General features: G+C 41.6%; 2 protein-coding genes and 1 long non-coding RNA gene across 3 annotated transcripts; 2 read left to right on the forward strand and 1 right to left on the reverse strand.

Annotated features, from left to right (window-relative positions):
• Nucleotides 1–24,388: 24,388 nt before the first annotated feature.
• On the forward strand, nt 24,389–25,976 carry LOC115773913 (uncharacterized). The gene is made up of 3 exons (XR_004019137.1): nt 24,389–24,485; nt 25,094–25,426; nt 25,527–25,976. It is a non-coding gene; the product is annotated as an uncharacterized LOC115773913 (long non-coding RNA).
• Nucleotides 25,977–30,711: 4,735 nt separating this feature from the next.
• On the forward strand, nt 30,712–32,803 carry LOC115774181 (uncharacterized). Its single transcript, XM_030721322.1, has 3 exons — nt 30,712–31,629; nt 31,938–32,156; nt 32,410–32,803. Exons 1-3 carry the CDS (start codon nt 30,887–30,889, stop codon nt 32,642–32,644), a joined length of 1,197 nt encoding a protein of 398 aa, XP_030577182.1. The 5' UTR covers nt 30,712–30,886; the 3' UTR covers nt 32,645–32,803.
• On the reverse strand, nt 32,561–38,542 carry LOC115774600 (G2/M phase-specific E3 ubiquitin-protein ligase-like). The gene is made up of 9 exons (XM_030721954.1): nt 38,395–38,542; nt 36,907–36,989; nt 35,767–35,816; nt 35,478–35,579; nt 35,040–35,350; nt 34,733–34,911; nt 34,317–34,486; nt 33,370–33,584; nt 32,561–33,231 (listed from the first exon to the last, which is right to left on the reverse strand). Exons 1-9 carry the CDS (start codon nt 38,540–38,542, stop codon nt 32,996–32,998), a joined length of 1,494 nt encoding a protein of 497 aa, XP_030577814.1. The 3' UTR covers nt 32,561–32,995.
• Nucleotides 38,543–72,089: the final 33,547 nt, after the last annotated feature.

A 72,089-nucleotide genomic window follows, 5' to 3' on the forward strand; every position in this document is an offset into this window, starting at 1 on the left:
TTTTTAAGATTAGGCTTAAAACGTTTCTTTATGATCAAGCTTATAGTTAGGGCTTGATCAGGAGATCCTGAACCCTCCCTTAGTCATGCTATGATAGGCCTAGGCTGCTGGGGGGTGGATGAGCAGTAGAAGGTCAGCAGCAGGTTTGAGTCCAAGTTGTTCTTCTTGAGGACCCTCAGGAAGTGAAGTCGCTGCTGAGCCTTCTTGATAACAGCTGTGATGTTATCTGACCAAGAAAGATCAGCAGAGATGAGGACACCAAGAAACCTGAAGGTGTGGACCCTCTCCACATGCTCGAGCTTGATGTAGAGGGGGGCTGGCTCAGTCCTGTGTTTCATGAAGTCGATGATGATTTCCTTTGGTTTTCGTGGTGTTCAGTACCAGGTTGTTCTCTGAACACCAGGCTGTCAACTTCAGGACCTCCTCTCTGTAGGCTTCTTCGTCTCCCCTTGAGATGAGTCCGACCACTGTGGTGTCGTCAGCAAATTTGATGATGAGGTTGTTATTATGGGCTGGACTGCAGTCGTGGATGTAGAGGAAGTACAGGAGGGGGCTCCACCATTGTGGTGTTGTCATCAAAGGAAACTGTTTGTTATGTTCTGAATGCCCTGCCACAACTTCCTGTGTGTTGTTGCTCGACAGGTGGGACTCTATTCTACTTCTGTAGTCCACCTTGGCTTTTTTAATTCCTCTTTTTAGGTCAGCTCAAGTAGCACTATATAAAGCTCTGTCGCCTGACCTGAAGGCAGCATCATGAGTTTTGAGGAGTGAACGGACCTGGCTGTTCATCCAGGGTTTCTGGTTAGGGAAAACCTGGATGATTTTGCTAACAGTCACATTTCCAATACAGAACTTAATGTAGTCCAGTACTGTCCCTGTGAATGTTTCCAGGTCCTTGTGTTCAGATTAGTCCCACTCTGTGTGTGAATTTGTAGAGTGCATCTTGCTGAAACCTGACTGAAACTTATCTAGGATATTATTACGTTCCAAGAAAGTAGTCAGCTGCCCAGCCACTGACTTCTCCACAACTTTAGCAAGAAAAGGCAATTTTAATATTGGCCTGTAATAACTTATGTAACCAATGTAACACTCGCAGACTTGATAGGTGGTCTGAACAAGTTACACTATATTGGACCAGTGTTTAGGTTTGAAAGGTAGGCGCTAAAATGTGAGAGATTTACAAGGAAATAGATGGAAGCTTGACTAATTTTTGTATTACTAATTCAATTTGACAATGCAAATGTACAATGAACAACTTAAAAGGTTGCATTGACTATACAGTCGTCCCTCACTATATCACGGTTCACTTATAGTGGCTTCACTGTATCATGGATTTAAAAAAAAAAAAAAAAATTCTGTTTCATGGAGTTTTCACTATATTGCAGGATTTTGTGGTATATAGGTATTAGGAACAATCATGTCCTTGGGCAGCTTGCCACCTCCTTAGCCAAGGAGGAAATCCAGGGTCCAAGTCCAGGGAGCTTCAAAGAGTATCCAAGAAAATTCAGCCAAGATGGTTGGAAAGCAGTTAAACTTCATCAAGCTTGTTGCTTGTTGCCTCAGTCATTCTTACCTTTACCCATGAACACTTTTAGAGAATGGAAAAAGCTTATTTTTCACGTTGTTCCTTTTCTGAGACTTTGTTCTCGGCTCTCGTGTCACTTGTGTCGCGATGGATCACTGTGGAACTAAGAAGATGAAAACTTTTCAAAATAAACTTGAACAATCCATAAATTAACCAAATAACTTAAGTTTGTTTTTTCCATCTAGATGTGATATATAAGCATCAAATCAAACAAATTAGAAAAATTATGGTGCTTTCTTTACTGGGCTACACTTAGCTCAGTGGGGTCCAAATTGGACTTTTTCAAATTAGTATATAAAGCTGCTTGTTTTAAAAAGCATGGAACTGACCCAGTTGAAAGAGACTCAGCTCACGTACCCTGACAATCTGTGGATTTCAAGTTTTGTAGATTTCCATAAATGCTCCACCTTACAACATGATCTCCTAAACAACATAATGTCCTCATTCATCCAAAGGCAAGGGTTTTTAGGAGAAGATATTTTGTGCCTTACAGGAGCAACCTCATTTAAGACAGACAGGCAATGGCTACTAAAAGACTTTGCAAAAAAATCTGCATCACTGCAACTAACAAAACAACTGGGCTCAAATAATACTGAGAATTTTTCAATAGCAGTATGATTGATAATTCGCCTTTGGGAAATCACTTTATGAGGACAACTGTTAAGTTTAAAGGATAAATTAAAATACACACAGTAGTGGTCAGTGACATGAACATCTGCATGAACACACTATAAAGGACAAAGGATGTTCCACATGAGCCTTAAACTTTCAAACATATGCATCCACTGTGCTGGCAACTCTGCTGATAACTGCATGCACACTATATGGTCTTGTACGCCTGTTCAGAGGTTCTGGGAGAGGATATGTGAAGCCCTATCCACGTTCTTTAATTGCTGTATCCCAGGGCTCTTCAACTCCAGGCCTCAAGAGCCCCTGTCCTGCAGGTTTTAGATGTGTCCCTGATCCAACACACCTGAATCAAATGGCTGAATTACCTCCTCAGTATGCAGTCAAGTTCTCCAGAGTCCTGCTAATGACTTCTATATTTGACTCAGGTGTGTTGACGCAGAGACACATCTAAAAACTGCAGGACACCGGACCTCGAGGCCTGGAGTTGAAGAGCCCTGCTGTATCCCAACCTCACCCACACTACGCATTTTAGGTGATATAAGTGAATTACCTATAGAATCAAATATATCACACATAATTCTTACTGAGTTATCCATCGCTAAGAAAACTATCGTCATGAATAGGAAATCAAAAAATAATTTATGTGTTACACAATACAGAAATTTACTGCCAGGTCACATTAGAATGGAGAGAGTGTCTGCCTCCTCACACTTATTCATATCACAGCAATGCACATATTTATCAACGGAAACTGTTTGATTCAGTCAACAACAGCATCTGAAGATTTAAAAATATTTTCAAACATCTCTCTTTAATATAAAGGAATTTGAACCTAACAGAGAACTGTAAGCAGTAAGATTTCTAAAATTTTTTATTCTTTTTACAGATTTTTCTGTGTCTTTGAGGTTCATTATTGTCTCTGTGGCTTTAGCAGCACTTCTAATAACTGCTGTGACAGTCAACATATGGACAAGAGCTAAAGGTAAATTTAATCATGAGAGGTTTGAATGATTTTGAATTTTCATTTGAAACTGAAACTGACTTTCTTCTCTCACTTTAGGGAACAAAGCAGAGATGGATAAAACCACAGTAAGTACAAAACTCAGTAATCCAATATTCAAAGATGGTAATATTTTTTGTTTCTGACTTTTTTTATTTACTAATAACTGTATATGATGTTCATGAGATTGTTTTGGATTTGGTGGTTGAGCAGAGGACTGTCAGAAGTTTATAAATAGAAGGTTGTTGGTTTGAACCCCTGAGAACCCCTGAGAACCCACATATGAGAGTTTACTTTAGGAAAGTGGACAATTAATGCTTTTATCTCTTTATAAATTATCACTGAAGTTATATTTAAGTCACACTTGTGGTGGAGCTGTTAAGCTGTGCCCTACAGCTGATACACTTGAAGCAGACCGCCAGGTGGCAGAGCAAAAGAATTTGAACTAGAAATGACAAATAAAGAAAAATGGCTGCACAGTGGAAGCAGAAAAATTAAAAACACAGACACAAAACAAAGATCAACAAAATCCAGAGAAAAAAGAATCCAGCAGGAGAAAAGGGAAACTCAGGAACATCCACACAGCAGGGAGAGGGATAAAAAGGCACAGACGAACTCAGTCAATACAGGAAGCAAAAACACATAAAGACACAAGTACAGCACAGAAAACCACTCAAAAACACAAAAAAAGAAAAACTACAATTTTTTGTTTGTTTTCCACAGGTACATTATGATAAAGATGGAAATGATGTTACGATAAACTGTGAAAATGTGGGAGACTCTGCAGCTTCTGTCAGACTCCACTGATCAACATCAGCTCAGCAGAGAAAACTGCTGTTGTATTTTCAACATTATCTCATCTAGATTTACAGGCTCCATCCTTCAAATGTAAAAATATATGATAAGGCTATTTTAATATAGATGGTTGGTTTTGCATTTCAAGCTGTTTTTCTGTTAGTCTAATTAAATGATGATGTGTATTTAAGTCTTTCTTTCATCTTGTATTATGTCCATTATGAGTATAACATATTTTTCATGATCTTTAAATAGAATCTGTGTCAACATCTTCTTTATTGTTCTTCATGATAATCTGAAAATAAAATGTACTTCGATTCACTTTTAGTTTTTTTTTTTTAGTTTTTTTGTCAGCCTGAAGTGGCCCTTTGTGAGTTTGGGTGGGTAACCTTGTATTCCCCTGGCTTGCTGTCTGTACATCGGAGTATGTTGAGAGGGTTGTGTCCCTGTGCCTTCATGCTGGGGAACGGATCCTGACTGTTGTCTGTGCTTATGCACCAAATGAGAGCTCAGAGTAGCCAGTCATCTTGGAATTGCTGGGCGAGGTGCTCAAGCATGCTCCATCTGGTGACTCCATCATCCTACTGGGAGACTTTTCAGCTTCTGCCTTGGTGGGCTCAAGCTGTTTTCAGCACTGCCCAAACAGGCAACAAGTTTAATTCCATTCCTACTAGACTGTTCAAAGAAGTTTTTCCAATTATTGATGCTTCAATCTTAAAAATGATCAATCTGTCTTTATTAGTTGGCTATGTACCACAGACCTTCAAGGTGGCTGTAATTAAACAGCTAAAAAGCCATCACTGACCCAGCTGTCTTAGCTAATTATAGGCCAATCTCCAACCTTCCTTTTCTCTCAAAGATTCTTGAAAGAGTAGTTGTAAAACAGCTAACTGATCATCTGCAGAGGAACTGTCATGCCCTGTGAGGGCGGTCCCTCCATGGAGCTGCTCCACACCTGTTCTCCATTGAGGCAATCAGCACAGCCTTCTTAAGATGACAGCAGACCTCGACTCATTGCTGGATCATTGACAGAGTTACAGTCAGCTGTGGATTCCTGCCCGCGCTCCATCGCCGCCACCGTCTTGCCCCCCCGCTCCTGCGGACCCTTGGGACCACCGTCACTCGTATTCCTCGTCGGAGGCAGCCTCTCCTCTCCCTCAACAACTCTCGCCCCTGCTCACTTCCCTTCGCACATTCTATTGTTAATAAACCTGTTAACGCTCACCCTCCTTGTGTCTTTTCGTTCTGTGGACGTGACAGAATGATCCAGCCACAAACTGACGCGTCGACCGCCAGCCCCCTGGATCGGACCATGGCTCTACAGGAGGAGACTCTCCAGCGGCATGAGCACATGCTGCGGCTGGTTTCCAGCCAGCTGGGCGCCACCACGCAGCAGCTCGCGGAGCTGAAAGGTATGCTGGAGGCCACCGCATCACGAACGCCCTCCGCTCCCCTCTTTTCGGCTCCACCACAGCCCCAGCTGCCGCCGGGAGATCTCCCGGGACCAGCCGGACCGATCGAAAGAGCCCTTCCGACTCCGGAGCCTTTCCATGGGGACCTGGGAAAATGTGGGGGTTTTCTCACCCAATGCCTTTTTGTTTTCCAACAGCAGCGGACCGCATTTGCCTCAGACGGCACCAAGATCGGCTTCATTCTCGGATTACTACGGGGACGGGCGCTGGACTGGGGACACGCGGTGCTGCAGAGGGACCCTGGAATTACTTACCGTGAGTTCCTATCTCAGTTCAAAGAGGTGTTTGATAAGGGCTCCTGCCCGGAGGCGGCCGCGCAAAAACTCATAAATGCACGCCAAGGAAAAAGAAGCGTTGCAGACTTTTCAGTGGACTTCCGGATCCTCGCGGCGGAGGCGGGCTGGGAAGAAAAATCGCTCAGAGGTATATTTCTTAACAGCCTAAATGAGGAAATCAAATATGAACTCGCCACCCGAGACCTGCCGCCATCCCTGGGGGCTGTGATCTCCCTTTGTATTCGCCTGGATGATCGCCTGAGCACCCGGCGCGGGCTGCGAAACTACAATTCCCATCAGGCCTCTCGTCGCACGGCCCCGGCTGATCGGGATGACACCCCGGAAGAGGGACCAGAGGTTGCGGGGACACCTGTTGGCCTGGTGGAGCAGCCCATGCAGCTCGGTCACTCTCGGCTGTCAGCAGCGGAGCGCCGCCGGAGGATGGCGAGCGGTGAGTGTCTTTATTGTGGACTAAAAGGACATTTCATTAATTCCTGCCCGACTCGGCCAAAAGGGGCCGCCCGTCGGTAATGGTGGGGATACTGACGGGCGCGGTCAATGCTAGTCCCTCCCAACCCAGGTTAACCATCCAGGCAAAAATTAACCTTCCTCCCGAGAGTCATCCGGCGCTCGCCTTAGTGGACTCAGGGGCTGAGCAAAATCTTTTGGACCGTGCTCTCGCTCACCAGTATGGTATTCCCTTCGTCCCGCTTCCTCAGCCGCTTCAGGTGGTTGGCCTAGATGGCGCCAAACTTTCCACAATTACCCACCGGACTGACCCCATCTCGCTCACTCTCTCAGGTAACCACTCTGAACTAATCTCATTTTACCTTTTCGAGTCTCCCCAGACACCCATCGTTCTCGGCTTTCCTTGGCTTCAACGACACAATCCACACATAAATTGGACCACTCGGAGCATCTCTGGATGGAGCGAGCAGTGTCACCTGCGATGCCTTAAGGCCGCTACTCCCTCCGTCCCGCCCGCAGCATCTCCCAAGGACAACACGCCACCCGACCTCTCCGGAGTGCCCGAGATATACCACGACCTCGCTGAAGTGTTCAGCAGAGATCACGCTGTCTCCTTGCCGCCTCATCGCCCCTACGACTGCGCCATCGACATCCGCCCGGGAGCTCCCTATCCCTCCAGCCGCCTGTACAGCCTTTCCAAACCGGAACGAGACGCTATGGAAAAGTACGTCACTGAGGCCAGGGCAGCTGGTCTCATCCGGCCCTCCACGTCTCCCTTGGGGGCCGGATTCTTTTTCGTTGCCAAGAGGGATAAGTCTCTCCGCCCATGCATCGACTACCGGGGCCTCAACGCCATCACCATCCGGAACAAGTACCCACTTCCTTTACTCACCTCCGCGTTCGAGCTACTACAAGGAGCCACCATCTTTTCGAAACTGGACCTCCGCAACGCTTACCACCTCGTTAGAATCCGCAAGGGAGATGAATGGAAAACAGCGTTTAATACACACCTCGGTCATTTTGAGTATCTGGTCATGCCATTCGGACTGACCAACGCCCCCGCAGTGTTCCAGGCCCTCATTAATGACGTACTCAGGGATTTCATTAATCATTTTGTCTTTGTGTACCTCGATGACATCCTCATATTCTCCTCCTCGTTACAGGAACATCAGACACATGTGCGGCAGGTGCTGCAGCGGTTGTTGGAGAACCGCCTGTTCGTGAAGGGGGAGAAGTGTGAGTTCCATGTTGACACCACCTCTTTCCTGGGCTATGTCATTGAGAAGGGGCGGGTGAGGGCGGATCCTGTCAAAATCAAGGCCGTGTTGGAATGGCCAACACCCGCTGATCGCAAACAGCTGCAACGTTTCCTGGGTTTTGCCAACTTTTACAGACGCTTCATCAGGGATTACAGTCGGATCACCCTGCCATTAACCTCTCTTACCTCTCCGAAAACCCCTTTCAGGTGGACGTCTGCCGCGGCTGAGGCCTTCCAGCTCCTGAAGGACCGTTTTACCACCGCCCCAGTCTTGCTCCAACCCGACCTGTCACAACCCTTCATCGTGGAGGTGGACGCCTCCGATGTGGGAGTAGGGGCCGTCCTCTCTCAACAGGCAGCAGGTAACCTTCAGCCGTGCGCCTTTTTCTCTCGTCGACTCTCCCCCGCCGAGAGCAACTATGACGTCGGGGACCGCGAGCTGTTGGCCATCAAGCTGGCACTCGAGGAGTGGAGACACTGGTTGGAGGGCGCTACACATCCATTTCTGGTGTGGACGGACCACAAAAATCTGGTTTATCTCCGATCGGCCAAGCGACTCAACCCCCGGCAAGCCAGGTGGGCCCTGTTCTTTACCCGATTCAATTTCACCATCTCTTACAGACCCGGGTCCCGGAACGTGAAACCAGACGCCCTCTCTCGTCAGTATGCCTCCCCGGACCACTTCTCCCAGACGGAGTACATACTCCCACCTTCCTGTGTCATAGGCTCTATCACCTGGGAGATCGAGTCGGCAATCCAGACGGCCCTCCGGACTGAACCGGACCCCGGTACCGGCCCTCCTAACCGCCTCTACGTGCCCTCCCAGGTTCGGGCCCAGGTTCTACAGTGGGGCCACACCGCTAGGTTTACCTGTCACCCAGGGGCTCACCGAACCGTCACCTTCCTCCAACGGTATTTCTGGTGGCCCTCGCTGATTAAGGATGTCCGGGAGTATGTGGCTGCTTGCAGTACCTGCGCTCAAAATAAGCCATCGACCTCCTCACCCGCTGGTCTCCTCCGGCCCCTGCCGACCCCCAAGCGGCCCTGGTCACATATTTCTCTGGACTTCATCACCGGCCTTCCTCCCTCTGAGGGTAAGACTGTCATCCTTACCATTGTGGACCGTTTTTCTAAAGCTGCTCATTTCATTGCACTCTCCAAGCTCCCCTCAGCCCTGGAAACATCCCAACTGCTTACTGATCATGTCTTCCGCCTGCACGGCATTCCTGAAGACATCGTATCCGATCGAGGGCCCCAATTCACGTCTCGAGTATGGAGGGAGTTTTGCAAGTCGCTCGGAGCCCAGGTGAGCCTGTCTTCAGGTTATCATCCTCAGACTAATGGTCAGACAGAGCGTACCAACCAAGAACTCGAGGCAGCGCTACGCTGTGTGGCCTCCACCAACCAGGCCACCTGGAGCTCCCATTTGGCGTGGATCGAATACGCCCACAACTCCCTCTCGTCCAGCGCCACCGGCATGTCACCTTTCGAGGCCTCCTTGGGTTTCCAACCTCCCCTCTTGCCCACCATCGAAAGGGATCTCCAGGTTCCTTCCGTCCGACACCACCTCCGCCGCTGTCGCCGTGTGTGGCGGGCGGCCCGGTTGGCCTTACAGCGCACCAAGGACCAAAACAAGCGAGTGGCAGACCGACATCGGACCCCGGCGCCAGCCTATCAACCTGGCCAGAAGGTATGGCTCTCAACCAGACACGTGCCTATTCGGGCTGAATCTAAGAAACTCGCCCCTACATTCATTGGTCCATTTGAAATACACTCCCTTGTCAATCCTGTCTCGGTCCGGCTTAACCTCCCTCGCAACATGCGTATTCATAACGTCTTTCATGTGTCCCAAGTGAAACCTGTCTCTACCAGCCCTCTGTGCCCGCCGGCAGCCTCTCCTCCTCCGGTGCGCATCATCGACGGCCATCCGGCCTACACCATCAACCGCATCCTGGATGCGCGCCGCCGCGGCCGTGGTTATCAGTATTTGGTGGACTGGGAGGGCTATGGGCCGGAGGAGCGCTCCTGGGTGTCCCAAACGAACATGCTGGACAAACGCCTAGTGCAGGAGTACCGCCGGCGGCATCCAGACAAGTTCAGGTCGCCAGGAGGCTCCCGTTGAGGAGGGGGTACTGTCATGCCCTGTGAGGGCGGTCCCTCCATGGAGCTGCTCCACACCTGTTCTCCATTGAGGCAATCAGCACAGCCTTCTTAAGATGACAGCAGACCTCGACTCATTGCTGGATCATTGACAGAGTTACAGTCAGCTGTGGATTCCTGCCCGCGCTCCATCGCCGCCACCGTCTTGCCCCCCCGCTCCTGCGGACCCTTGGGACCACCGTCACTCGTATTCCTCGTCGGAGGCAGCCTCTCCTCTCCCTCAACAACTCTCGGCCCTGCTCACTTCCCTTCGCACATTCTATTGTTAATAAACCTGTTAACGCTCACCCTCCTTGTGTCTTTTCGTTCTGTGGACGTGACAGGAACGGTTTATTTGAAGAGTTTCAGTCAGGTTTCAGAATTCATCACAGTACAGAAACAGCATTAGTGAAGGTTACAAATGATCTTCTCACAGCCTCTGACAGTGGACTCATCTCTGTTCTTGTCCTGTTGAACCTCAGTGCAGCTTTGATACTGTTGACCATAACATTTTATGGGACGTCTTCTTCAGACACTGAGGTTAATTATGGAGTTCCACAGGGCATTACTTTGGCCTCCAGTAACACTGTGAGAAACTTTGGAGTCATTTTTGACCAGGATATGTCCTTCAATGCACATATTAAGCAAATATGTAGGACCGCTGTTTTGCATTTGTGCAATATTTCTAAAATTAGAAACATCCTTTCTGAAAAGCTCATTCATGCATTTATTACTTCTAGGCTGGACTATTGTAATTCATTATTATCAGGCTGTCCTAAAAGCTCCCTGAAAAGCCTTCAGCTGATCCAAAATGCTGCAGCTAGAGTACTGACAGGGACTAGAAAGAGAGAGCAGATTTCTCCCATATTGGCTTCTCTTCATTGGCTCCCTGTTAAATCTAGAATAGAATTTAAAATTCTTCTCCTCACATACAAGGTCTTGAATAATCAGGCCCCATCTTATCTCAAAGACCTCATAGTACCATATCACCCCAACAGAGCACTTCGCTCTCAGGCTGCTGGCTTACTTGTGGTTCCTAGGATACTTAAGAGTAGAATGGGAGGCAGCGCCGTCAGCTTTCAGGCGCCTCTTCTGTGGAACCAGCTCCCAGCTTGGATTCAGGAGACAGACACCCTCTCTATTTTTAAGATTAGGCTTAAAACTTTTCTTTATGATCAAGCTTATAGTTAGGGCTGGATCAGGAGATCCTGAACCCTCCCTTAGTTATGCTCCTATAGGCCTAGGCTGCTGGGGGGTGTTCCCATAATGCACTGTTTCTTTTCATTCACCTCATTTACTCTGTTTATACTTCACGCTGCATTTAATAATTAGTTATTATTTATCTATGGCTCTCTTCCACAGCATGTCTTTTCTCTCCCCTCAGCCCCAACTGGTCTCGGCAGATGACTGCCCCTCCCTGAGCCTGGTTCTGCTGGAGGTTTCTTCCTATTAAAAGGGAGTTTTTCCTTCCTGCTGTCACCAAGTGCTGCTCATAAGGGGTCGTTTTGACTGTTGGGTCTTCTCTGTATTATTGTAGGGTCTTTACCTACAATACAAAGCGCCTTGAGGTGACTGTTTGTTGTGATTTGGCGCTATGTAAATAAACTTGAACTGAATTGAAATTGAATTGAATTTGCTTCCCCTTGTGTCATTTATGTCACTTTGTTCACCTGTTCTCCCAGCTGTCTTCACTTCTTGTTCAGTTCTTTGTCACACTGACGTCATATTCCCTGCATGCTGTGTGTGCACCTTCATTCTGAGTTTTTCTCTTTTTTGTTCTGATGTTTAACTGGTCATTTTTATAGAGTCAAACTCCCAGAGCTCTGTTGCTGATGCTGTTACAACCACAAAACACTTCCTCTTCAGTTCTCAGAAAGAAATCACTTCACATTAACAATGAGGAAGAGGAGGGTCTCAGTCCACAAAAATATCTTATCTGCTGGATTTCCTGTAGCTGCAGCTGTATAATCAAGTCATCTTTTAGATCTCAGGAGTCAAACTGTGATGGGTGAGGACTTTGACCTTTCAACTGTCTGTTCTTATGTGCTGTTTGTTTTCTAATATTCAAAGAGGAGCTGCATTCATGGAAACATTTATCTTAACAATCTTTACACATTCAATTTCCACAGTCATCTTTTTATCTTCATTATCATAAATGCACTGTGGGAATGGACACAATGTATAGCTGCTGAGTCTGAATATAATTTCCCTTTAAAAAAATGACTTCATGAACGTCAGAGATCGGAACAGCTGATATCCTCCACCAATGAAATATTAACATTAACAAAAAACGAGAACTAAAACTGGCTAAATTGGGCTGAGGAAGTGTCACTAATGTTGAGATTGAGAACAAGAAAGAAGTGAGACAGAGAAGCACGATGGATGAATTCAGATGGATTCAAATGTTTTTATGTCTGATGCCGATGATTTTGATTGCAGGTAAGGATACAGGAAACATTTTAATAGAAGGAAAACTAAATGTTATCAATATTATTACAATCAGTAACCTTTACAGTAAATAAGGCAGATGAGCATGCTCTGTGGTTTTAGGGCAGCATGGGACATGTTTTTAAACTTGAGTCAAAAATGATAAAACCTGCCGTATTACAATTTATTTTTCATATTTCTCTTCAATCTTCTCAACAGTCTCTATAAATGAAACATCCATTTTTATGAAAGTTGGAGATGACGTCACTCTGCCTTGTCTAAATGTGATAGATGACCAGAATAACTGTGATGGTACTACGTGGATCTTTACTCCAAGAAACAAACCAACAGTAGTGCTGATCAAACTTGGACAGATTAGTGAAAAAGCCAAAAATAAATCAGACAGACTGAATATTACAGCGAACTGTTCTCTGGATATAAAGAAGCTCACAGTTGAGGATGTAGGTCGTTATTGCTGTCTACAATACAAATTATTAGATGCACAAGCTGAACACACATGGGTTCATCTCTCTGTGGTTCATCTCTCTGTTATTAACTGTGAGTATTTACATTATAATATTTTTACCTCAAACCATTTTTAGAACAAAAAATGACAATAATCATACTTAAAGTGATGAAGAAAACTTGACTAACTTGTGCTGTCTGTGTCTCACATCATGTTCACCAGTGACTGAACACAAGGACAATGATAAAGTGGCATTAAACTGCTCTGTGCTGACATATGGAGTGTGTCGCCATACAGTGAAGTGGCTGATTAAAGGTCCAAATGTGGACAAAGATAACAATCAATTGGTGACCTCACAGACTGGCTGCTCCACCACTGTGACCTTCCTTGATGCTCACTATTTATACTCATCAAGATATAACACAGTGAAGTGTGAAGTGACTGATACTGACACAGGAAGAGTGCAGCTGTTTACCTTCAGCCCTCAGCCCTCAGGCGAGGAAACAGGTGAGATCATCATCAACTGTTTAAGATGACTAAAATCACCTAAAACATTTATTTTATTTCAAGTGTTTAAGAAGAATGTTTTTTTTTTCATTCATTTAAAATAGATAAAAACAAAAAATATACTTTCTGATGTGGTTTTTCATTTATTCATGTCACACAAACTCAACAAAAAAACAACCACAGCAACAATGAAGGATGCTTCACAATACTCATAATTTTTAGTGGCATTTGATTTAGATTTAATTTTGTCAGTCTTGATGAATGAAGAACCTAAATAACAACTCCATAAGGAAAATTTTCATGAAGTACAAAAACATTTCAAAACTTATGGAAACTTTTACATTTAAATACAAGCACATTCATATCACAGTAATGCACACATTTATCAATTAAAAACTGACTGACACAGTTAACAGCATTTGAAGATTTTGAAACATTTTCCAAAGGTAAAAATTTTTTCTCTTGAAAGTAAAGGAATTTAAATAACAGGAAACTGTAACCAAAGAATTTTAATAATTAGAAGTTTTTATTCTTTTTACAGATTTTTTTGTGACTTTGAGATCCATTATTGTTTCTATGGGTTTAGCAGCACTTCTAATAACTGCTGTGACAGTCAACATATGGACAAGAGCTAAAGGTAAATTTAATCATGAGAAGTTTGAATGATTTTGAATTTTCATTTGAAACTGAAATTGACTTTCTTCTCTCATTTTAGGGAACAAAGCACAGATGGATAAAACCACAGTAAGTACAAAACTCACTAATCCAACATTCAAAGATTGTAATATTTTTTGTTTCTGACATTTTCTATTTACTAATAACTGTAGATGATATTCATGAGATTATTTAGGATTTCTTGAGATACAGTGGGGAAAATAAGTATTTGATACACACTGGTAAGCTAAATATTTCAGTAGAACAAAAATAATTTATTAGCGCACACAAGTGCAATGTTTGATATGTTTTATTGGTCGAAAACATTTAATAGTGGTCAAAAATGCATTTATGTAGGTTGACTGGCAATAGAACTGGTTCTTTAATTAAACAATGTTCTGACATGAAAGAACCCTCACAAATAATGTAGTGAACAAATTATTCCCTTTTTAATATAAACCTTAAGTAAAAAAGTTATTAAAATATGCCTATTCAGTTTGAAACTCTAATAAAGAAAAATAATAATAATAACCAACAGAAATAAATAAAAGTGATGCCTCTGACATTTAATAGACAAGGTGTGTGCCTCACTGACAACACAGTGTGCTGTTGCACTTTACAGCCCTGCATTTAATAATTGGCCAAACATGTGCCGGACCACACAAAGAGTTAAAAAGCATTGGCTTAGGCAAAAGAGCAAAAATGTTTTTTCCGCCTCTCATTTGCGGCCACAAAGTGCTGGCAAATTGCATTCTTGTCCAGTAAATATTGGACGAGTGACCATCCCAGGATTAAGATGACTGAAAAAGATTTGGTTTCTATATATCAAAGTAAACTGACAACAAGACATTATAAACAAGCCATATTCATGGTAACATTCCCAACAGCAGTTTTACCTCATTCAAAGAGTTTCTGACTCCCGCCGCTGTCTCCGCCTCCCATATACTCAGAGCCATTCAGAAGGGGGCGGGGGGAGCGCAGTTACATGACGCTATGTTGCGCCTTCAAAAAAAAAACACGCGAGTTAAAGATTTCAGAATCCATGTTGTAATTTTTGGGTGGGACAAATGCGCCTGTCTCCAATATTGGAGGGGACATGTCCCCCCCGTCCCCCCCGGTTCCTACGCCTATGACTGTGAGAGACAGAATCTAAAAAAATATTCAGAAAATCACATTGTATGATTTATAATAATATAATAATAATTAATTTACATTTTATTGCACAAAATAAGTATTTAATACAATAGAAAAACAGAACTTAATATTTGGTACAGAAACCTTTGTTTGCCGTTTCAGAGGTCAGCCATTTCCTGTAGTTCTTGACCAAGTTTGCACACACTGCAGTCACATTGCAGTCTTACACGTCTCTCTGCAGCTCCTCTCCTCCTGCCATCCCCCCAAAACCTCATCCCCATAGAGACGGTGCCTGCTCCAGGACCACCAAAAAACAAAGCTAAAATCAGCAAAAAGCTATTTAAGCATAAAAATAAAAAAATAAATAAATAAATAATACAATACAAATTCAATTGAATTGACACTGCAGCAGGGATTGAGGGCCACAATCCCTGCTGCAGTGTCAATTGAATTGAATTGACACTGCAGCAGGGATTGTGGCCCTCTCCTCCATACATACATACATACATCTTCTCCAGATCTTTCAGGTTTCGAGGCTGTCGCTGGGCAACATTGAGTTTCAGCTCCTTCAAAGTTTTTCTCTTGGGTTCAGGTCTGGAGACTGGCTAGGCCACTCCAGGACCTTGAAATGCTTCTTACAGAGCCACTCCTTAGTTGCCCTGGCTGTGTCTTTTGGGTCATTGTCATGCAGGAAGAACCAGCCATGACCAATCTTCAGTGCTCTTACTGAGGGAAGGAGGTTGTTGGCCAAAATCTTGTGATACATGACCCCATCCATCCTCCCTTCAATACTGTCCCCTTTGCAGAAAAGCACCCCCAAAGGATGATGTTTCTACCCCCATGCTTCACAGTTGAGACGGTGTTCTTGGGGTTGTACTCATACTTCTTCCTCCAAACATGGTGAGTGGAGTTGATACCAAAAAGCACTATTTTGGTCTCATCTGACCACATGAACTTCTCTGAATCATCCAGATGGTCACTGGCAAACTTCAAACGGGCCTGGACATTTGCTGGACCCTGCATGCACAGTAGGATTTTAATCCATGACAGCATAGTGCGTTACTAAAGGTTATCTTTGAGACTGTGGTCCCAGCTCTCTTCAGGTCACCTCTCACCAGGTCCCCCCGTGTAGTTCTGGGCTGATTCTTGACCTTTCTCAGAATCATCGTTACCCCACAAGGTGAGATCTTGCACAGAGCTCCAGATGGAGCAAGATTGACAGGCATTGTGTGTTTATTCCATTTTATAATAAGAGTCATTCCCTTCTCACCAAGCTGCTTGCCTATTGTCCTGTAGCCCATCCCAGACTTGTGTAGGTCTACAATTTTGTTGCTGGTGTCCTTAGACAGCTCTTTGGTCTTGGTCATGGTGGGGAGGTTGGAGTGTGATTGACTGAGTGTGTGGACAGGTGTAATTTATACAGGTAACAAGTTCAAACAGGTGCAATTAATACAGGTAATTAGTGCAGAATAGGAGGGCTTCTTAAAGAAAAACTAATAGGTCTGTGAGAGCCAGAATTCTTGCTGGTTGGTACGTGATCAAATAGTTATTTCATGCAATAAAATGTAAATGAATTATTTGAATGCAGTGGGATTTTCTGGGGGTTTTTTTGTTTTTTTTTGCAGATTCGGTCTCTCAACCTTTAAGTGTACCTACGATAAAAATTACTGACTATTCTTTGTAGGTGGGAAAACCTGCAAAAATAGCAGTGTATCAAATACTTATTTTCCCCACTGTAAATGTGGTTGAGCAGACGACTGAGAGTCAGAAGTTTATAACTGGCAGGTTGTTGGTTTAAACCCCTGAGAACCCACATGTGAGAGTTTGCGTTGGGAAAGTGGATGATTGATTCGTTCACCTGTTTATAAATTATCACTGAAGTTATGTCACACTTGCAGTCGAGTTATTGTAGCTGAGAAATTACAAAGAAACAAGAAGTGATTTTAGCTAATTTGAATGTTGTCCATTTCATAAATGTGTCACTCTCCAAACACTGAATCACTGAGATAAGATATAGGTCCAGTTGGCCATGCCTACAATTTCCCAAGGTTTTAAAAGCTGAAGTAAAATAACTTAAATTTTATGGTCTTTTTCATTTTCTATAAAAGCTTTATCTATTATAATGAGAATATATAATGGCACTAGTTCTTGTCCACAACTGTGTATGGAATATCAGATAATTCTGACAGGGTTTGAGAGCGATATGATTTTTTTAAATTCTGCCCTATGTGGAGTCCAGGGTATAACTGCCTATTTTTGACTACTTTTGGTATCATTTTTTTCTGCACAACCTCACATGTGTGACTGCAGAGTTCCTTCCCTCCTTCCATCCATCCATCCATCCATCCATCCATCCATTTTCTTCCAGTTATCCAGGGCCGGGTCATGGGGACAGCAGCCTAAGCAGAGAAACCCAGACCTCTCTCTCCCGAGCTTCCTCCGCCAGCTCATCCGGAGGGACCCCAAGGCATTCCTAGGCTGGCCGAGAGATATAATCTCTCCAGCGTGTCCTGGGTCTGCCCAGGGGCCTCATCCCGGAGGAGCAGCTGCTCTACTTTGAGCTCCTCTCGAATGACTGCACTCATCACCCTATCTCCGAGGGAGAGGCCAGCCACCCTTCTGAGGAAGCTCACATCTGCTGCTTGTTTTCATTTTCTCAGTGACTTCACCCCTAGTAATGGGCGAGTCCCCCTCATCCCCAGACTCTGCATCCACTACAGAAGGTGTGTCAGTGGGATTAAGGAGGTCCTCGAAGTATGCCTTCCACTGCCTGACTATAGCCTCAGTTGAATTTAGTAGTGCAGTCAGCCGCACTATAGACCGTGTGAGTAGAGCACCGTTTTCCCCTCATTAGTCACATGATGGTTTGCCAGAATTGCTTTGAGGCCATCTGAAAGTCTTTTTCCATGGCCTCACTGACATCCTCCCCCACCCAAGTTTTTGCTTCGGCCACTGCCCGAGCCGTGTTCCACTTGGCCTGCTGGTACCTGTCAGCTGCCTCCAGAGTCCCAAAGCCCAATAGGATGCCTTCTTCAGCTTGATGGCTCCCTTTACCTCGGGTGACCACCATCTGGTTCGGGGATTACCACAGCAGCAGGCACCAACTGTCATATGTGGCTGTGTGGGTTTGGACCCAAATGCAGGACGCACAAGACAAAACTAAATTGTGCGGCAGCTTTAATTTTGAAATCTTCTCACAGGATACAAAGCTCAAAATCCTAAACTCAACCAAGGCTGTACAAAAGACATAATAACAAGCCTGTGAGAAAATGGGAAAAACCCTAAACAGAGGAACACACAGCTAGGGGGAACACAGACAAGGACACAACAAAGAACAGAGAAAAACTTAGGGCTTAAATACACATAAAGAAATTAGGGAGAGTGGAGACACCAACCACCTTGCAGCCACAGCTCTGAGCAGCAGCCTCAACAATGCAGGTGCGGAACATGATCCATTCCGATTCAGTGTCCTCAGCCTCCCTCAGAATGCTGTTGATGTTCTGCCAGAGGTGGGAGTTGAAGATCTTGCGAACTGGGGCCTCTGCCAAGCATTCCCAGCACACCCTCACGATACATTTAGGTGCGCCGGGTCTGTCCAGCATCCTCCCCCCACCACTTGATCCAACTCACCACTGGTGATCAGTTGACAGCTCAGCTCCTCTCTTCACCTGAGTTTCCAGAACATATGGCAGCAGATCTGATGATACGATTACAAAATTGATCATCGACCTGTGACCTAGGGTGTCCTGGTGCCACGTGCACTTATGGACATCCTTATGTTTGAACATGGTGTTCGTTATGGACAAACTGTGGTTTGCACAGAAGTCCAATAACAAAATACCACTTGAGTTCAGATCGGGCAGGCCGTACCTCACTGTCATTGCCCACGTGAGCATTGAAGTCTCCCAGCAGAACAATGGAGTCACCGGATGAAGCACCGTTGAGCACCCCGTCCAGTGACTTCAAGAAGGGTGGGTACTCTGAACTGTCTTTCAGCCCATAAGTGCAAACAACAGTCAAGACCCATTACCCAACCCGAAGGTGCAGGAAAGCAACCCTCTTGTTTACCGGTGAAAACTCCAACGCACAGGCAGCAAGCCAAGGGGATAAAAGAACACCCACCCCAGCTCACCGCTTCTCACCGAGGGCAACTCCAGACTGGAACAGAGACCAGCCCCTCTCCAGGAGTCTGGTTCCAGAGTTCCGGCCATGTGTTGAGGTGAGCCCGACTATATCTAGCCAGTATCACTCAACGGAATACACTAGCTCAGGCTTCTTCACCACCAGAGAGATGACATTCCATCTCCCAATAGCCAGTCTGTCAGGCCTCCGCCCTTGGCCACCGCCCAACACACAATGCACCCAAACCCTATGACGCCTCCTGTGGGTGGTGGGCCTACAGGACGGTGGGCCCATATGTTCTTTTCGGGCTCTGACTGGCTGGGCATCACAGGCTAAAGCTTGGCCACCAAACGCTCTCCCTCGAGCTCCCTCCCTTGTCCCGGGTAGGGCAAACAGCTCCCTTGGTGACTCTTCCATAGGGGTCTTTGGAATCTGTTTTTGTCTGGCCTCTCACTTACCTGACTGCAATTTTCATTTGGGCATACTGTATTAATACATTTTACCTAAAATCACACAAAATAAATCCCACTTTTTAAAAAATCCAAGTTGAACCCTTCCATCTTCAACAGCTAAAGACCAATTACAAAATTACCATTCTTATCCAAGATTTTAGAAAAGGTTGTAGCTAAGTAGCTTACAGCCATCCTGGACAAACACAGTATCCTCGATAAAGTTCAGTCCGGTTTTCATAGAGTTCATTCCACAGAAACAAGCTCTTCTTAGAATTTCCAGTGACATTTTGTTGCGAAGTAATGCAGGAGAATGTTCAGTTTTGCTGATGCTGGACCTTACTTCTGCTTTTGATACTGTTGAAGATCACACTTTGCTTGATAGGTTCAGACACTGGGTGTTTGTATCTGGGTCTGCTCTTATCACTGCTATGCCGATGACATTCAGTTATATATCTCTAATTATGTGCTTAAATTCTATCAAAAGTTGGATGGCTGATAACTTTCTCCATCTTAATGAAGAAAAAACTGAAGTCCTCATTTGTGCCCCTGAAAAATTTGTGCCCAGGATAATGTAAACTCTTGGTACCCTTGACAAATTTGCTCAGTCTTCCATTAGGAACCTTGGGGTAACCTTTGACTCTGCTTTGACTCTTGATGTCCATGTCAAATCTCTAGTTCACTCTTACTTTTACCATTTAAGGAATATTGCTAAGTTAAGTTCCATTGTGTCATGTTCGGAACTTGAAATTGTTATTCATGGACTTATTTCCTCCCATTTGGATTACTGTAATGCATTGTTTACTTGTCTTAGCAAAAATTCATTGGAGCATCTCCAGGTTGTTCAGAATGTTGCTGCGAGGCTTGTGAAAAAGTCCTCTAAGTATTCTCATGTCACACCATTGCTGATCCAGCTGCACTGGCTCTCCATTAAATTCAGAGTCCAGTTTAAGATTCTGGTTCTGACTTTTAGAGCTCTTCATGGACAAGCACCAACTTACATCAATGAACTCTTACATCCGTCATTAGGTATCTGAGGTCATGTGATCAGGGCCTACTGGCTTTAATCATACAAGGTTGAAAACTACAGGAGACAGACCTTTTGCAACAGTGGAACTCTCTCCTTTTGTGCTTGAGAGCTGTGGATTCGGTGGTGTCTTTTAAAAAAAACAGTTAAAAACTCATCCTTTTAGACTTGCATTTGGTTAGGGTTTTTTTTTCTTCTATTTTCTTTCTGTTTTGCTCTGCTGTTGTGAAGCACTGTGTGATTTTTGTCTTGAGAGGTGCTATATAATTAAAATTTTACTTTACATACTTTACAAACATACCACAAACAATGCCCAGATGGGGTAATCACAAATAAACAAAAAGAGCTGCACAGTGGTAGCAGAAAAGCTAAAAAGACAGACATGATACGATACAATAAGAGCAACAAAATCCAGTGAAAAAGTATCCAGCAGGAGAAACGAACAAGGATAAGTCAGGAACATCCACACAGCAGGGAGCGGGATAAAAAGGCACAGATGAATTCAGTCATGGCAGGAAGCAAAATTACAAAAAGTCATGTGACAAACTAACTTTCAAAATAAAACAGGAAGTACCTGAATGAAAAAAAAGAAAACCCTGAAAACAATAAATGCACAAAGACAAACAGTGAGACAAAGACTAGAGGAACACAGTAAGAAAAGGAGCAAACACTCAAAAACACAAAGGAAGAGAAAACTAAGAATTATAACAGAAACCAAAGATACAGGTGCTGGTCATAAAATTACAATATCATGAAAAAGTTGATTTATTTCACTAATTCCATTCAAAAAGTGAAACTTGTATATTATATCACATAGACTGATATATTTCAAATGTTTACTTCTTTTAATTTTGGTGATTATAACTGACAACTGATGAAAACCCCAAATTCAGTATCTCAGAAAATTAGAATATTGTTCAATATTGAAGACTCCTGGTGCCACACTCTAATCTCAAAACTCAAGACACCTGCAAAGGCCTTTAAATTGTCTCTCAGTCTAGTTCTGTAGGCTACACAATCATGGGGAAGACTGCTGACTTGACAGTTGTCCAAAAGACGACCTTTGACACCTTGCACAAGGACGGCAAGACACAAAAGGTCATTGGTAAAGAGGCTGGCTGTTCACAGAGCTCTGTGTCCAAGCACATTAATAGAGAGGTGAAGGGAAGGAAAAGGTGTGGTAGAAAAAAGTGTACAACAACAGGGATAACTGCACCCTGGAGAGGATTGTGGAACAAAAGCCATTCAAAAATGTGGGGGAGATTCACAAAGAGTGGACTGCAGCTGGAGTCAGTGCTTCAAGAACCACCACACACAGACGTATGCAGACATGGGTTTCAGCTGTCACAGTCCTCGTGTCGAGCCACTCTTGAACAAGAGAAGCCTCTCACCTGGGCTAAAGACAAAAAGGACTGGACTGCTGCTGAGTGCTCCAAAGTTATGTTCTCTGATCAAAGTCAATTTTGCATTTCCTTTGGAAATCAAGGTCCCAGAGTCTGGAGGAAGAGAGGAGAGGCACAGAATCCACGCTGGCTGAGGTCCAGTGTAAAGTTTCCATAGTCAGTGATGGTTTGGGGTGCCATGTCATCTGCTGGTGTTGGTCCACTGTGTTTTCTGGGGTCCAAGGTCAACGCAGCCATCTTCCAGGAAGTTTTAGAGCACTTCATGCTTCCTGCTGCTGACCAACTTTATGGAGATGCAGATTTCATTTTCCAACAGGACTTGGCGCCTGCACACAGTGCCAAAGCTACCAGTACCTGCTTTAAGGACCATGGTATCCCTGTTCTTAATTGGCCAGCAAACCCGCCTGGCCTTTAACCCCATAGAAAATCTATAAGCTATGGTGAAGAGGAAGATGGGATACGCCAGACCCAACAATTCAGAAGAGCTGAAGGCCACTATCAGAGCAACCTGAGCTCTCATAACACCTGAGCAGTGCCACAGACTGATCGACTCCACGCCACGCTGCATTGCTGCAGTAATCCAGGCAGAAGGAGCCCCAACTAAGTACTGAGTGCTGTACATGCTCATACTTTTCATGTTCACACTTTTCAGTTGGCCAGCATTTCTAAAAATCCTTTTTTTCTATTGGTCTTAAGTAATCTAATTTTCTGAGATACTGAATTTGGGGTTTTCATTAGTTGTCAGTTAAAATCATCAAACTAAAAAGAATCAAACATTTGAAATATATCAGTCTGTGTGTAATGAATGAATATAATATACAAGTTTCACTTTTTCAATGGAATTAGTGAAATAAATCAACTTTTTCATGATATTCTAATTTTATGACCAATTCAATTCAATTTTATTTATATAGCGCCAAATCACAACAAGCAGTCGCCTCACGGCGCTTTGTATTGTGGGTAAAGACCCTACAATAATACAGAGAAACCCCAACAGTCAAAACGACCTCCTATGAGCAGCACTTGGCGACAGTGGAAAGGAAAAACTCCCTTTTAACAGGAAGAAACCTCCAGCAGAACCAGGCTCAGGGAGGGGCAGTCATCTGCCGTGACCGGTTGGGCTGAGGGGAGAGAAAAGACATGCTGTGGCACCTGTAATCGCAAAAACCATGAAAATTTGTTTGTCTTAATCCACAATCTGATATATTTGATTTTGTTTTTGTTTTCCACAGGTTCTTTTTAAAGCTGAAGATGATGTTGCAATAAACTATGAAAATGTTGAAGACTCTGCAGCTTCTGTCAGACTCCACTGATTAACATCAGCTCATCAGAGAAAACTGCTGGTATATTATCAACTTCATCTCATCTAGTTTTACAGGCTCAATCCTTGAGATACAAAACATAATATAAATATTAAATTTTTGAGTGTTTCAGTACATTTTCCGTTTTGTCTGATTGAAGATATATATTTAAGTCTTGATCTCTTTCTGTATTAAGCCAAGTATGAGTTTTATAACGTCTTTAATCATGTTTAGATAGAATCTGTATCAGTTTCCTGTTTCTTATTCTTTATGATAATGTAATCTGAAAATAAAATGTATTTCTATTCACTTTTAGTGTTTTTTTTCTTTCAGGTGTAACTGTTCTTGAGCAGAACAAATTTAACTGAGGATGTACAATCCAGGGTTTGAGAAAGGGCTCATTTTTCTAATCAGTTCTCCTCTATAATATACCTGTGTGATAAGAATCACCGATCAGTACAGAACACACTTCTAGAGTTATGGCACAAGTGTATGTTCTAGTGAAAGTTGCTTTTAGATAAATATGTGCACAGTTTTTGGTGCAGCTCCACTTTAAACTGTTAGAGATCATTAAGTCATCTCATCAGTGTGTTAATCATTTGTGTTTCTGATGTTTAACTGGTCATTATTAGACCTCATGAGCGCTGCTGTTGTTGTAACCACTTGCTTATTAAAACACTTCCTCTTCAGTTCTCAGAAAGAAATGACTTCAGATTAACAAAGAGGAAGAGGAGGGTCTCAGTCCATACAAGTATCTTATCTGCTGTATTACATATAGCTGCAGCTGTAAATTCAAGACTTCAGGAGTCAAACTGTGGTGGTGAGTGCTTTAACCCTTCAACTGTCAGTTCTTATGTGCTGTTTGTTTTCTGAAATTCAAAGAAAGAGGAGCTGCATTCATGGAAACATTTATCTTAACTAACAATCTTCACACATTCAACTTCCTCAGACATCTTTTTATCTTCATGGCGTCATTGTCACAAATGTGCTGTGAGAATGGACACAATGTGCAGCTGCTGAGTCTGAATATAATTTCTCTATACAATATTTTACCTTTATAAAAGGCTAATCCACCGCAGTGTGGTGATTTTCTCTAAACACAAACACTAAACAATGAATGTCAGAGATCACATAAGTTGATACACTCCACCAAAGCCTGACACAAACAAAAAGAAAAGAGAACTAAAAATGGCTAAAGCTGTGGTGAGGAAATGACTGATGACAGGAAGTACGATCATCTTAAAGAGTCGTCAGTTCAGAGACTGTGACAGTCGAGATCAGGAACAAGGAAGAAGTGAGACAGAGAAGCACGATGGATGAATTCAGATGGATTCAAATGTTTTTATGTCTGATGCTGATGATTCCGATTGCAGGTAAGGATACAGGAAACATTTTAAAAGCAGGAAAACTAAATGTTATCAATATTATTACAATCAGTAATATTTGCAGTGTAGTGTCTGAAATGCCTATGTGAAACTGCATGTATGTTGTCTCCTAAAAATGTAAGAACATTATAGCAAGAGGCCTTCTCAGGTTTGGGAGCTCATCTCCTCTGTTTATCTTGACCAAAAAAGGAAAGTTGTAAAACTATGGATTATCTGACCCCCCAAGAAAGCTGGTTTGAACCAGTCTGTGTGGGAGCGTGTCTACCATATGTTAAAGCCTATATAAGGCTGTAAGTTTCGTTGTTCGGTGTGCAGAAGATCATTGGCTTTCTCTCACCCAGATGTCTCGAGTGTCTGTTTTGACATTGTCTTTTTTGTAATAAAGCTGATGTTATTCTATAAAGACTGTGTTGACCAAGAATTCCTTCAAACACAACATCATGGTATCAAGATCAAGAAACCACAGCAGTAAATAGGACAGCTGAGCATGCTCTTTGGTTTTAGGGCAGTATGGACATGTTTATAAACTTGTGTCTAAAATCATAAAAAGTGCTGTATTCTAATTTATTTTCATATTTCTCTTCAATCTTCAACAGTATCTGTAAGTGAAAGATCCATTTTTATGAAACTTGGAGATGACGTCACTCTGCCTTGTCTAAATGTGATAGATGACCAGAATAACTGTGATGGTACTACGTGGATCTTTACTTCAAGAAACAAACCATCAGTAGAGCTGATCAGACTTGGACAGATTGGTGAAGAAGCCAAAAATCAATCAGACAGACTGAGTGTTACAGCGAACTGTTCTCTGGATATAAAGAAGCTCACAGTTGAGGATGTTGGTCGTTATTACTGTGTACAATACAAAGTAAGACAAACTCCACACACTCTGGTTCATCAGTCTCTGGTTCATCTTTCTGTTATTTCCTGTAAGTATTTACATCAACATGTTTTCACCTTAAACTCTTTTTACAGTAACTGTCTAATTTGTGCTGTCTTTGTCTCACATTATCACATTATGTTCACCAGTGACTGAACACAAAGATGCTGAAACGGTAACATTAAACTGCTCTGTGCTGACATCTGAAAAGTGTCATCACACAGTGAAGTGGATGATTAAATGTCGACATTTGGACAAAGATAACAATCAAATGGTGACCTCACAGACTGACTGCTCCACCACTGTGACTTTTCTGGAATCTCACTATTTATACTCATCAAGGTGTAACACAGTGAAGTGTGAAGTGACTGAAACTGACACAGGATGAGTGCAGCTGTTTACTTTCAGCCCTCAGCCCTCAGGTCAAGAAACAGGTGAGATCATCATCAAGTGTTTAAAATGAAGAAACCAAGCAGATAAACTGAAAGTAGCAGAAAATCAGAAACAACCACAATGACAATGAAGGATGTAAAATGTATCCTTACGTCACGTATTAGTAATACTTTTTTATTAAGACTTTTTAGTGGCACTAAATGATTTCAATGTGTCAAATTCAATAAATGAAGAACCGAAATGTGGAAAATGTTTCATGAGGTACAAACACTTGTAAAACTTGACATGAAATATTAAGAACTCTGTAACCCCAGAGTTCAGATGCTTAACTTTATTGAGAGCTTTACATTTAAAAACAGACACATTCATATCACGGTAATGACATATTCATCAATAAAATCTGACACAGTCAACAACAGCATCTGAAGATTTTAAAGCATTTTCAAAAGTTGAAGCCACTCTTTTGTTGGGTGTGTGTGTTAGCGGGTTGGTGGTGTGTGCTGTTGTTTCATTTCAGGGGCTGGCAAGCTGATGTCTCTTCACGGACTGGGCGGAGCAGGGGGCGGAGGCACACAGATCCTGCACACCTGCAGCGAGTTCCCAGTTATCAGCCCAGTATTTAGGACGGCGCCAGAGCCTCCTACCTTCGCCAGAGTGTCTGTGTCCATCGACGATTACGGACGCCTGTCATCGCCATCTTGGATTACCTGGTCTCCCCGCCTGCCTGCCCTCCCAGAGACATCAACACCCCACGCCGCTCGCTAACCCCCCTCCGAGCAGCTCCACCACGCTCTCCCCACACTGGCTCCCCCCACCCATAGCACCCTTGCTCATTACCTGAGTCTGGTTATAACAGTAGAAGTTTCCTGAGGACGTCTGTCATCTCTTGGTTATGTTTGTTCCCTGCTTTAAGAGAATAAACCCTCCTGTTTATTGCCTTTATTTTGTCTGCGTTTGGGTTCACCTTAGCTCGACACCAAGCCACAACAGTGCACTCTGGCCCATAATGGACCCAGCAGACCCAGTAAAGGTAGCCTTGGCTAAACAGGGAGCTAGACTTAGTGAATTGGAACAGGTTATTAGCTATCTCAGTGAACAGCAGCACGAGACTAGGCAGTTTCAGGAGTGTCATGGCCTGATTTAGTCAATAAATGAGAAACTTTCCTCGGCTGCTCCCCTTCCTGCCGCTAGCACCTCCGTAGCTGAGTTGCCCAGCAATCCCACCCCCGCCGTGCATCCTGCTGAGGCGGCAGGCAGCATGAGGGTAGGGTCTCCTTCACCTGAGAATTTTTCTGGGGACGTAGGTTCCGTTAAGTGGTTTTGTTTCAGTGTGAGATGGCTTTGGCTCGTTCTCCTAGCACATTCTCTAGTGACGCTTCAAAGCTTTCATTCATTATTGGCCTCTTGAGGGGCAAGGCCTTGGCATGGACGGAGGCTTTTTTAGTACACAACGACCTTAATTCGTATAGTTATGCTGATTTCCTTCGGGAGTTGAAGAAGACCTTTGTACACCCGGCTACGGAGGGTAGTGTGGCCCGGAGACTGCTTAGGCTTAAGCAGGGTACCAAGAGTGTGGCGGAGTTTGTCATTGATTTTCGCACGCTTGCTGCAGAGACAGGTTGGGCAGATAACACTTTGCAAGGTGTGTTTTTTCAAGCTCTAAATGAAAGAATGAAGGATCAGCTAGTCACGAGGGATGAGCCACCCTCTTTTGAAGAGCTGGTCTCTTTAGCATTGAAGTTAGATAATCGCCTCCGCGAGCGAGCCTCGCAGAGGGACTCCATTTCCCAGCCTTCCACGGGGTTTGCTAATGCTCGGGCTACTTCCGCATTGCTCTACTGGGGTTACGGCGTCGAGCTCGCCGCACCCAGCAGAGTCTGGTCCGGAATCGATGCAGACTGGTCGGGCCAGGTTAACACCCGAAGAGCGACAAAGGCAGTTTGTAGCAACAGTTTGTTTGTACTGTGGGCAGGATGGACATTTTGTGGCCAAGTGTCCTCTGCAGCCAAAAGGGAGAGCCCGCCAGTGAATTCGGGGATCCTGGTGGGTGGGGCACAGCGGCATTTCCCCTCTCGTCTTTTGTTGCCAGTGACTATTTTTGTTAATCATAATGCTTTCCCTTTTCTAGCCTTAGTTGATTCAGGAGCCGAGCAAAGCTTGTTAGATCGCAGTGTGGCTGAACACATAGGGGTGGAGATTGAACTGCTTCCCAGTCCTATTTCTGCATCAGCTTTAAACGGTGAAGTTATGGCTGAGATAACCCATCAGACCAACCCTGTTCATGTTGTAATTTCTGGTAATCACAGTGAACAGTTACGTTTTCTTGTGTTTTCTGCCCTAGTACCCCCATTGTGTTAGGGCACTCTTGGGTGAGAGTTCACAACTCTCACATTAATTGGTCCAAAGGGAGAGTAGAGACATGGAGTTTGTTTTGTTCAGCCAGTTGTTTAAATTCAGCTGTACCACTGCGGGGAGCCAAGGTCCCACCCTCTAAAGCAGTTGTCCCTGACTTAGTGGATGTCCCTCACGAGTATCATGATTTACACCCGGTGTTTAGCAAGGAGCAAGCCCTCACTCTTCCACCTGACCGACATTATGACTGCGCCATATACCTTCTCCCTGTAGCCCCTCTTCCTTCGAGTCGTCTGTATAACATTTCTGGGCCAGAGAGGGACACTATGGAACGTTACATCACGGACTCTCTGGTAGCAGGTATTATCCGGCGGTCCTCTTCTCCCTTAGGGGCAGGATTCTTTTTTGTATCTAAAAAGGATGGCTCGCTCAGACCGTGTATTGACTTTAGAGGGCTAAATCAAATCACAGTAAAGAATAAATACCCCTTACCATTGATTAGCTCTATATTTGAGCATTTGCAGGAAGTCACCATCTTCACTAAACTTGACTTACGGAACGCCTATCATTTAGTGTGTATCAGAGAGGGTGATGAGTGGAAGACGGCTTTTAAGACTCCCCTGGGCCATTTTGAATACTTGGTCATGCCAATTGGATTAACCAATGCCCCAGCTGTGTTTCAGGCTTTGATCAATGATGTACTCAGAGACTTCATAACATTTTTGTTTTTGTGTATCTGGACGACATACTGATCTTTTCCAAGACCCTCACAGACCATCAGATTCATGTGCGGAGTGTACTTAAGAGACTTTTGGAAAATCGCCTATTTGTGAAGGCTGAAAAGTGTGATTTCCATGAGCCCTCAATCTCTTTTCTGGGTTATGTTTTTGAAGGAGGGGAGGTGAAGACGGACCCAGCCAAAATCAAGGCAGTGGTGGACTGGAGGACCCCCACACTGTAAAAAGGGAATTGGGGTTTTAGTCAGCTGGACTCATGTATTTATGCTGAGTGAACTCAGTGCCCATTACAACTAACGAAGATGAGTTACAACAACTTCAACTTGAAAAAATACGTAAAAACTCAAAATCATCCGTTCAGTTAACTAAAGAAATCGCGTTAGGATTCGTATTTTATGTAATACGCATGCACCCTTAATATGACGTCATGGTCACATGATGCTCACAGTCGCGGGTCACATTTGAAATTTAGCGAAGAACCTGGCAGCCATGTTGGTTAAGAAGTGGACTGTACGTTATTATCAAGTAAGTATTTCTAGCTTTTTTATTCCGAAGCATTAAACATCCATACTCTGCCTCTGTCAGTCACCGCAACTTTTAATGCATATTTCATGTTTAGTTCGTTGTGGCTTTAGGCAGTACAAGTTTGCTCGCTGGTTAGCTAGCTTGCAAAACCTGTTGACTTAACGTCAGATTTGATTAAATCTGCGGTTAGTTTTGGTGAGCGGATATAGTCTTTATTCTAAATATTTCCCTTCTTGATATTTAGCTGTCTCGGATGCATGCACAAACCGTTGCTGCTCTCACTCCCTCTGCAGAAAGGGTTTCTGCATTTTGCACTGAACAAACAAAAACGGCTGTCGGTGATTTGATGAGAATGCGCGCACATGCACACGCCTGTCTGTACTGATGACTGTCTGAGGTGCTGTAATGTGATGTTAAAATTATATTAGTGTGCATGCTGTAAAGGTTGCTGCATGTCTCTTAGAATGGAGCCACCATCATCATCATCATCATCTTAACGTCCTCTCCTCCTCCTGTCTGCTGTCAGCGGCAGGAGGAGGAGTTTGGTTTTCTCCATCATGGCTTTGAAACTTAAATTCAGTTCTGTGAGATACAGAAATTGGGTGACACTGTATATAACCATGGTTAATAATTGGTGAATTGATAGTTTTACTTTTCATAAATGATATTATTATTGATATTAAATAGAAGTACTAATATTAATAATGTAATTACTTTGTTTCTCATTAAGTCATTTTGTGACACAAACTATATGTTATATAGTATATATAATAAAATACACACATCATTGTATCATATTTCATAAGGCATGACAATCAGCTCTGACAGTATAATTTATAAAAATCAAATTATGGTAGCACTAATTACTGGTTCAAAGAAGGTGCTAATTATTGAATTGTTTCAATGTAAAAAAATAATACATTAGCTAAAGTTTGTGTATTAAGTTATCAAAGTGTTACAGTGTTACAGATTGTTTGATCATCTCTTTCTCTTTGTGCAGTTGCAGTTTTTTAGAAGCCAAGCTGCGGTCTACACACAGAAGCAAAAGGTATTGCTAAATTTTAATGTATTTGATTTTTCTATTCATTCATATTAATTTTACTACAGTTAAATCATCATTAAAATCAGTTCACTTAACATTATTAATTTTTTTTCTGTTTTTGCAGTGTTATCTACGGTGGCCCTGAAGTGCAAAGCACAACAACATTAACTAAGCACAATTACAAATTACGAAAGCACAACAACATTAACGAAAGCACAACAACATTAAAGAAAGCACAACAACATTAACGAAACACAATTACAAATTACGAAAGCACAACAACATTAACGAAAGCACAACAACATTAACGAAAGCACAATTACAAATTAGGAAAGCACAACAACATTAACAAACCGGAAAAGGTAGGTCCCAGTGGGAAAACCTGGGAAATCGCTGATTGGACGACGCCACTTTTGGCTTTTGAACCGGAAGTTATGGCTTTAGCGCGGTTGTTGATAAAATGAATATTACTGGTAATCCAGACGTAGCTACCGCTATCCACGAATATTTTGAGTCAGGACATACATACGAGGTGATACTGGACATGCTCAGGACTAACCACGATGTTTCATTTAGTATGCGTACACTGAAGACGCATTTAAAAGAAGCTGGACTGTACAGACGACGGAACTACTCTCCACTTCCTGAAGTGAGACATGCCATTATGACAGAGCTGAGAGGACCAGGGCAGTTGTTTGGCTATCGGACTATGTGGCAAGTTCTCAAACAAAAACACAAGCTACGTGTCAAACGTGATGGAGTTATGAGACTGTTGAGACAGCTGAATCCTCAAGGAATCGCCATGAGGACTCGCAGGAGGTTTACAAGACGCACGTATCACTCCATGGGGCCCAATTACATATGGCATGTAGATGGTTACGACAAACTGAAGCCATTCGGCTTGGCGCTCTCAGGATGTATAGATGGTTTTTCAAGAAGAATGATGTGGCTTGTTTGTGGAGCAACCAACAACAATCCTTCTGTCATTGCTCTCAATTATATAAACTGTGTCAAGAGTCTTGGAGTGATACCAATGAGACTACGAACAGACCTCGGGACTGAGAATGGGACTTTGGCAGCAATACAGTGTACCCTCCGTCATGCGCACACAGACTATTATGCTGGATCATCAAGCCACAGTTACGGATCATCAACAGGGAATCAACGCATCGAGTCATGGTGGTCTTTTCTCAGAACAGGAAGGTGGGTACATCTGTGTTTGGTAGATGCGATGTACAGTGGAAGCTGCCCAGTATTGATTTTATAACATTTTCTTGTTTTGCCAACTATCATGCCATATTGAGTTTGATCCCCAAATTACTTACCATAAGCAAATGTTTTGTTTTCAAAATTAGTATTTTCCATTGTCTGGTTACAGAAGGTACACCGACATTTTTAAACTACTTGGAAAAGAAACTAATTTTTTGTTTAACATACATTTCTATCATACAATATCAAAATGAGCAGAAATTAACAAGAACAGAACCATTTTGAATTTAATTTATCCCCAGGTCTCAGTTTTGGATGGACTTGTTTGGAGATCTAAGAGACTTCGGAACCTTCAATGGAAGCCATGAACATCAATGCTTGCTGAGATTCTGCTTCAGCAGTGTTCTGCAGAAAGACCTGGATGAATGCAAAGACCTCTGGAACAAACACAGGATCCGGCCAAGCAGACTTGCATCATGTCCTGGGGGAATTCCAGATGAACTCTATCTCTTGCCTCACAGGTAATTGTCATCTTCACAGAAAGAAATCACCTTCTGCATTACATATTAATGCAGTATTCTTATAGCACAAGTTGGGAAATATATTTTAATCATTGTACGAGTAAATACAGTTCATTTATGAGCTATCACTTTCTGGTGCTCACTTATACAGATCCATGTAGCCAGCAAACAAATCTGACATATTAAACTATTTGTAGTACATGTAGAAAATATGCTTCACAATTCTATTATTAATTCTATTCTGATTTTGCAGATATGGTTCAAGAGACTGTGGATTTGCTGTTGAGGAGAGGGAACTGGATGTGTTCCCTGAAGCAAGGCAAGCGACTGAATTGTGTGGTGATCAAAACATTGAGGAATACCTACAACAGGCTGTACAACAAAATGGACTACAGCAGCCACAAGACTGGGAATCAGCCACAGAACTGTATTTATTGCTGAAAGATATAGCCAGGTTTTGGACAAACTACCTGAACCCAAATTTTTGATCTTTTGTTTCCTGTTCCTTCTGCTAAAATGAAAAGTAATACATTATTCAAAACATACAAAGCGACAGGTGGATTAAAACATTTAAAATGAACTGTGTATTCAGTCTTAACCCTGAAGACAGACTTGACACATTCTGAATAAAACTCTGTAACAACGTGTTCAGCATGTTTCAACTTGCCTATACTGTAAATTATTTAGCTCTGCGAACCAAAAAACACCAAAAATGTTTAGCAAAACACTAAAGTAGCTTTTCGCTTCAATGTGTTACAAAACTTGCTTACAGTGGTAGTATGCCAACAGCATCTGAACTAGACTGAACAGGAATCAGTAACTGGCATTTGACCTTAGATTTAATGACAGCCGAATCCTGGAGCATTTTGGATCCCAAAGTCCATGTTTGCCTTAAAAACAATGTATGATTCCAAAAGCGGTAGCTTCAGTGTATTTGCACAGGTGTTTGCAACTGGAAAAGGTGAATCACTTAAAAACTCGAGGCGTGGAGGTGGCATTATGCCTGCTGGTGGAAGTGCTGCCAGACCTGTAGCAAACATCAACAGATCTTCCAGAGATACAGCTGTCATTTTTTCTGAAAGAAGAAAGTAAACATTGTAGTTGGATTTTGCATTGAGGAAAATTAATTACCTTATTTCTTCTTTCCTTTCATTATAACTAAAAAAAATAAAATAAATAAATTCTAAACAACACACAATCTGTCCATGCAAACCTTCTGAATCAAGGAGATAATCTGCCCAAAAGCCCAGTGTTTTTCCCTCCTTCTGACGCCTGTTGCTTCCTGTTGCGCTGAGATCTGGTCTGAACATGGTCTCCAAGTCTGAAGCAGTCAGGGCCTTGGCAGAGAAGCATAAGACTGGGGACAGAACACTGGAATGCTGCTGCAGTGCAGGGAGGAAACCAAGACTTGCCAATCCATCTTTGAATCTGTTAAGGATAAATGCATAACAGTGTTAGAATTGATTTAAAGCATAGATATGAACTATTCCATATCCGTCAACATGTGTAAATGCCAATGACAGTTTTAGTTTAATATACCTGGATAAATTTAAAATGAATAGTGTCATACACCAAGTAAAGCTCAGGTGTTTATGTAGGACCACTCATACACAAAACTATTAACAGTGCTCAGAAATCATTAGTAAAAGCAAAAATAGATAATTATGATTTAAGCATTTTTAAAAAAATGTTTTCACACTGTTTGTCAAACAGCTTATTTTTTAGAAATCCCTTTTTAAAAGTAATCATGTAGCATGAATAATGATTCTAAAGCACTTTTAGAGTTATGGTGACAGACAAACTATTATACATACATTTCTTCGTGGATGATAAAAATGGTGAAACTTAAAATTTGGCAAGTATTGATATATTCCTAACATTTTACCTGAAGGGGGCAAAAAGATGGGTTAGCAACTGAAGATAAAAACAAAAAAAATTAAGGAAAGAAGCTTGTTAAATCTGATATGATCAGGTAATTTGTTGTTGCTGATCAGATTGCATGGTTGTTAATTAGCTTTTCATAATAAATAAAGGTCTCATGATATCAGTGGCTGCTGTAAACAACTGGCAATGCTTAATTCATATTAAGTAATGAGCTTAGAACCGCAGATTAGTTTTAAAATATTTTCAGCCATAAATGGCAGACAGGTTATTACTTACCGTTGAATGGCACTGTGGTTTCTGTCAATGATGTACCATCTGAGATACTCCTCCACAAAAGCTTGCTTCTCACATGTCTTCACACTTCTGAGGCATCCAGCAGTTTGGAACATGGTACTGTTTTGCAAAATTACATTTTGCAGAGATTCCTCTGATTCTGCTTCCAGGACCTTATAGAACAAGCAGTTTATTGTAAGGAAAACTACCAAGATATAAATTTGACAACCTTTTTATAATGAAGACAAATACAGGATTAAAATTATTCCATTTGTGACTTCACATTTGTTGAGAGAGGGTGAAATATGCCCTTTCAAAAACAGAAATAATTCGCTCAACCATAATCTTTATCTGAATGTCAAAATAATCTTTACTTGTCCTACAGTAAATCTGTTCCCTGAGCCTAGGTCATTTCCTACCTGCTGCAGAACTTTCCCTATCTCCTCATCTTGCACATCTTCTACAGTTGCGCTGAAACTTGGATTCCCTATCATGTGGTTGACCAGGTTCTTTGACAGAAAATGTGGTGCTGGTCCCCCGTGTACAATGGATACAGCAATCATCTTTCCTGCTAAAAAATACTCATCTTCCCTGGCAGCTGTTATACAGAGCACAGAATTATTGTGGTTATTACTACTTAAATCTGCCTATGATAAAAATATGAGATGTTTCTGAAAATTTTGATTTTAGTAGTACAACCACTTCACTATACCTAAAAAGACTCACCTCTTGAATTGCAGACAAGATAACGGTTTTCTGGGGGTCCATCGAAGATGGGGCGATTTCTCAGATGGCTCATGAGAAGTGTAAGGAATTCACGCCTTGGGCCGCCTGTATCCAACCCTTCTTCAAAGCAGCCAGCATCGTCATTAAACTTGATGAACATGTCATTGCTGTCAGAGTACGTGCTGCGTTGAAATCCGCGAACAGCTCCATCCCATACATCTGACCGACATATATTGAACCTGCTGACCTTCTTGCGGTCAATTGCCAGTGCCAGATGTGCAATAATTTCATGTGCCTGCACATTTGTTTTTCTAGAAAAAAAGAAAATATTTTAAACACAGGATGTACTTCTTTACTGATTTATCAAACTATGCATAATGTAATTATGTGCAGGAACAGATGCTGGTTAATTGAAGACAAAATGTCTAAATTACTAACACAGGCTCTTCTGTAGGCAGCTCTTTCTCTTTGTCATGAGTAAGATCTTCAACATCGTCTTCGTCGTCAATCAGAATGGGTTCAAACAGGTTGGTGTAGTTTCTGCAGACAAAAAACGTGCACACATCATAGATGAAAAAAGAAATACATAAGCCTGCAGTTCCAGCTTTCTAGAACCAAACATTTAATTTATGACACAAGTCAAATATAAAAGATTCAAAGTAAATATATTTATAATCATTATCATTTTGTCTCATCCCCTGTAATAATTACAGGAGATACAACACACCTGTAACAGGAGCTCTGGACAGTGAGACATTCACGGGTGCCTGGATCTTTCTGTTATCCAAATCTATATCCTGAAAACACAAAAATGAGAATGAGTGAAAATTAATGTTTGGCCAATTTAGAACTATTTTAATATCCTAACAGTTTAAAGGATTGAGAGGAGAATCTGTGGATTGTGGTGCGAGATGAAGGTCAGTCGAAAAAAGTTCACATTCTGCATTTTACGCTGCTCACATCCAAAAATTGCTGTAAATGCTACAAATATAACAAATCTTTCAAAAATAAAACAGTTAGTACCTGTTGTACTTCATTTGAAAGCACTAGATCCCCAACATCATCCCTTAGAGGGCAAAGAAAAGCATATATCATTGCGTATTATGAAAATATGCAGTCATGGAATTCATTATGAGACTGCCCCGTTTTCTTCAATGTCCTGTTTATTTTATTGCCCTGTAACTCCTCTGTGCATCATGTGACTAAAACAAACAGAAAAAAACATGGAATGCCTAAAAGCGCTGTTTTTGGCAGTATGGTACTATAGCTATTAAAGTGAAGTGATTTTTGTCATTCTCGCAAAGATTTTGTAGAAAATTAATAGATATAAGTTTTCAAAGTAAACTCTTATGAGCTATTTTTGTTGTTATTGTATTTGCCTAAACAAATGTACCTTTACTTGTACCAGACAGTAAAATGAACAAGACATTGAAGAAAGCAAGGGTGGTCTAATAATTATTTCCATGCCTGGATATTTGACATTTCAAAAACAAACAAGCATCCAGAAAATAAACAAGCAATACAAGCACTTTATAGGACATGTAACCACATACAGGACAAATAATCAAAGTAAATGTCATTAATACATACTGTATGCAAATACAGTAAAGGCTAAAATACTTTTGGTACACATGCACATGTCATGCTATGAAATGTTCTTAAAATATAACTTACTCTGTTTCTGCCACTTGTTGTAAAGGACTGCTTTCATCCAGAGGTTCCCATGGCTGACGTAAAGACACACAATGCATTTCACATAAAAACATTTACATAGTTCTATGGAGTTGAGGTAAAAGGTAAATGGTGCTTGTGATGGTCGAACAACCCAAAAAAAAGACAGACTAAATACATTTTAAATTGAACTTACCAGTGTATCAGCAAGATCCAACTCTGAGGATTTTTTAATAACAATCTCTGGGTCAGAGTCAGACAAGTCTGACAAATTTCCAACTGCAAAACATGAAAAAAAAACCCTAACTTAATTTCTACTAAGTGATAATACTATATTTGTTAAACAATGTTACACCCGAATGCATAAACATAACATTTCTAAAAACTCATGACTCAGTAGATCCCAGAGTGTATGGCTTTCAAGTTTCTAGGAAGTAACTTGACATGTAGGAGCTAATCTTTGTTATTGAGTTGATTGATTTATGCCAGTGATGCTTACTTGCACAACTTCAAAATTTATATTTGTTGAAGTTTAGGCGATGTGTGCCAAACTCCACACACAAACACCACAGCTTACCTTCTTCAAAGTCCCTTTTCAAGCAGATGAAAACAGTAATCCTTTGATATGGCTTGCCAACTTCAGCCTTATAAGCACCAAGGGTAAAAGGTCTTTGTGTCCCAGGGATATTAATAACCTCTGTCCCATCTGGATACAGAAGAAGGAAAGGCCCATCTTTTATATCTTTGTTGAAGTCCTTCATTTTTTTAACAGCCTGACTAAGCAGAGTTGTGGCAGAGATGTCTGGGTCTGTTGTAAGGGAAATATTTTTTCCACGTTGTGGCCTTAGACCACCCTTCTGAATGACCATCAAGCCAACATTTATCTGAAAGAAAGAAGATGTGAAAGACTGAGCAATGTTTAAAAATAATTGTCAAACTTGTTCTTTTTGTTTTTAAATCTTGTGTTACATGTTGCAATAACAACCAAATGGACCAATTATTTACTAATATCAGTCAAAGCACAATGATGGAAACCCTTACTTTTAAACCACAGATTTGGATACAAACAGTTCATAATAACGGTTGGTAATTTATTAATCAACAGCTGATTTACTATTTTGAATGATCATGAATTGACAATATGCTATTACTGGTTATCAATTATTCTGCATAGCTTTGTTCCGCTGAACTTTCTTCATAGATAAAAGCTGCTTGTTTTCAGTCGGAGCCATGATGAACCTACCCGAACTTTTATTTTTTCCTTGTGCTTTAACCCCTTTCTCCCTACAGAATACTTTTGCCGCTCCTCGTTTTTCTTTTGTTGATATTCTAGGAAGGTGCTGAAGGCTGGAGTCGGGCAGGGTGGAATAGTCTGTCGTGCTGAAGTCAAGGAAAAAAATGACAAAGTCGCACATCAGAGAGATGCATAGTCCTATAAACGACATGCCATACTAACCAGAGCAACACAGGTTTTCCAGGAAAATAGCGCCCAAGAATGCAACGGACATTTATATTTGATCTATAAATGCTGCTGTATTACTGAAACCTAGGCACACTTTTAATTCAGCATTTGAATTTACAAGGCCCATTTAAATGAGAACGGACACGGTCTGTACACCGCTAATGTTAGCAAGTTACTACATCCATAAGACAAACAAACCATTCTTCATGCTTATGAACTTACTTGAAGGCTGTGGAGTACTTCCGACACATATTTCTTGAATCCTCTTGCCACAGTTGCTGCAAAAGTTTGGTGACAGCTCAACCAGCTCTTTCCCGCAGTTAGGACAATACATAGCGATATGACTGTCTTGCCGCCGAGCGCACGCCATAACTTCCGGTTCAAAAGCCAAAAGTGGCGTCGTCCAATCAGCGATTTCCCAGGTTTTCCCACTGGGACCTACCTTTTCCGGTTTGTTAATGTTGTTGTGCTTTCCTAATTTGTAATTGTGCTTTCGTTAATGTTGTTGTGCTTTCGTTAATGTTGTTGTGCTTTCGTTAATGTTGTTGTGCTTTCGTAATTTGTAATTGTGTTTCGTTAATGTTGTTGTGCTTTCTTTAATGTTGTTGTGCTTTCGTTAATGTTGTTGTGCTTTCGTAATTTGTAATTGTGCTTAGTTAATGTTGTTGTGCTTTGCACTTCAGGGCCACCGTAGTTATCAGTTGTCATTCAGTGTAGTTTCTAATAAACTGAAGTGTCTCCATATCTAAATACATTAAAACCTCGAAAACAGTTTTTTTTTCTTCTTAGTAAAAAATGATTTTATGCTTCAATGCAGGCTGTGCAGTGCAGTCAATGAGGTGTTCTTGCAAGTGTTGTATTTAGAGTACTTTGACTGGGTGAGGACTATTTGGTAATTATGCATTTTTTGAATGTTTGCTAGACATCTTGCTGTAATGTCACCTAACATGGACTAAAATGAAAATATTGTACTAAAATTATGTAATGTCACCTCTTCATATAGGTCCTCATGTAATTCACAAGGCTGATGGACCTCAGTTCATTCTATGAGCATCTGGACAGCCGTCTATTCAGTGGTTCAGGTCAAATGAGGGGGTTAAAGAAATTACATCCATACTGGAACGTCTTCACAAGGATGTGAGTACATTTCTTTACTTTGAAATTGTTTCAGTGCAATAGAGACTTGAGACTAGAGACTTGCCAGTATACTCAGTGTTTGTCACAAGCCCAGATAAATGGGGAGGATTGCATCAGGAAGAATATCTGGTGTAAAATCTTTGCCAAATCATACATGTAGCTCAGCAAGAATGAGAATTCTATACAGCATCAGCTGGGGTTGTCTTATGCAGAGCTGTAGCAGCTACAGATAAAGCTGAAGAGCCATACCATGAAGGTATGGGAAAGAGTTGTAGAAGAGAGGTGACGGGCAGTGAGCAGCAGGATGGTTTCATGCAGAAAATGAGCGCAACAGTAGAAAGCCAGTAGAAGAGTGAAGGGGGAGGTTTACAAGATGGTAGTGAGACCTGCTGTGATATGTGGTTTGGAGGTGGTGGTTCTGGCAAAAAGACAGGAGGCAGAGCTGGAGGTGGCTGGGTTGAAAATGTTCAGCTCTCCATTGGGAGTGACCAGGATGTAGAGGATCAGAAATAGTGACATCAGAGGGAAACAACTTAGTCTCCAAACTGCTTAAACTGAGCAGATTAGAAAGGCAAGGCTGAGATGGTTTGGACATATGCAGAGAAAGGATAGTGGATATACTGGACAAAGGAAGCTGAAGATGGAGCTGCAAGGCAGGAGGAAGACCTCAGAAGACTCATGGAATGACGACATGCAGAGGGTTGGCATGGCAGACGAGGATGCTCGGGATAGGGTGGCATGGAGGCAGATGATCCACTGTGGTGACCACTAAACGAAGCAGCTGAAAGAAGGAGAATGTATCAATAGGGATAAGACAGGAGGAGGAAAGATGGAAATGAAAGGAGTGAAGCGGATGGGAATTAGGAGAGCGGGTGAACCTAAATACTAAAAAGGTAGATTTAATGTTGCCAAGTCCCTTCTCTGATCTACTTGTCTTAATCATCTAATGCTTCCTTGATTTATTTTTTCTTTTACATTTATTATTAGTTTGTATATAAAAATATTTTTTATTAAATAAATATTGTCTTGTAAAATTCAAGCATCACAGTGTGGAACCAAAATGTGTACTTGAAATCACTTGTGGACTGATGGGCTCATATAATTCTGATGGCAGCTGTATGCTCTGTTGGCAGGCATCGAATCAAAGGCAGTTGGGCAGCAGCACTGCAGAGCCTACCAGGGTACATGAGGAAGAATCCTGCATTCCTGAAGATGTGTGAGGTAAGAGTTTATCATTTAAAATCAGACAAAAAACAAAACTAGTTCACAGTGAGCAGGGTAACACTTGTGCCCCCTGGATGCTGAATGATATGACAAAGGATTACAAAAGCACTGACACCTTTGTTTTGTTTTTCATGAAGCCTACAGATCCTGAAGACAACATCAAGGGAATGATCACTGGAAGATGAAGATGAGAGGGAACCTCTTCCAGCTTCCTACAACGATGTCGACATTGTAATCAAGGAAAAACTCGTCATCCGTCACCTGCGTGATGCCCCCAATGCTTTTGTGAACCTGATGGGACTGCTGAACATTCTGAACCTTGAATGTCCAAAAGACTTGAAGTACACTTTTGAGGTAATCCAGCACCTTTTTATGGGAGTGACTTTTGACTTGTGTACTGCAGGAGTCCACTCTGAAGAATAAATTGCTCAGGGATGGGAAGATGTTTCTGCACTTGTCGTAAAGTTACTGTACTCGTGATGTTGTCCTTTGGTGCCAACATCACTGAAGAGCTTTATAAATCTACTGCTACTACATACTGCAGTTTATTTTATATTCTGTGTGCTCTCAGGAATAACTGTCTTTGAGACATTTGAATTTAAGAATTTTGAACAAGTCTCTTGTTGACATTAATGCAATAAAATTCTTGACAGAAATACATCTTGAGATATTTTTGTGTGCATTATGATTATGTTTAAGATGGATTTGTTCATTGTTGAATTATAGTAGTTTTGTAGGTATTAGTTTTCTCATTGAAATAAGCTTTTCCAAAACTTAAACTGTAAAAACGAATTTGTTGACTCAACTTGACTTAGTCAAGTAAACTTGTTGCTTTGACTCAGTTAAGTTTTGAAAATGTAAAGCTTCAAGTGAACAACACTGAAATAAATGAGTTGATCCAACATGCTGTTTGTTGACTTAACTTTTCATATAAATTAATTTGAACTAAAAATGATTAGTTAGTTGAACTAAAAGCATGTAATCTGAACTCAGTTTATCAAGTTCAGATTACATGCTTTTAGTTCAACTAACTAATCATTTTTAATCCAAATTACTTAACTTTTTATATAAAGTCAACAAACTGCATGTTGGGTCAACTCATTTATTTAAGTGTAGTTTACTTGAAGCTTTACATTTTCAAAACTTAACTGAGTCAAAGCAACAAGTTTACTTGACTGAGTCAAGTTGAGTCAACAAATTAGTTTTTACAGTGCACTTCTCGCAGGAGTTTGCAACAGTTTCTTTTGTTCACCAATTTCTACCGCAGGTTCATCCATAATTACAGCCGGGTAGCTGCACCCTCACACATCTCACATCCATTAAGACAGAGTTTCATTGGCCACCTGAGGCAGAGAGGGCGTTTAACCACCTCAAGGTCCTATTCACCACTGCACCCATTCTAACCCATCCTGTCCCTAATCAACAGTTTATTGTGGAGGTGGATGCTTCAGATTCAGGGGTGGGAGCTGTTTTGTCCCAGAGGACGGGTCCTGGGGAAAAGATACGACCTTGTGCCTTCTTTTCCAGACGCCTCATGCCTGCGGAGCGGAACTACGCTGTCGGTGATAGGGAGTTGTTAGGAATAAAACTAGCTCTAGAAGAGTGGCGACACTGGTTGGAAGGGGCGTCTCAACCATTCATAATTTGGACCAATCATAAGAATCTAACCTACTTGCAACAAGCCAAAAGACTCAATTCCCATCAGGCCCGCTGGTCTCTATTTTTTGGTTGTTTCAATTTTCACATCTCTTATCGCCCCAGCTCTAAAAATGGGAAGGCAGATGCTCTCTGCCGTTAGTTCTCTTCAGGGGAGATGCCAGTGGCTCCTGAACCCATCCTACCTAGCAGCTGTGTAATCTGTGCTCTTTCTTGGGAGGTGGAGGCAAGGGCGTAGGAAGGAGTTTACTATTGGGGGGGACACATATCGGAAACCTGACAGATCCGTAAATACTCGGAGCAAAGCATAAAAAATGCCATATGATCCTTTACTTTCTTCTTTTTCAAATGTTTCTTGGAAAAATAGTGTTGTGTACACCTATATTATTGCATGTATAATTTACATATATATATGTTTTATAATCATAAGACGTGGACAAACCACCAAACAAAATGGCTTGAGTCTCTTATGAAGCATAATGACCATGTCATTCCAGGCTTACTTTAACAGCTGGCCGCACTGGTACTAGTACAAAGGAGTATTAGGGCCACATTGAGAAAAAAAATTGTGCATTTTGAGAATAAATTTAAAATTTTGAGAAAAAAGTCGAAACCTGCAGATTAAAGTTGTTTCAAGTCACACTGCCACAGCATGTCTGTTATACCCTCCAGAATGTCTTGTACTATGAGTTATGTGTATTTAAGTCTTACTCTCATCTTTTGTTGTTCAGTATGAGTTTAATGATGGTGATGATGATACTTTATTGATCCCACAATAGGAAAATTACAGTTAACAGAACACCCATCCAAGAAGACAAACAGAACTGACTCAAACTCTCTCCTCAGCTAACAGTTCTGATAAGATGTAGAGTTCATCAGCGGCTAGGTCAGGGAGATCAGTCCAACACAGGTCAGAAGAACACAGGACGGCGGGGGGGTGGGGGTGGGGGGGATGGCAGAGTATCTGTTTACAAACATCCCGGAGACAATTTGATAATCAGCAGTCCAAGAACGCCAGGGAGCCAAATTCCTGATTCTGTGACTTGTTTTGGTACAGACTGTACTGATTCATTTGTTGACAGCCTTCAGTCTTACCGGCACCTCTCTGTGGCGAAAAATCCAATTTATCTCAATCTTCTTGGTTTGTTCCTTCGCCGTGCAGAAACAGATACATACATCTCCAAGATCTTACCCCTCCGAATCAGCTCCAGATATACAGAGTCTGAGTTGAGTCTGTACCTTCCTGCATTCCTGTCATAAGCAGCCTTTCCGAGGCCAGACAGCTGCCTAGACTTCCTGAATTGCAACGACAAGCCAGGTATCTCCAGGTCCAATTCAGAGAAACCCCAGTGTCAATAAGCCAAATGTGTGTGTATTCCATTGACAATACGGCCAGGCACATCATCTTCCACACCACACAGGAATCCATAACGTAGCCAGCTGGAATGTCAATTGATAAGAGGGAATAGGGTTCTCCTTCCCGCAATCTCCTCATGGTGAAAATTTGATCAAAACAATGGCATTGAGAGACCAACTGACCAGATCCATAATTATAAATTCCAGTTTGGAAGTTGTGTGAAGAGAGGCTCTAAAGCAGCAAAGCAGGGGAAAAAGGAAGGGCAGGGGAGAGAAGAAAAGTATGACTGTCTCCGCTGAGAGCTGAAGAGGAAAAAAAAAAAAAAAAGGATCATGTCTTTCATGATCTTTAAATAGAATCTGTGTCAATATCCTCTTTATTCTTCTTCATCATAATGTAATCTGGAAATAAAATATATTTCTATTCACTTTTAGTGTTTTGTGTTGTGTTATTTTGTCACAGTTCAGCTCTGAGCCCTTCTCTCCACCAGAGGACCTCAGTCTGTCAGTCTGTGCAGTCACCTGTTCATTACTCCAACCTCACCTTCTCCTAAAGCTTTTATCATTTCTCTAATTTGTGCCTCCTTGTCTCCTCTGTCCTCCATCCTCCTGCCTGTGATCCAGAAATGAATCTCACTACACCATGGTGAGGGATATCGTAATTCCCAAAATGAATCTTTAGGACAGAGGAGAGAGGAGACTTGCTGGAGGAGCTCCAATCAGTGCTTGGACAGGTGTGTGCTTTGCAAAAGTTTTAACCTTCACTGTAAAAAAGAGGCCTGACACACAGCCAAGAGTACTCACTCACCCATCTAAATCACTGAATTGAGGCGATAGGATGATACCTGTGCAACAAGTTCAGTCATGAAATTTATTTGCTGTTAAATGTTCCACAGTCACTCTTAGTGGCATTATAACAAAGTGGAAGCAATTGGGAACATCACCAACTCAGCCACAAAGTGGTAGGCCACATAAAATCACAGAGTGGGGTCAGTGGATGCAGACGTGCTTAGAGCACAGGGGTCACCAACTTTCTGCAGAGTCTATCTGTCATGGGTCGGGGTGGGCTGTGTGCTTTGTGGGAATGTCTGTCTTTCATGTGATCCATTGGGGCATTCAGCTGTTTCCTTTTTTTTTTTTTTTTTTTTTTAAGCCTGTCATGTCTGGTAGATCTTGCAAGCAGAACTGTGATCTGAATGCGTTGTTGTGCCAAACATATTTGCTATTTCAAGATGAGCTCTATAGGTTCTCTATAGGCTCTTCTTGTTGATGTTTTAACCCTTTATTTTATTTATCTGAGTTATTTTTCCACATACTATGTAACAGCCAGAGCTGACAGGCTGAAGAAGAGGAAAATAAAGAGAAGAAAAAGGGAGAGAGAAAGGGAGCAAAAAAAAAAAAAAAAAGGGGAAAGAGCACAAGTCTATTAATCAGATACTTCATCACTTTAACATATAAAAAAATACTATCAATACTTGCAAAAATAAATTTGTGTGTGAAAAACAAAACTAACAAAGCATGTTACGCACACCAACAATTTTGTTGAGTTGTGATTGCGTGGGCGTTTGTGTCTGTGTCATGTTTGTGTCTGTGTCATGGAACGTACTTACCAATGAGGGCAAAACGCTGCAGCTCCACCCATCAGAAGCCAGAGGCAGGTACGGAAAGCCCCCGGAACCCCAGGCCACCAGCAGCCCACCAAGAGCCAGAAAGACCCCCGGCCACTCAGTCCAAAGACAACCGCACACCTACCCCAGCAGACGGGAGAGGGTGGTCTCAGACGGAGCCCCCCCAGTCGAGGAGCGAGGGCTCAGGGAACCCAAGGTGATGAGAAGCCAGCCCCCCCCCAGCGGCCAGCCCCCTGCACTGGCCGGCGGCAGGGCTCCCGGGCCCACGGCACCCAAGGACCGCCCGACCCTCCACAGAGCCCCCCCCCACGCCGAAGAAGCCAACGCAGCCCCGCACCGCACCCCCAAGGGGGGCAGGCCAGTACCCACGCCAGAACACCCAGCCCCACCCAGGAACCCCGCGGCACCCCCATCCCAGGGGGGTAGGGGGGAGGAGGCAACCAGCAAGGAGCGGCCAGGAGGCAAGGCACAAGGCCCAGACCCAGGTCCAGCCATACATACCAACACACCCAGACACCCGATTCAGCTGTTTCCTGTTGGTCATCGAGGTCGAGAGTATTTAGGAGGTGCTGAGATGCTGATTCGCCGCCAGATTGTTGTACCCACCTGCGGTAAACCTAGCTGCTTTGTGTCTTGGAAATACACTCTCGCATACTTGTTATTCACTCTGTCGTTCCTGTTGCTCATCATCTCCACTCTATAGCATCACCTTCGCTCAGAGCGGCAAAACCAGCCTCCACCACGCCAGAGCCCGTCTACTCGGCCACCTGCTCCCCTGCTTCACCTGCCTGCCCCTCGGACCTCCACAGCCAGGACTCACTCCACCAGCCACGTCCCTGACAAGACCTTAAACTTGAGATTCTGAGTAAGCCTCCTTACCACCCCCAACCATCACCTTTTCAGTTAGTCAATTCCTGCCTGACCCTGCTTGCTTTCTCCTTTCAGATTATCCTTGCTTTCCAGAAATACTCAACCCTCACCTGTTTTGTTATTTTTGTTTTTTGGAAGATAACATTGTTTTCTGTGAACTGTTCCCTCTGCGCCTGGGTCCATTTCCATCAGCCGCCATGACACAATCACTACAGACCTCCAAACTTCACGTGGCCTTCAGATTAGATCAAGAACAGCGTGTAGAGAGCTTCATGGGATGGGTTTCAATGGCTGAGCAGCTGCATACAAGCCTTACATCACCAAGCACAATGTAAAGTGTTGGACGCAGTGGTGTAAAGAACACTGCCACTGGACTTGAGAGCAATGGAGACGTGTTCTCTGGAGGGATGAATCCCACTTCTCTGTCTGGCAATGTGATGGATCAGTCTGGGTTTGGTGGTTGCCAGAAGAACAGTACCTGTCTGACTGCACTGTGTAAAGATTGGTGGAGGGAGGGATTATGGTGTGGGGGTGTTTTTCAGGAGCTGGCCTCGACCATTTGAGCTGTTTCCTCTGGAGTTCCAATCTCATTGTACATCCTGTATAATGGCAAGGCATTCTATTCTATTCTATTTGGGATGATTTGTTTTGTTTTAGTTTTTTTCATTAACATGTCACAGTCAATCTGTGTGGTATGCAAGGTTGGACCCAAATGCAGGATATGAAACAGAGCTAGACTCACACAGCTTTATTCGCTGGAGGGTCAAAGGTACAAAACTCAAAATATAATAAAATCTCAACCAAGGCAATAAACCAAGCCTGGGAGAAAAGGGGAAAACAAACCACTAATGAGGAGGAGCTCAGACAAAGACACAACAAAGAACAGAGAAAAACTGAAGGCTTAAATACACACACTACTGTAGGTAATCACAGCAAGTGGAAACAGCAGGGAACAACAGCTGAAACAAATTAATAACACAGAGGAAGCAAAACTAAACACAAAGCACAGGGAACACGGAACTGTCAAAATAAAACAGGAAGTGACCAAACAAAATACAAACACAGACTTGACACCACACGAGGAATAACATGCATACTGTGGAAACAGACACAAGAGACACCACAACACAAGGGAGGGATACTAAGGGAAAACAGAGGGAAAACTAAACCCTAAAGCTACAGGAGAGGGAACCTGAACTCCACACAAGGAAACAACGGGAAATGAAACTAAATACAAAAAGGCAAAACACGGGAACAAAACAGAGACAGGAAGGCAAAACACGGGGAAGACAAGAACGAAGGGAAACCAGAATAAAGTACAAATAACTTTAACCAAAAACAGAATACAAAACAACAACAAACTGAGTCTAAACTGTGAGAAAACTAAGAAACACAACCAGAAAATACAACAAAAACAAATCTGCAAAAATGGAACTCAAAACACTGAGCCACTGGCACAGGATGATGACATAACAAAATATTTTCAATCAAATTTGTTCCATTGAAATTATATCTGCAGAATAAATTACATAAAATGAAGAAAAATATAAAATTGCAAGTTTAACTTTGTTTTCTTGTATATCCCCATCTATCCATCAGAGGGCCTCAGTCACCTGTTCTCTCATTTCTCTAATTTGTGCCTCCTCATCTCCTCAGTCCTCAATCCTCCTGTCTGTGACACAGAAATTAATCTCAGTACACCATGATGAGGGATATCATAATTCTGAAAAAACAGTCTTTAGGACAGAGGAGAGAGGAGGTTTGCTGGAGGAGCTCCAATCAGTGGTTGGACAGGTGTCCCCTTTGCAGAAGGTTTTGCTTCCAGTGACACACAAGGCTGGAATATATAATTATATATTCTGTCAAGTGACACCATGTTTTGAATGTCATGAAAAGTTGCAGTAAAAAATGATCACTGTTAAATCAGTGAGCATAAAATGCACCAGTAGGTGTATAACAAAACAATTTATGATGCAGTTGTGTCAAATGTACTTTTTAATTATTTTAAAACGAGGCTACAAAGAAAGGATGTCTCATTTTGTCAAACACCTGTTGCCTTGATTCCTCTCTCCTTATGTTTCTTGCTCACCTCCTCCACTCACATCTTTGGAGGGACTAAGATGGAAGAAATGAGAAAGGTTTCCAGTTTTCTGATCAGCTTTCCTCTGCGTACCTGTTCTCTGATTGTCTCTAAACTTCACGAGCTGTGTTTGTATTTGTTGTAAAATTATACACAACATATTTGAGTTGAGTTCAAGTCTTTTCTCTTGTTTGACTATACTTTGTTTTAATTTATCAATAAAACATAAAAACTGATATTTTTTTTTTGTTTCCTCTTTCTTCTAACATGCCTAAATATTTTATGGCTCGATAAATGATGAAACTGGTTTTATACTCTCATATTTTTAGGTCTCAAATTGACTTATTTAAACATAAAATGAATACATTTTTTATGTCCAATTATTTCTTGTTTTCTCAGAGTAACTGAGTGGTGGTACCAACAGAGGACTGGATGGCGGAGGCTTAATCTGGGACACAAAGCTCTGATGAATCTAGAAAGGTGCAGGAAATTTTTACTTAACAGCAGATTGATTAATTACACTCTATCTCATAGGGTCCAATGAACCACGGGGCCGAGTTCATGCAGAGAGATCTCAAAGAAATGTGTTTAGGAGATAACCAAACCTTCTGCCCCTGAACATACTTAGTGGCCAGGGTGCTCCAACGGTCTGCCAAGCAGCAGTTTTGGTCTCTGGTGTGGAGGAGAGCTGAACTGGTCTCAGTCCACACTTGGTGATTCCTTTACACAGATGGAACAGCCAACTCCGATTCCAGTTCTGGAAACGGGGTGGCTGACATCCTAAGGAGGCCTCGAAGGGAGAGACGTTACTAGCTGTGAAGGTGTGGGTGTTATGGGCATACTCTATACAAGGTAACTGAGGACTCCGTGTCGAAGGATTACTAGAAGCAACACAGTGAAGGGTAGCCTCGAGCTCTTAATCTAACCTCTCTGTCTGACCATTAGTCTGACCATTAGTTTGAGGGTGGAAACTGAGACATATGTCAGCTCCTAAAGCAGTGCAGAAAGTCTTCCAAACCAGGGCGATAAACTGGGCTCTCTGTCCAACACAATCTCTAACGGTATCCCGTGGAGGCAAAAAATGTGCTCCACTAACAAATTAGCAGTTGCAGTGGCAGACGGTAACTTGGTGAGAGCAATAAAATGAGCTGCTTTGGTGAATCTGTCAATGTTGAAAGAACCCAGTTATAAAGTCCAAAGCTCTGCAGGACCATGACCTATGTGGATTCAATCATGGCTGGAGAAGGCCTGATGGAGGTTGAGTGCTACTCTTATTCTTAGCGCAGAGTGAACAAACTGCCACATATGCTGCGGTTCCACTCGTACCTCCTCAGTGCGACTCAACGCAACATGACACAGTTTTGTTTTGTTTCCATTACAATTGTTGATATAACAACGTGGGCAGAAGTCACTTGCCATAATTTGTATGCAGCTAAAATTAGCTCCTGATGCACTTTCTCATTTGCAACTTCTGCACCTCGTTGTTGGATCACAGTGTTGGTTTGTTTGTCTCCACTTCCCTCGCTGTTGGGTTTTAAAAATGATGCGTTTGATTCTGGTGAAGGAGTTGCTCTCATAACTCAGCTAGTGACAACACTCCCTGGCCAATCAGTGGCACGCTGTTCTCTGATGTCATAATTTTGGGTCGCCTCGGATCACTTGGAACCCTGGCTGAGTGGGTGCTAAAAAAGTATCTGGTACCAGGACTTGATGGAAAACCCTAAAAACCCTACAAACAATGGGGGTGATGAGGTTAAACACCTTAAAGTAGTTGGAGATGAGGCTATGGTGAAACCCACTCACAAGTACTACTGGCAGCTTGCCATTACTGGTCTTAAATGATGCATTGGATACTCAGTCTGATGTCACCATTGAGAGAATTTGGAGGGCTCAAGGACTTATAAAATCCATGAGAGACAAGGTTGACACATTTTATTATCATGTCTACATGGATGTCTCCCTGAACCCTAACCCTAAAAGAAAAATTCTAGACCTACAATTTATAGACAGGAAATTAAAATTTGATTGAAAATCGCTGGTTTTGTTTGCTGTTGCTTTATTATGTTGTTTTGTTTGTTGGCATTTTGACCTGTCTAATTAAATTTTTATTCTTAGCTTGAATTTTGTCATTTTTTCTTTCTTTTCTTTTTTTTAAAGAAGCACATGAGCAAACACTGGGAAAGTATTTTTCAGCTTTTTGGGCATTTGTTTACAGCAGTGATTCCCAAGGTGTGGGCTGAAGCCCCCCCAGTGGACTGTAAAGATAGTGCAGGTGGGCTGCAGTAATAACAGAAATTCAGTTAGAATTACACAAGTATGTGCAGTTACATATTTATATAAATGTATTTATTTATAAAGAATGTGAATTAAAGCTGGTAAAGTTGATGCTCTTGTATTCAGTTGTATTGAAGTTTGTGTCCCAGTGGCAGGTGGGCCGCATATTGGCATTAGCACTTTACATCAGCACAGCCTGTACTGTTTCTTTTTTGAATCAAAATTTCAAGGAAATACATCACTTCCTCTTGTATTTTGATTAGAGTGCAAATTTAAAATTGGGTGGGCCCCGTGGGATTTTCTGGTTTTTAAGTGGGCCACACCACTCCTGGGCTTTGGGAATGGCTGGTATTAATCATTAATCACCAAGGATGCATTGGTTAAAAACATATTAGATTTACTATAGTTATAAACATTCACTAAAAAGTAGTTGGATTAGAATTATTTCAATTCAGTGAAAGGACAATATTGATACTAAGTTTCATTCACGTAGCATTCAGTTCATATTCTGTATCATTTAACACAAGTAACATCAGCATACAAAAACATCTGGTCAATAACAGTGACAACAACTAGAAAGAAACTATAGCAGCTGGAGTAAGAAAAGTGGCAGGTTAGATTAAATGTTTTATGAGATTTTGGCATAGGTGATTAAAATTCATGTACCTGAACGGAGAATTTCTAAAACTCGAAAATGATTAATTACAATAGATGTTCAACAGGTTTATCCTCCTTGTTCGTGGAACCCTGGCAGTTTGACATCAAGCAACAAATAGTCAGAAAGTGATGTTGTTGTCTTACAGAAGACTTCTGTGCAGGCAATCAGCACATGTATCTCTGGGCAGGATTGCCAAAATATTTCAGGCGTAGTAGCTTCCACCTGCTGTTGAGTTATCCATGAAGGTTGAGAGCCCAAAACAAGGTAAAAGTAACTGGTCCATGTTTTGAGGATGCAGCTAACAGTTGACAAATTGACCCTTAACATTGATGCCAAAGCTTGTTTCTTGAGTCTAGCAGCAATGTGGCAAAGAAACAGAAAGCATTCATCAATGAGGGTTAGCTTGTGGAGAGGACTGGGTGTTTCATATGCTTCCCACTGCACCCTGGTCCAGTAAATTATCCTAGAAGCTGATGGTTCAACAGACTTCCAGAACAACTTCAATATTTCGGGTAAGTATCGTGTGTGGACACCAGTAATTGTGCTCCACAACATTAGCAGCAGTCTCACATTGTCATCACTCATTCAGCTTCATTGGTTATCATAGTGTCAAACATGTTATTGTCAGAAATATACCATGGGAAGGACACAATGTGCACCTGCTGAGCCTTATTATAATTTTTCTTTTCAATAATTTCCCTTAAAAAAATGCCTTCATGAATTTCAGAGATGTGAAAATCTAACAGACTCCACCTACAAAATATTAAAAGTAACAATTGTGGTGAGGAAGTGTCAATAATGACAGGAAGTACAATCATCTTAAAGAGTCGTCAGTTCAGAGACTGTGACAGTCGAGATCAGGAACAAGGAAGAAGTGAGACAGAGAAGCACGATGGATGAATTCAGATGGATTCAAATGTTTTTATGTCTGATGCTGATGAATCAGATTGCAGGTACGGATACAGGAAACATTTTAATAGCAGGAAAACTAAATGTTATCAATATTATTACAATCAGTAACCTTTACAGTAAATAAGACAGCTGAGCATGCTCTGTGGTTTTAGGGCAGCATGGGACATGTTTATAAAGTTGTGTCTAAAATCATAAAAAGTGCTGTATTCTAATTTATTTTTCATATTTCTCTTCAAAATTCAACAGTATCTGTAAATGAAACATCCATTTTTATGAGACTTGGAGATGACGTCACTCTGCCTTGTCTACATGTGATAGATGACCAGAATAGCTGTGATGCTACAATATGGATCTTTGCTTCAAGAAACAAACCAACAGTAGAGCTGATCACACTTGGACAGATTGGTGAAGAAGCTAAATTTCAATCAGACAGACTGAGTGTTACAGCGAACTGTTCTCTGGTTATAAAGAAGCTCACAGTTGAGGATGTTGGTCATTATCACTGTGTACAATACAAAGTAGGAGAAACACAAACTCATTACACTCCGGTTCATCAGTCTGTGGTTCTTCTCTCTGTTATTATCTGTGAGTATTTACATAAAAACATTTTCAGCTCAAACTCTTTTTACAATAATTGCCTTATTTGTGCTGTCTTTGTCTCACATTATCACATTATGTTCACCAGTGACTGAACACAAGGACAATCATGAGGTGAATTTAAGCTGCTCTGTGTTGGCACTTGAAGAGTGTCATCACACAGTGAAGTGTCTCATTAAAGGTCCAGATGTGTCCAAAAATAAACAAATGGTGACCTCACAGACTGACTGCTTCACCACTGTGACCTTCCTGGATTCTCACTATTTATACTCATCAAGCTATAACACAGTGAAGTGTGAAGTGACTGATACTAACACAGGAAGAGTGCAGCTGTTTAGCTTCAGCCCTCAGACCTCAGGCAAGGAAACAGGTGAGATCATCATCAACTGTTTAAGATGACTAAAAATCCCCTAAAATGTTTATTTGATGCATTTCAAGTGTTCAAGAAGAATCTTTTTCATTCATTTAAACAGATGAAAAACAAAAATTATATTTTTGTGTGTTTTTCTTTTATTCAGGTCACACAAAATCAACAATGAAACCAACCACAACAACAATGAAGGACACCTCACAAGGTAGTCACTCAAAAATGTATCCTTACATCATATATCAGCTATCCTTTTTACTCAAATTTTAGTGTCATTTGATTTAAGGATCATTCACAATTATCAACATTTTCGAAAGCGTACAAACTGTACAAACCATACAACAGGGGTAGGGGGTTAACACCCAGCGTACACTTTTCAGTGAGTTAGATCTACATAATTTAAGCACTGCCACCCAACCGCCAATGCCCGAGGCATCCACTCTTGTTCACTTGTGCACCACTGCACTATAGCATGGTCTGCAGCAATGTGGCCTCTGGTCTGGTGGATCAATTCAAAGGCCTCATTGAATTGTCTAAAATAGGCCATCATCGATTCACAAAAAGACTGTACTGACGATATTAGATGGGAACAAGCTGTGAGTGCAGCGCAGCTAAAGCCGCCGGAGATAAATTCAACAAGGGACTGGAAGTATTATTCCAAAAAACCAAATCAAAAATGGAAACTGTATGTACATTAATTCTACATGTTCCTGGTGTGTTTTCATCTATGCTAGCCCGTATATTTGTGCGTAATCTGATGATTGGTGGCCGGCACTCTTTCCAGCTTTTGTGTAAGAAAACTCGCTGTGGTCTGTCACTAGAAGTCACTAAAGGACAAATTGAGGTCCAGGGGAGTGAGTCGGGCGTGTCTCTCTCGGTGCTGATGCGAGGTCTGGGCAATGCCACAGCGTACATAGGGACACAGTATGAGTGCTGTATGTACACAAAACATGGTGACAGCTGAGTTTTCAGGCTTCTGGCACATCTCCAAAACTCTCGAAGGTCGCCAACGCCACCAGAAAAATTTGTCACTAATCGCTATTTGGGAAAAAAAAAAAGTCCCTAAGTTGGCAACATGGACCGCCGGTGTTGCCAAAAACTGTTTGCAGCTTCTATCGCGTGACAGAAAGGTTCTTTATGACTCAAAATGAATTGATATCATTCATGAGAGATAATGTTTGAAATATGCTTGACAGATTATGTGTCAACAAGTCATTTACAACAATATAAATACCAGCAATAATTTTTTTACAGGAAATCACTTTTTGACACAAGACCAGCTATTCAAATTTCCAGCATTTTTCAACCCTGTCATGTACTGCTGTGTGGAAGGCAAGGTAGAGGACACCAAAGCAGAACACCCAAGGCTGAGGCTTGACTGAGGTTTAATTTTATTAAATAAAGAAAACAGGGACAGGCTGGACCAGAGCCAGGGCTGGATAGAGCAGACACGCATAAGCATTGACGATGACCTGACAAAGAACTAACCAGAACACAGACAATATATACACACTTGGTAATCAGGGGAGTGACAACAGATGGGATCACAGGTGAACATAAATGACACTGGCAAGACAAGGGGAAGTAAAACTGAACACACTGCCAAGAAACTAGACGCTACCAAAATAAGACAGGAAGTGAGACAAGGGAACAAAGACGCAGACTTGACACACAGACAGACCCTAAACATGACCAGAACAGAAACCTAAACACATAGGTAAAACACTAGGATGCCAAACTTAACAAAAGACATGAGGCAAGGGACTAAAACATGACAACAAAACATACATAGACACAACGACAGAACAGGACAACATGGAAAGAAAAAACATAACGCAGACGTGACAAAGGGATACAGAAACCAAACACAAATGTCTAATAAAAAAAAACATGGAAACCTAAAATCCTAATTCATAACACAGAAAAGATAAATCCAATACAAAACAGAGCATAAACCAAAAACACTGGGTCAAAAGGACCCAGGACATGACAAACCCCAGGATGTTTTTAATACTTCTTATTAAATTAAAATACCAAAACCAGGTGAAATTAAATGTCATGAAAAAGATCAAAAAGCTCTTTGTACACTTTGGAAAATGCTGATAATTGTGAATGACCCCTTAACAATTATCAAGCAGTTTTCCTCACACCACATGTAATGAAGGTACGGGAGAGACAGGTTTTTGGCCTGTAGTTTGCATAAAGCCCAAGGCTGGGAGTGGACGATGCAATCATCTACATGCTGCAGAGACCTCACCCCCACTTACATAGTAATGGCAGCACAGGGAGGATCACTTCATTTGATTTCATGAGTGCATTAAACCCAAATCACCTGCTGGTAACTGAGAGAGAAGCTGCAGGAAATGTCAGTAAACATATCCACCATCTCATGAATGAAAGACGACCTGACAGATAGGCTGCAATATGTGAGACTGTGTCTCCATTCCTGTTCACCCTGTACACCTCAGACTTTCAGTACAAGTCTGGGTTATGCCAACTACAGAAACACTCTGACAGTTCTGCAGTGGTTTAATGTATTAGTAATGCGCAGAAGTACAGAGCACTAGTGGATCAAGAAGCTCAGACATAGACGTTAGAGATAATTTAATCAAAGTGTTTGTGTTTTTGATGTTATCTGGTCGTTATTATAGACTCACACCTCTAGAGCGCTGCTGCTGTTGTAACCACATTCTCACCAAAACACTTCCTCCCCACTTCTCAGAAAGGAAGTACTTCAGATTAACAATGAGGAAAAGGAGGGTCCACTAATATATCTTATCTGCTTTATTTCATATAGCTGCAGCTGTATGATCAATTCAACTTTTAGACATCAAGAGTCAAATTGTGGTGGATGAGCAGTTTGATCTTTGCTCCTGCTGTCTGTTTTCTAATATTACCAGAAAGAGGAGCTGCATTAATGGAAACATTTATTTTAAGTAACATTCATCTTCTTCAGTCAGCTTCTTTTTAGGGTGTCAAACACGTCATTGTCACAAATGCACTGTGGAAATACACATAATGTACACCAGCTGAGTCTGAGTCTGAATATAATTTCTCTTTACAATAATTTACCTTTAAAATAAAACTGATACGCTCCATGTATGAAATATTAATGTCAAAAACAAGAATAAAACTAAAAATTGTTAAATTTGTGCTGAAGAAGTGCCACAAATGACAGGATTCTAATTTATTTTTCATATTTCTCTTCAATCTTCTCAACAGTATCTGTAAATGAAACGTCCATTTTTATGAAAGTTGGAGATGACGTCACTCTGCCTTGTCTAAACGTGATAGATGACCAGAATAACTGTGATGGTACTACGTGGATCTTTGCTTCAAGAAACAAACCAACAGCAGAGCTGATCAAACTTGGACAGATTGGTGAAGAAGCCAAAACTCAATCAGACAGACTGAGTGTTACAGCGAACTGTTCTCTGGTTATAAAGAAGCTCACAGTTGAGGATGTTGGTCATTATCACTGTGTACAATACAAAGTACGAGAAACACAAACTCGTTACACTCTGGTTCATCTCTCTGTGGTTCTTCTCTCTGTTATTACCTGTGAGTATTTACATTAAAACATTTTCAGCTCAAACTGGAAAAAAATGACAATAATTATACATAGAGTGATTAAGAAAACGTATTTGTGCTGTCTTTGTCTCACATTATCACATTATGTTCACCAGTGATTGAAAATAAAGACAATCATGAGGTGAATTTAAGCTGCTCTGTGTTGGCACTTGAAGAGTGTCATCACACAGTGAAGTGGCTCATTAAAGGTCCAGATGTAGCCAAAGATAACAATCAAATGGTGACCTCACAGACTGACTGCTCCACCACTGTGACCTTCCTGGATTCTCACTATTTATACTCATCAAGCTATAACACAGTGAAGTGTGAAGTGGCTGATACTGACACAGGAAGAGTGCAGCTGTTTACCTTCAGCCCTCAGCCCACAAGTGAGGAAACGGGTGAGATCATCATCAGCTGTTTAAGATGACTAAAATCACCTAAAATATTTACTTGATGCATTTCAAGTGTTCAAAAAGAATGTTTTTCATTCATTTAAACAGATGAAAAACAAAAATTATATTTTTGTGTGTTTTTCATTTATTCAGGTCACATAAATTCAACAATGAAACCAACCACAACGACAATGAAGGATGCTTCACAAGGTAGTCACTAAAAAAATGTATCCTTACATCATATATCAGCTATACTTTTTACTCAAATTTTAGTGGCATTTGATTTAGGGATCATTCACAATTATCAACATTTTCCAAAGCGTACAAACTGTAAAACAGGGGGAGGGGGTTAACACCCAGCGTACACTTTTCAGTGAGTTAGAAAATGCTGTTCAGAACATGGCTGACCCAAGCCTTGAAGGGGCCCTAAGCAACATTTGATTTGGGGCCCCCCTTATACCACTTCATTGTCACCTGAGTCTAGCCGTTATCAATGCTGGAGGGTTGAAGTTGAATATTATGTTTCTGGGATACATTGAGGAGGGTGGGACAAGTATCAGTGCATGCCATATCCAATCTAGATGGCATAGGCTTTTTAGGAAATATGTGATTTAGGGTGTTTGACTTGCTTTTGAAAATGTTGGACATGCTATTTTCATCCAAAACATGTACATTTTTGCATAACTATGCAAATGCACGTAAGTAATTACAGGCTAATAAGCCATTTGTAATATATAATAAATATTCAACATACAGAATTTCTGAGCATCAATGGATTAATATTGAATACAAGTGGTCAGCAATTGGGCCCAGTGTTACAAGAGCCGTAAATATGTTATTACGCTGTTATACCCCAAAATGCTGTCATGGCACCCCAAGACCACAAATGAGGTCTACTAGTCTATCCATGCAACCAGACCACAGTGTAAAAACAACAAAACGCTGTCACCACAGGAACAGTGAGTAAACCAGTCAGATTAAACCAACACAGCTCACAAATGCACAGTTATATCTGAACATGAGTAAAGCCAAGATATGCGCAGCTAGCATGTCCCATCCTCTGAACATATAAGTGTCACAATGCTGGATAAGGACCCAAACACAAGACTGAGGACGGAAAGCACAAACTCAGAAATACACAACTTTATTGCTGGTTGCACATCAGGTACAAGGAAACTAAGAGACGTCAACTGGAGATAATAATTCAACAAACTAGGAACACACAGATAAACTTGGAACCAGGAAACACATTACCTAAGTAAGACAACATGACAGGGCAGGAGGACACAGATAATACACACACACACACACACACACACACACACACACACACACACACACACACACACACACACACACACACACACACACACACACACACACAAACACACGGTAATTGGGGAGATAGGAAACACCAGAGAGCACAACTGAACAAGACAAAGGAAGCCATACTGAATACAACATTATTTGATGCATTTCAAGTGTTTAAGAAGAATATTGTTTTTCATTCATTTAAAACAGATGAAAACCAAAAATGTATATATTTTATTGTGTTTTTTCATGTATTCAGGCCACACAAAATCAACAATGAAACCAACCACAACAACAATGAAGGATGATTCACAAGGTAGTCACTCAACAATGTATCCTTACACTATATCAGCTATCCAGTTTACTCAAATTTTTAGTGGCATTTGATTTAGATTTAAATTTGTCAGTTTGGATGAATGAAGAACCTAAATAACAACTCCAGAAGGTGAAAATGTGGAAAATGTTTCACGAGGTGCAAAAATATATAAAGCTTATTGCAAGCTTTACATTTAAAGACAAACACATTCATATCACAGTAATGCACACATTTATCAACAAAAACAGTCAACAACAGCATCTGAAGATTTTAAAACATTTTCCAAAGGCAAAATTTTTTGTCTCTTTAAAATAAAAGAATTTTAAACTGTAACCAAAGAATTTTAATAATTAGAAGTTTTTATTCTTTTCACAGATTTTTCTGTGCCTTTGAGGTTCATTATTGTCTCTGTGGCTTTAGCAGCACTTCTAATAACTGCTGTGATAGTCAACATATGGACAAGAGCTAAAGGTAAATTATTCATGAGAAGTATGAAAGATTTGAATTTCTATTTGAATTTGAAATTGACTTTCTTCTCTCATTTTAGGGAACAAAGCACAGATGGATAAAACCACAGTGAGTACAAAACTCATCAGTCCAACATTCAAAAATCTGAAGGTCGTGTTTCTGATATTTGTTATTTACTAATAACTGTAGATGATGTTCATGAGATTATTTTGGATCTCTTGAGCTAAATGTGGATCAGCACAGGACTGAGAGTCAGAAGTTTATAACTGGAAGGTTGTTGGTTTGAACCCCTGAGAACATGTGAGAGTTTGCTTTGGGGAAGTGGACGATTGATGCTCTCATCTGTTTATTAATTATCACTGAAGTTATGTGAATGTCACATTTGTGGTAGTTTAGAAATTACAAAGTTGTGTTAGCTGATTTGAACTTTGTCCGTCTCACAAACGTGTTCCTCTCCAAACACCGAATCACTGTTGTCCATGCCCACAATTTCTCAAGGTTTTAAAAGCTGAAGTAAAATAACTTTCATTTTATTGTCTCTTTCATTTTCTATAAATTAATGGCACTAGTTCTGGACCACAACTGTGTACAGAATAACAGATGAATCCAACAGGTACATTAATTAATTACTTTAATTAATACATTGGACCTAAAATCATACAAAAAACATTAAGTCTAAGTAGAAAAAAGCTTTAAGGTTTAATGAAGTATTTTTATAACTTAAAATACAAATATAAGATGTTATTTTCAAATATCTGTGCATAAATTTAGCAACCAACAAAGTCATACTATCTTACAGATCTGAGGGACACATCACAGGCCTGACACTTCCAGGTGTGTCCCTCCACTTATTGTACACCTGGAGCCAGCGTTTACCATAAACCCAATTATGACAAAAAATTGATCAGGGGACCTAGAGGTCACTGGCAATAGTTTGTGCAAATTCAGTATCATATCGATAATTTTGCTGTAATATTGTTAACAATTACAAATAAACAAAAGGGGCTGCCCAGTGCAGTGTTAATTTTGACAGCAAATTTTGATTTACTTTTAGTCATAATTTAGTCATCTGAATAGTCTTAATTTTAGTCTAGTTTTAGTCACGAAATTATTGTAAGAATTTAGTCGACTAAAATATAAAGAGTGTAAAATGTAAATGTTTTTTCTTCAGTTCCCTTGAATTAGTCATTATACACACTTACACAAAATTAAACATTTATTAAAAGTTATGGAATATTATTAATAATATTAACATCAGCGTTTCACCTGCTTCCCACACACCTGATCATTAACACCACCTTACTGAGATAATACGAGAGTTTTACAGCAGGACACGCTCTGAAAGGTACAGGGCAGTGTTCAGGACTAAGATTAGGAAAGGCTAATCCACCGCAGTGTGGAGATTTTCTCTAAACACAAACGCTAAACTGGGAAAAACACTTTACCCTGCATGACATTAAAATGCTGACCTCTGCATGGAGATCTGGGTGACTGGTTTGCAGATGTCGTTTAAGATTTGTCGTGTTTTTACCCGAGATAGTCGCCCCACATGGTTTACACGTCGTTTTATTTGTCACAACCTCAAAGGACAAATGTGTCCATACATCGACTCTTCTCTTTCTCCCTGCTGACATTGTTTAATAACTTAGTTCTATCGGAAGGAACAACCAATCACAGGCTAGTTTGTCCTTCCCTGGTTTAGAGCAAATTTGTACAACTGTGCGTTTGATTGGATGTTTTCCTAACTTGTCCCGCCCTGACACAAAAATAAATAAGTTCTGATTGGATGTCGTCCCCGCCAAACATTTTCGTTTTGTTTTCATTCGTTGACTTAAGTGTCAATTTATTTCGTTATTGTTTTTATCCTTTTAGGTAGTTTTAATTTAGTTATCATCTCGTTTTCGTCATGAAAAAAAAGGGTCGTTGACGAAAACTATGACGAAAAAATTTTGTCAACGAAATTAACACTGGTCCAGTGGAAGCAGAAAAGTCAGAAACACAAACACAATATGATACATCAAGAGCAACAAAATCCAGTGAAAAAATGTATCCAGCAGGAGAAAAGGAGAAGGGAAACTTAGGAACATCCACACACCAGGGAGAGGGATAAAAAGGCACAGATGAACTCAGTCAGGGCGGGAAGCAAAAACGCAAAAAGACACATGACAAACAAACCTTCAAAATAAAACAGGAAGCACCTGGATGAAAAACAAAAACTTGAAAACAATAAATGCACAGTGAGGCAAAGACCAGAGGAACACAGAAGACACTAAGAAAAGGAGCAAACACTCAAAAACACAAAGGAACAGTGTAGCACCCTCACGGATTAACGAGCGCACGACGTAGAATCATAAAACAGGGTTTATTCTTGTCTTCACAACCCGTGAGAACTGCTCACGACAGAAGAAAACAACAAAGAAAATACCATATCAAAACTCATTCTTGTACTTTGTGTCAGTCAACGAAGATATTGATCACAGATAATAAAACATATAAGTACACAAACCTCGTGAACTGACATCCAGGAGGGGCTAAACAATCCTTAACGATCTTAGTTTTTTTCTTCTCCACCTTCTTTCTCCCTTCTTTCTTCACTTATCAACTTTCCGCGTTTCTTTCTCTCTGTGTGGAGCTAACCAGCCGCCGCAGCCCGCATAGCATGTGCATCGGTACAGTGGGCTCGGGTGGAAACAAGCTACAAACAATTGTACTTTCTATAGTTCACCACTAGGCGGTGCAAAAGAGCAAGTTCAAATATACAGCTCAACGAAAACTTAAATGTAAATACTGTTACAAACAGAAAACTAAGAATTATAACGGAAACCAGAGATAATCACAAAAAACATGAAAATTTGTTTGTCTTAGCTCACAGTCTTACAAGGGAGTATTAGGGCCACCATCTCTTTAACGTCCTCATACGTTTATGTACTAAAAGAGAAATGATTTCCTTGTTATTAAAACTGATTCCAAAGTATAGTTTCACTGGCTCATAACACAAGACATTTTGGAGAGGGTATAGCAGACGTGGTGTCGCAGTTCTTTGACTTGAAACAACAACTTTAATCTCCACATTTTGACTTTTTTCTCAAAATTTTGCCTTTATTCTCAAAATACACTCAGTGTGGTCCTAATACTCCTTTGTAACAATCTGATATATTTGATTTTGTATGTTTTCCACAGGTACATTATAACAATGAAGATGATGTTGCAATAAACTATGAAAATGTTGAAAACTCTTCTGTCAGACTCCACTGATCAAATCAACTCATCTAATTTTACAGGATCAATCCTTGAGATATAAAAGATAATAACATGAATTTATAATATAATTTTTTTAGTGTTTTGGTGTATTTTCCTTTTTGGCAAATTCAAGATGTATATTTAAGTCTTGATCTCTTTTTGTATCAAGACCTGTGTGAGTTTTATAACATGTGTTTAATAATCTTTTAATTGAATCTGTAACAATTTCCTGTTTCTTATTCTTTATGATAATGTAAACTGAAAATAAAATGTATTTCTATTCACTTTTAGTGGGTTTTTTTTTTTCTTTCTTTCAGGTGTAACTGTTCTTGAGCAGAACAAATTTAACTGAGGATGTACAATCCAGGATTTGAGAAAGGGCTCGTTTTTCTAATCAGCTCTCCTCTATAATATACCTGTGTGATAAGAATCACTGCTCAGTACAGAACACACTTCTAGAGTTATGGCACAAGTGTATGTTCTAGTGAAAGGTGCTTTTAGATAAATATGTGCACAGTTTTTGGTGCAGCTCCACTTTAAACTGTTAGAGATCATTAAGTCATCTCATCAGTGTGTTAATCATTTGTGTTTCTGATGTTTAACTGGTCATTATTAGACCTCATGAGCGCTGCTGTTGTTGTAACCACTTGCTTATTAAAATACTTCCTCTTCAGTTCTCAGAAAGAAATGACTTCAGATTAACAAAGAGGAAGAGGAGGGTCTCAGTCCACAAAAATATCTTATCTGCTGTATTACATATAGCTGCAGCTGTAAAATCAAATCATCTCTTAGACACCGAGAGTGAAACTGTGGGTGGCTGCATTCATGGAAACATTTATCTTAACTAACAATCTTCACACATTCAACTTCCTCAGACATCTTTTTATCTTCATGGCGTCATTGTCACAAATGTGCTGTGAGAATGGACACAATGTGCAGCTGCTGAGTCTGAATATAATTTCTCTATACAATAATTTACCTTTATAAAAGGCTAATCCACCGCAGTGTGGTGATTTTCTCTAAACACAAACACTAAACAATGAATGTCAGAGATCACATAAGTTGATACACTCCACCAAAGCCTGACATAAACAAAAAGAAAAGAGAACTAAAAATGGCTAAAGCTGTGGAGAGGAAATGACTGATGACAGGAAGTACGATCATCTTAAAGAGTCGTCAGTTCAGAGACTGTGACAGTCGAGATCAGGAACAAGGAAGAAGTGAGACAGAGAAGCACGATGGATGAATTCAGATGGATTCAAATGTTTTTATGTCTGATGCTGATGATTCAGATTGCAGGTAAGGATACAGGAAACATTTTAATAGCAGGAAAAATAAAGGTTATCAATATTATTACAATCAGTGACCTTTACAGTAAATAAGACAGCTGAGCATGCTCTGTGGTTTTAGGGCAGCATGGGACATGTTTATAAACTTGTGTCTAAAATCATAAAAAGTGCTGTATTCTAATTTATTTTTCATATTTCTCTTCAATCTTCAACAGTATCTGTAAATGAAACAACTATTTTTATGAAAGTTGGAGATGACGTCACTCTGCCTTGTCTAAATGTGATAGATGACCAGAATAACTGTGATGGTACTACGTGGATCTTTGGTTCAAGAAACAAACCAACAGTAGAGCTGATCAGACTTGGACAGATTGGTGAAAAAGCCAAAACTCAATCAGACAGACTGAATGTTACAGCGAACTGTTCTCTGGTTATAAAGAAGCTCACAGTTGAGGATGCTGGTCTTTTTCACTGTGTACAATACAAAGTAGGAGTGACAGAAACTCAATAAACTCAACAAACTCTGGTTCATCTCTGTGTTATTTCCTGTGAGTATTTACATTGAAATATTTTCAAAAAAATTAGAACAATCATATTTAACGTGATTAAGAAAACTTGACTAATTTGTGCTGTCTTTGTCTCACATTACACCAGTGACTGAACACAAGGACACTAATAAGGTGACATTAAACTGCTCTGTGCTGACATCTGAAAAGTGTCGTCACACAGTGAAGTGGATGATTAAAGGTCAACATGTGGACAAAGATAACAAACAAATCGTAACCTCTCAGACTGACTGCTCCACCTCTGTGACTTTTCTGGATTCTCACTCTTTATACTCATCAAGAGATAACACAGTGAAGTGTGAAGTGACTGAAACTAACACAGGCAGAGTGCAGCTGTTTACCTTCAGTCCTCAGCACTCAGGTGAGGAAACAGATGAGATCATCATCAACTGTTTAAGATGACTAAAATCAATTATTTGATTGAGTGTTTAAGCATAATGTTTCATTTACAACAAATGAAAAATATCAAACACTTTCAGCTGCATTTTTTTTGTTCCATTTATTCAGGTGACAATAAAACAACAAAGAAACCAACCAGAAAAAATGAAAGCAGCACAAATGTACTATATATTTTCCCTTTTTCTCAGGGAAATAGAGTTGTATTGTTCCACTTTCTTCATTAAACATAATATATCTCTATGAATTTTACAGCTGCGGTTGGAGATTTGTTTGTGAGTGTCAGTCAGTAAAATCACACATCTGAACTCCAACCTTCTTGCTGTTAATGGGATTTTCTTTTTGTATGGAATTGGAATACTGTTATGACCCGGCAATTGCTGAATTTCAAATTGTATATCACAACCTGGCTTGTAAGGCCATGACAAAAAGGGTGGACACACCATTTGTCAATTTAAAATGATTTATTTCATAAACTTAAAGAACCGAAATAGAGACAAATGAGGTGTGGAAATCAGTAGGCTCAGTGGTGTAGGGTGTGTATTTGTGGTAAATGACAAAAACTAAAGGAGAACAAATGTGACACAGGGCATGTTAGCAAACAGGCTGGTGCTGTCATGATCCTGGGTCTGTTGACCTAGTGTTTTATTTTGGAGTTGAGTTTTGTTTTCCTTCTAAATGATTCCTTTGTTACATTTTCTGGTGTTCTGCGTTATGGGTTCTGTTCTTAGTTTAGTTCATTTGTAGCTTAAGCCCTTCTTAATTTAGTTACCTTAGTGTTGCATATGGTTTAGTTATGTGTTTATTCCTTCAGTATGCTTGCCTGCTTGTGTGTCAAGTCTGCGTTTCTGTCTTGTTTATGTCACTTCCTGTTTTGCTTTGTCAGTCTGGTCTCTTGTGCATTTTGTTCAGTTTTGCTTCCCTTGTCTTGATAGTTGTATTCAGTCCATCTGTTCTCCCCAGTTGTGTCCAGTTTCCTTAATCACCCGGTGTGTGTTTAAACCCTCAGTTTTCCTTAGTCCACTGTTGTGAGTGCTCCTGCTGTATCTGGATTGCCAGGTTATTTGAGTTCATTTATTCCCTGATTCCTGCCAGCAATAAAAGCTGTGTTCTGATTTAAACCTGTTTCTGAGTTCTGCATTTTAGGTCCACGGTCCACCTGCCTCATGACCTTTCTGTGCTTTTAAGTTTGTTTTTTCCCCTTCTTGTCAGATATCCAGTGGTACATCATTGCAGCTGTGGGTTTAGTCTCACTCTTGATAATAGTTGTGGTTTTCATCGGATGGAAGAGAAATAAAGGTGAGAACATTCACAGATAAAACTTGTACAAGTCTTCTAGTGAATGTTGCACCTCACTGTTTTTGTCTTTTCAGGAAACAAAAGAGAGGTGGATGAAAAAGTTGTGAGTTTGGATATAAATAATTAAATGTTTTTACAACTGACATTAAATGACAGCATTAAACAACAAATCAGCTCATCTCTGAGGGGTGCTAACAAGAACTAAACTGCCTTCATAGAGACAGTTTTCCACCAGATGTAACTGGACTATGGCTGTTTTTCAGGGACCGAGTTTAAACCCTGCAGAGACTCAGTCTGCTCCTAAAATCAGTCAGGACTTGGTGAGATCACACAGTACACCCAGAGCAGTTGTTTTTATTTTATTTTCTATTCTTTTCTTTTGATACATCCAAAACAGCTGGGACATTGTAAAAATCTAAATCACATAAACCCATATTGCCAGTCTCAATAGCCGGGGATCGGTCCGCCAGGGTCTCCGCCCTTGGCCACCACCCGACACACACGAAGCTGTCGATTTACCGCTCGATCGGTGTTCCTGCAGTCCCCTTGCCTATGGTTACGAGCTTTGGGTAGTGACCGAAAGATCGCGAATACAAGCCTGGGCTTCTCTGCTTAGGCTGCTGCCTAAGGTTAAATGTTTTCTTTTTTTTGTGGCATTTTTGGCCACAGCGGCTTTTCTCGGCAGTGTAGAGAGACAGGAAATGGGGGAAAGATACAGGGGAAGACACACGGGCAAATTGGCGAGGGGCCTCGACTCGAGCCCACACCGCCCGCACCGCAACGCGGCATATGTATGTGGTTGCCGGCTTCACCACTAAGCCACCCAGGTGCCCCAGGTTAAATCTTTCTTAGTCATATGCGAACATGAAACACAGCCATAGTCTCTGAGCCAAAGCTCATTTGAAATGAAATCAAAATGGAAACATGTTCTGTGGTCAGACAAATCTAAAATTGAAATTCTTTTTGGAAAACAAAGGACGCCACATCTTCTGGACCAGGGGTTTTCAAAGTATGAAAGGGTGAGCCCCCCTCCAAGGAGCACAATGCCTGCTGCGCCCCCCCAATAATCAACCCACACACAATCAAATGCCACTACAAAACACCTTCTAATTGCTTTTATTTTAGAACCATCTCATCTTTTAAAATGACACTTTATCTGAATGAAATTTAACGCATGAACATTTTAAAACATTTCCTCCCATTTTAATTATTTTATCAGGGCCTTTGTATGGCAAATGAAGTTTGAAGTTTGAAGTTTATTGCCATGTGGGTGAACAAGTTCACACATTGGAAATTGCAGTTACAGAACACCATCCAAGAATACACAAAACACAACACACATGGGGGGATATGTGTCATGGGGTTCATGCAGCCGACTTGCAGCGCTACCTTTGGCAGGAGGAGAAAACAACACATCATGGGGAAGTTAGGTTAAAAAAAAAGGCATCTGGTACAGTGCTCAAAAAGAGCACTGTACCAGGGTCCAAAAAAACCACCTTAGCAAAGCATTTGCACATGTAAAGCAAGGACAGCGGTGGTAGGTGAGGTCAGGTCAGGAGGGAATGCAGACGGAGACGAGAGGTGGGGGCATTGTGGAGCCAGATGCCAGGTTTCAGCCAAAACAGTTCGCTGATAGTGGTGGAATTTCATCAGCGGCACAAATCACAACGCGGAGTGGGGGGAAGAGCAGCCGCACACAGAGCCCTGGAGAGAGATATGGTTGCCAACCCAAGGCCGGCAGGGGAGCCGAATTCCTGATAACAAATGTTGTTTTGGAACAGGCTGCTTGTTTTTCCAACAGCCTTCAGTCTTACTGGGAAACCATTCAAAAATCCAATATTCTAAATTCGTTGATTGCCGTCCTCACTGTGCAGAACCGAACTATATCTCCTGATCTAACCCCTCTCGCCTGCGAGCCCGCTAATCTTGCGGCTCAGGTCCACCAGGCTTTGAGTCTGAGTTTGTATGGCTCTGCTCAGCCCTTCCACCTGGGTCGGCAGCCTCTGCAGATGTCGAACCGCCGTCCAGATTTTCTTAATTTGCCAGTAAAGCAGGTATCCACCGAGCCCAAACAGAGAAGATACCGCTACCAAAAAGCCGAATATATACGTCTTCCACGTCTTCCACTCCAAGGGCTGAGAAGCACACCGGTCTCTGCCTCTTGTCTCCTCTTGTTAATGTTGTGATGGTACTACATACAAACCGACAGTAGAGCTGATCACTCTTGGACAGACTGGTGAAGGAGCCAAAACTCAATCAGACAGACTGAGTGTTACAGCGAACTGTTCTCTGGATATAAAGAAGCTCACAGTTGAGGATGTTGGTCATTATCACTGTCAACAATACAAAGGAAGAGAAACAAGCTCAATACACTCCAGTTCATCATTCTCTGGTGCTTTTCTGTGTTATTATCTGTGATTATTTACACCAAAATGTTTTCAGCTCAAACTCTTTTTACAATAATTGTCTAATCTGTGCTGTCTTTGTCTCACATTATTTTCACCAGTGACTGAACAAAGACACTGAAACTGTGATATTTAACTGCTCTGTGCTGACATGTGAAGAGTGTCGTCACACAGTGAAGTGACTGAATAAAGGTCCAGATGTGGACAAAGATAGTAATCAAACAGTGACTTCACAGACTGACTGCTCCACCACTGTGACTTTTCTGAAGTATCACCATCTTTACTTATCGCTATATGATTTATTGAAGTGTGAAGTGACACAAGAAGAGTGCAGCTGTTTACCTTCAGCCCTCAGGCCTCAGGTGAGGAAACAGGTGAGATCATCATCAACTATTAAAGATGACTAAAATCACCTAAAATGTTAATTTGTTGGATTTCAAGTATTTAATCAGGATAGTTTTTCTATTCTGAAAAAAATATTTATGTATTTGCTACTGGACACATATCTCTAAAAGAGATTTTATGAAAAAGGACACAATAATGTATTGAATGAAAGCTGGGGTCAGAAATACCTAATGAAGGTAAAAGTTATGCTAATAAAAAATATAACTAATCTAAATTCAAATGCATCAAAGATAGCATTAAATAAAAAAAAACTCCTGAATAACAGGGCAGGCCTCCCAAACACAGCAGAAACAGTGACAACATCAAAGTGGTACGCACTCTTTTCTCTGTTTATGGCACAAATTTAAATTCTTTTGAAAAGTTCCTAAAGCAAAAAAAAATAACTAACCAATAAACAAACAAACATAAAATATATCTGTTTTGGCTATGTAAGACATCGCTTATATGTTAACCATATAGTCATTCCTCGACTTCATCGGAAAGACTTTACTTAAGGTTAAAAATGAGAAAGAGTCCACTAATAAAACTTATCTGCTGTATTTCATGTACTGTCGCTGTATACAAAGACTGTGGGAATGGGCACAATGTGCAGTTGTTCAAATGTCTTCATAAACTTCAGAGATATGAAAAGAGTTTGCAAGGCACACATGCCCTCTGTTATAGTCATTTAGTTTGAATATTCATAATAATCAAACTAAATGACCATAACAGAGGGCTTTGTTCGTAAGATTTATGACTTTATATACAAGCAAACAGAAACATGAGAAATTTTCATGAACAATTTGCAAAAACAAATACTAATGACTCAACCTAGGGGCAGCAGGAATTCACAGGAAGTGTGACACTTGCCATGTTGGGAGGAAGGGCTGCAATCCATTTCTTTTTTTACTGACGGTGAAGTTTGACATACAGAATTTAGAGACTGAATTTGGATAGATTTGCCTAGACTGAGAAAGAAAAGTGTGTACTCTCACACAGAGACCACAGAGCTGCATCATGATAGAGAAGATTTGGCTGGGTGCCTTCTATCTCTCTGGTACGTTAATTATTTAATGGGTTAATTACAGTGGAATACTGAGAGATGATACACTTTATGAAGTTTGTCTTTTCTCTCAGGGTGGCACATCTCCACCTGCCTCTCTCATCAGTACCACTATGTTGCTGATGCAAAGAATTGGACTCAGGCTCAGACCTACTGCAGACAGAGATACACAGACCTGGCGACCATTCAAAACACTGATGAAATGAACCAACTTATCAACACAGTTTCATCTGCTGATAACAGTTCTGAGGTCTGGATTGGTCTGTACAGTGAAGTTGACTGGCAGTGGTCAGATGGGTACACAAGGATTGGGGCTGACTATAGGAACTGGGGATCATCTGAACCAAATTTTTTTTATGCAGATGAATACTGTGTGATGATTATAAATGGACTCTGGTACAATCATGTTTGCTGGTGTGAACATGAAGTAATCTGTTACAATGGTGAGTACAGAGCAATTCATGTTTTTTTTCATTGAAGATAATATTAAAATTTAGGGTTCTTAATTGGTAATTTCCCTTTTTACCACTCTAACTGCAGAAACACAGCTGGATCATGAATTTGTTTATGTAAAAAAATTGATGAATTGGTCCAGTGCTCAAAAGTACTGCAGGGAGAACTTTACCGAGCTAGCCACTGTGACCAACAACACAGAGAACCAGAAGATCCAGGACATTAAAGGTGGAAACTGGGCATGGATCGGTCTATTTAGAAATCCAAATTTGTTTTGGTCTGATCAAAGCAACTTCAGCTTCAGAAATTTTGATAGTGCTGCAAACCTAACTGGCTCAGAGAAAGTCATTTGTGCTTTTACATCTGTGAGGAGTTCAGGAAGATGGTGTCATGGCCGGGAAGGAAACAGGCGAGGAAGGGCAAACATGAAGGACTCCAGAATTAATCATAACTTAAAGCGGTATTTATTTAGGTAAGTGGGAAAATAAATACAAAAACCTTGGAAGGGAGACGGCGGGCAGGCACAGGGAACACAGGAACATGCGGGCACAAAACATCAACGACGCGACAGAGAACAAATGAAAACTGAGAGCTTAAATACACAATGGGTAATCAGGGCAAGAGGAAACAGCAGGGAACAACAGGTGAGGCAAATGAAACTAATCACACGGGGGGAAGCAAAACTAGACACGAAGCACAGGGAAATCATACTGACAAAATAAAACAGGAAGTGATAAACCAAGGAACACGCAGACGAGTCACAACACTGGGAACATGACAACATACTGGGGAGGACACACTCAGGAAATAAACTAAAAACACAAAATGCTGGGCAAACGGCCCAGGACATGACAGTACCCCCCCTCAAAGGCCGGCCCCCGACGGCCAAACAAGAAACAAAAACAAACCAGGGCGGGAGGCGGGGGACCAGGAAGGAGGGCCCAGAACAAACAAACAAAACCAGGCAGGGAGCAACAAAACCAGAAACGAAACCCAAAACACAAGGAACAACTCAGGAACCAAAACAAAACACAGGAACCCAAAAACAGGTCAGAAGAGTTCAGGGGAAGGCCCAAAACAGAAAACATAGTTCAGGAGGCCGCACAGGCCAAGGGGCCACAAAGCAGAGGCTGGATGAGGGAGGCCGACCGCGCCTCCAGCGGCGGCTGCGGAGACGTGGAGGAGACACTGGAGGCCAACCGCGCTCCCAGCGGCGGCGGCGACGAGGAGACAGGACTGGGGGCCGACCGCGCTTCCAGCGGCGGCGGCGACGAGGAGACAGGACTGGGGGCCGACCGCGCTCCCAGCGGCGGCGGCGACGAGGAGACAGGACTGGGGGCCAACCGCGCTCCCAGCGGCGGCGGCGACGAAGAGGAGAAGACACTGGAGGCCGGCCGCGGGGCATGCGGCGGCGGAGACGAGGAGCAGGCACTGGAGGCCGGTCGCGGGGCATGCGGCGGCGGAGACGGGCGACCCCGGGCTCTGGTGGGGAACCCTCGGGCGGCGCGGAGCGCTCGGACTGAGCGGAGACCCCCACCGGCTCGGACTGAGCGGGACCCCGTGGCTCGGAGCGCTCGGACTGAGCGGGACCCTCTGGCTCGGAGTGCTTGGACTGAGCGGAGACCCCCAACGGCTCGGACTGAGCGGAGACCCCCACCGGCTCGGACTGAGCGGGACCCCATGGCTCGGAGTGCTCGGACTGAGCGGGACCCTCTGGCTCGGAGTGCTCGGACTGAGCGGAGACCCCCAACGGCTCGGACTGAGCGGAACCCTCTGGCTCGGAGTGCTCGGACTGAGCGGAGACCCCCTTCGGCTCGGACTGAGCGGAACCCTCTGGCTCGGAGTGCTCGGATTGAGCGGGACCCCCTGGCGGCTCGGACTGAGCGGAGACCCCCATCGGCTCGGTCTGAGCGGAACCCTCTGGCTCGGAGTGCTCGGACTGAGCGGGACCCCCTGGCAGCTCGGACTGAGCGGAACCCTCTGGCTCGGAGTGCTCGGACTGA

The sequence above is a fragment of the Archocentrus centrarchus genome, chromosome 24 (genome assembly GCF_007364275.1).
Source record: "Archocentrus centrarchus isolate MPI-CPG fArcCen1 chromosome 24, fArcCen1, whole genome shotgun sequence".
Taxonomy (NCBI): Eukaryota; Metazoa; Chordata; class Actinopteri; order Cichliformes; family Cichlidae; genus Archocentrus; species Archocentrus centrarchus.

Bases quoted from the DNA above. Each gene is read 5' to 3' on its own strand.
- LOC115774181 (XM_030721322.1), top strand. From the start codon at position 30,887: ATGAATATTACTGGTAATCCAGACGTAGCTACCGCTATCCACGAATAT. The intron at 31,630-31,937 runs GTGGGTACATCT...ATTTATCCCCAG, and splicing joins TCTTTTCTCAGAACAGGAAG to GTCTCAGTTTTGGATGGACT. The intron at 32,157-32,409 runs GTAATTGTCATC...CTGATTTTGCAG, and splicing joins CTCTATCTCTTGCCTCACAG to ATATGGTTCAAGAGACTGTG.
- LOC115774600 (XM_030721954.1), bottom strand. From the start codon at position 38,542: ATGGCGTGCGCTCGGCGGCAAGACAGTCATATCGCTATGTATTGTCCT. The intron at 34,912-35,039 runs GTGAGTCTTTTT...TCTGTATAACAG, and splicing joins TCTTGTCTGCAATTCAAGAG to CTGCCAGGGAAGATGAGTAT. The intron at 33,585-34,316 runs GTAAGTAATAAC...TATCCTTAACAG, and splicing joins AACCACAGTGCCATTCAACG to ATTCAAAGATGGATTGGCAA.